We start from the raw sequence: 58969 nt of genomic DNA, 5'->3' as shown, positions 1-58969 counted from the left end.
TGTCGCCTGTCGCCATTCCCCTCCCTCTCCCGCTTTGTCGTCTTCCCCTTCTCCGTGTCGAGTTGCCCACCACGGTGGCCTATAGGCCGTGATTCCTCCCTACTTTGTCATAGTTTTAGGGTCAGTTCCCCTCCCTATACCCCTAGTTTTCACTTTTCAGTGTCTGAAGTTAGGTTTAGGTTTCCTTTTCCCCGATCCCCCGCTCGTTTTCAAAAGTGGTTAGCTTTAGGTTCCCTTCCCCGTTCCCCTACTCTGTTTTTGAGCTTTAGTGTTAGTGTCCCCTTCCCCGTTCCCCTCTAGTGTTAGTTGTCAGTTTGTTGGTTTGTTCAGGACTCCGTCGTTGGCCGCTAAGATATCATGCAGTTTTTGAAGTTTCTATGGTGCTGGTTTTAGTGTGGCATTCTGTATTGGTTGTTGGTCTGTTTTGGGTATCTTGTTTACGTTCCTTCTTTCCGTTTTAATTTAGGGTTCTTTAGATCTAGTTATGCATCTATAGGGGTTGAAGTATTGAGTAAGATGAGAGGTGATGATCATTTTATTCATGTTGTGGTTAGATCTTCTAGGTTTGAGATTGCAAGGACGGATCTTCGGATCCATCAATTGGGCGATTTTCTTCAACATAAGTCACCCAGATTTCCAGTGATGACCTTTGGAGTCATCACACCTCAAAAATGCATCTTGTGGGAGGCCCTCCAATTTAATTTGGAGCTAAGTTATGTCCTCCACGCATTTCGAGTTTCTGTCTTGCGAGACGAAACTCGAGTTACCCTTGTTCAAGGGTCCGAAGTCACCTAAGGAGGTGATTTCTTGGTTACTTTCATCAGTAGAATCCCAGGAAGGTTTTTATGTTCAAGGATCTTGGGATTTTGTGGCTAGTAGACTTTGGGAGTTACTAGGTGAGTTACGACAATCTACCTTTGAAGATCGTTTTGGTGTCTTCTTTCAACATGTTTCCTCTCATTCCATGTCTGTTTCATCAAGACCTTTGACCCACATCCTCTCATCATCGTTCGAGATTAGTCTAAGTTGGTCTGCATATGTAATAGGTTGTTTTTATTTCATCGAGTATATGTAAGAGCAAATGCAGCTCTTCTAGTTTCATTTGCTTTGTCTTCTTTTAGTTGTATTAGTATTAGGTTGTACTTTCAATTTTAATTAATGCAAATTTTCTCGATGTCAAAAAAAAAAAACAATAAAGATAGTGAAAAGAAACAGTGTTGATATGCATTAGCTAGCTGACACCAACAAAGCACATTGGTGGTAATTCCATGATGCAATAAGTTAAAGTTTGAGATTTACCAAAACTAATTGTTTCTTTATTATTCAATTATAAGTTCCCACAATGTAATTTGTTCCAATAATTATTATACAGTTTTTGGTTCACAAACATTGGAAAACAAACATCATTTTTAATCTACCAACTGAAAACCAAAACAAAACATAATTAGCACACAAGGGAGTTAATGAAGGCGCTTGCATACAAGGAAACCATTGCTTATTGGTGAATGGCATATTTCTACTCGAAGATTTTGTGATAGATCCTTAGTGAACTCAAGGCAACGTTGTCTAGCAAGTCTCTTGTTTTCTGGCACATCTTGCTCTTCTTTTGCCACATACCCTTCGCATAGTGTGTTACTAAAGCAAATCAACCCTCCTATTTTCACTAGCTTCACTAATCTCTCATAGTAGCTCATGTAATTACTGGTGTCAACTTCATTGATGAATGCAAAATCGAAACTTCCCAAGTTTAATTTCTGCATAAAGACACATATATTGATAAATATATTAAATATGTTATACTAAACAATCCATCTATCAGAGACTAATATTCACATTATTACTGCCTCAAGATGTTGGATATTAAAATTAATTACTTCCTGCGTTTCAATTTAGTTGTGACACTTTTAAGTCACAGACTTCTAGGAAATTTTTGGAGAGGAGAGAGATAAATAATGAAAATAAAAGGGTCACATGTAATAGGAGATAGAGATAGAGAGAAGTTATTACCCAAAATGAAAGTGTATATGTAATCTCATAGATAGCTCGATGGTTTGTAATATCTAGTTTGTTATATTTTCGGTGGGTTGTAAAAACTAGTCAAGCTCAGTTTAGTTTTTGTTTAATTGTCGTTTATCGTTTGGATTTACTTCATGTAGTTCTTACTTTCGTTTTCAATTAACGGGAATTTCACCGATGTTAAAAAAAATATTTGGAGTATGTGAACAAATTTATTTACTTCTATGTACATTATATAGAATTAGATCCAAATTTTCATCGGCCAACAATTAATAGAAAGATGAGACACAATCGAAATACAAAACAAAATTATCTAATGAAGGAAACAATAGTTGGCTTGAATACTGAAATTTACCACTCAAGTGTAACTCGAAGGCTCGGACCCGACTACTAATTCTTATTTACAATCATGCATCTCAATTTTCATACCTTTAATAATAAATAATAGAGGTTTACCCCTTTTTTGCACCCTAAAAGAATATGATTTCCATATGCGACAATATAATATTTCATATGTTTCTTTTAAATTTACTCATTTCACTATATGGGATTAAAAAGTGGATAACATATGTGGAAAAAGAGGAAAAAGTAGATGTAACATGTTACTAAAATTTGAAAAAGCAACCGTATGTAGATAAAAAAGGACCAGACCAAAAAAGAAAGTGTGTAGATTAAAATGAAATGAAATTAGTAACAAATTACAAAGCCAACGATAATGACTTTATTTTGTTGAATAGATTAGAGTACTCACATCTTTGGCAAATTGATCAAGAACGAGAAGCGCTTCGGATTCAATGAAGTTAATTTTGTTTTCAACTCCTGCTTTTATTATGATTGGTAAACCAATTGTCTCAAATAATTCTGGGTCAGCACTGATGGCTAGAATCTGCAAATTTCACAGAAAATGCTCCTTGTAATTATTGCATTTAATTTATATGCATGCATTGCTATTTTATTGGATTTTGTTGGGTGTAATAAACATATACTTACTTCACCATCTTTTGGAATTGTAAGAGCTGTTAATAGTGTGGAGTATCCAGTTGACACTCCAATTTCAATGACCATCTGGGCATTCACTAGCTTCAATAGCATGGCCAAAAATTGTCCACGAAGTGGGCATGTAACAAAGGAGTCTCTGAAATGAATAATAAATGAACACTCTCATGGTTAAGCATTAATCACGCACCTAATATAAAATTCAGGCCCGAGGCCCGGCTATTAGGCTGTGCAAACAGCCCAATAGCACAGGGCTCGGAATTTGCTGGGCCCAAAATCTAAAAGAACACACAATATAATGTATTTGTGACGCTTATAATACAATTACAGAGGTTGGAGGAGTTGGTCTTTGTTTTTAATACTCCATAAATAGAGTCTTGACTCTTGAGGACGCTGTTTCGAGTTGACTATTTCCCTTTTCTTTTCAACTATTTTTATTACTCTTTTTTGTTGCATTCTTTACGGTATTTTATTTTTTTTGGGAAGTGCAATATTTGCCAAAGAAGAGTCAAATAATTTGTGGCCACTAGTTTAATAGTTAATAAGTCCAAATGAAGGTCTCGGGTTCGAGCCTTGGGTATGGAAAAAATCCCAGCTGGGAGGGATGCTACCCTTTGAGGTACCCATGCAAACTCCCGCGGGAGATTAGTCCACTCGCCAAAGGCGGTGGGAAACTCCTCGTAGTAGGACCAAAAAAAAAAAAAGAAGTCCAAATGAAGAGTCCAGGTACTTCATCATGTAAATCTTCTTTTTTATAGTAACTTTTTAGGGTGACATAGTAAAATTATTAATGCATGTTATCTCTATTCTCTGTAAGTAGAACATTGGTAATAGCTTTGTTTAGTTTTGAGTTGTTATATATATACAATCTCAAATAGTTTGAACACTGTACAAATAAAAATAGTTTGGAGTTTTGGTTTTTCAGTTTACAAGAACATAGTTATATAATATTATACAAGAAACTTTTTATATCATTGAAGTTCCAAAAAAAAAAATGATATTAGGGGCCCAATCCTAAGATTAGAACAAGGCCTCCAAAATGTTTAAAATGGCCCTGATAAAATTATATAATAAAAATTATATATATTATTTTTGCTGGAAAAAGTTAGTATATTTAAACCCTACTTTAACGTAACTATATTTATGGTTCAAGTGTTTGAAGTAATATCTTTATGTCGTGTTGAGATCTTCTAGAGTTTCAAAATAAATCTACACGGTAGAGTTCGTTAAATAGCAGTCATTGATTAAGAAATCAAAGGTTTGTATTTTCTTTCCCAAAAATCCCCCCTATTTTCCCCCCGAATATCCTTCCCATATCTTTTCCTTTCTCACTAATCATAAACCATTGATTTTATAATATATGGTCAGGATTCAACTCTACTTTGTAGAGTTTTCATAAAACTCTAGAGGATCCGGACCCGTTGCGCTAGTCGATAGGTATTACTTATGATGTGGCTATTAGTCATTTTATCCATTAGAATTAATCAATCATATATTAAACGGTTATTTCACCAAATACCCCCGACAAATCGCGAAATTCACAATATACCCCCAATGTTTCAACAATTCACCATATACCCCTGACTTTTCATTTTTGTGCACCAAATACCCTTTTTTTAACTGCCGTTAACTCACAGTTAACTTTATTTACCATTTTGCCACAATTAACTCCTAACCCTAAAATCTAAACCCTAATCTCTAACCCTAATCTAAATACTAACCCTAAAATCTAAACCCTAATCTCTAACCCTAATCTAAATACTAACCCTAAAATCTAAACCCTAATCCTTAACCATAAGCCCAACCCAGCCCAGCCCAACCCTTCCCCCTCCCCCTCCACCATCCCCCCACCCCTCCCCTGCCGCAGCCGCCAAACCCTCCCCCTTCCTCTGCCGCAACCTCGCCAACCCCTCCCCCTCCGATCCCTCTGCCGCAACCCCCCACCCCTCCCCCTCCCCCTCCCTCTGCCGCAACCCCGCCAACCCCTCCCCTCCCCTCTGCCGCAACCCCCAGCCCCCGTAGCCCAGAAATTCGAACAACAACACTAACGCAGTAGTGGAGCGAGCGGAGGAGAGAATTTCCGGCGAAGCCAGCGTGGTGCGACGCGACACTGACGCAGCAGTGCAGCAACGTAGGGAGTGGTGCAGCGAATTGAAGGGGATGGTGCAGCGAAGAAATAAAGGAGAGAGAATCTCCGACAAGCCTGGCAAATCGCCGGCGAATTGAAGGGGATGGTGCAGCGAGGTCGGCGAAGAGAGAAGAATAAGGGAAAGGGGTTCGCAGAGGGAAGGGGGCTGCGACGGAGGGGGATGGGGGAGAGGGATGGGTGGGGGGTGCTGCACCGGTGAACGAAGAGGGGGAGGGGAGCGGTGCTGCATCGGTGGGGGCTGGGGTGGGGGGCGCCGGTGGGGGAAGGGGAGGGGTGGGGGCTGGGGTGGGGGAGGGGGCTGGTGTATGGGAGGGGGTGGGTTAGGGTTTACATTTTAGGGTTAGGTTTAGATTTTAGGGATTAGGGTTCAAATTAGGGTTAGTGAATAATGATGGCAAAATCGTAAATGAAACAAACGGCGACCTAATGTCCGTTAGAAAAAGGGTATATGGTGCACAAAAATGAAAAGTCAGGAGTATATGGTGAATTGTTGAAACATTGAGGGTATATTGTGAGTTTGTTGATTTGTCGGGGGTATTTGGTGAAAAAACCGTATATTAAACATCAGAATCAGATAGTCCTCACATATTACATATAAATATACATAAAATATGATTTAAAAGCATGTGGACATTCAAGTTATTATAGTTAATTAGGAAAACATTTGGGTGTTCCTAAGAATTGACAACCTTCAAAAATTTAGTAATTTAAGTAGTTGTACTTCCCAATAATAAAGTTCACCCTAACTATTGTTTAATGTCTAATGCATACTTACAACAAAAAAATTTAAAAGAGACGGCCTAATTTTAATATAAAAATATACTTAGTCACTAAATGGATTAAACTAGTCACCAAAAGAAATTAACTTAATCACTATTGAACTAGCTAATTCTCTTTTTAATATTAAACTTACCATTATCTAATTTTAATTTAAAAATAAACAGTTTTTTACAAGACAAACTCTACTTACAAAGGTTGGTTAACAGTGGTGGCGTCTCTCAATTCCTTCAAGAGTTCGGGCTCCCTTGGGTATACGCTAGTTTCCAGAATATACTGTTCGATCATCATTGAAAACATCACAACATTATCAACGTACACGTAACAAATTAAAATTTACTCTTACTTAATAACAATACTTTAGAATAATAGAAGTGAAAGATGTTATGGTAACAATATTAGTACTAAACTATTCCGTTTGAAAGCTTTCAATACCTTGTATAACTTGTCATTCTGTAGCAGTGATTTGTCAGCAATCGAAAATGACTCCTTTGAGGTCATATCTTCTTTGAACTCAGCAATTTCTGGTTTTATATATCCTTGAATAAGAATCTTTCTTAGAATTAAAAGAATAGAGCAAAGAACACCATATTGGATAACTATGTACATTAGACTTTTTTAATTAATGATCGTCACTTATTTGATTTTTTCTAATATGACACTATTTTTTAGTCCTCGGTGGTGACTCAGAGAAAAATCTTATGGTTATGAATTAGGATCATTTAAAAAAATTGTTTAAAATCTATGATTGCCTAGATAATTTTCAAATCAAAGAAGTGAAAATTCTATTATGCTCCCAGGAACACGGTGGACACCATGCACACCATGTATTCGGTAAATTTGTTCTATTTCCGATAAGTAAATGTTCTATTTCAGCAAATGTTCATTTTAAGCATATTTTTCAGCAAAAAAAATATGTTCTAGTTTTCGAAAAAATTGTTCTAATTTCAATAAACAAATGTTATATTTCAACAAATGTTCGTTTTAAGTTTATTTTTCAGCAAAAAATTATATTCTATATTTTGTGAATCTGTTTCATTTTCGATAAGCAAATGTTCAATTTTAAAAAATGTTCTTTTAAAACTTATTTTCCACCAAAAAATATGTTCTATTTTCACTAAAAATATGTTCTATATTTGATAAACATATGTTCTATTTAAGTAATATCTAGTAATGTTCCACTTCAACCAAAAATGTTCATTTTCGTATTTGGATTCTGGTAATGTTCCACTTCAACAGTAAAATGTTCTTTTTCATAAATGAATTTTTGTAATGTTCCATTTCAACAATAAAATGTTTGTTTTCGTAAATGAATTTTGTAATGTTCCACTTCAACAGTATAATGTTTGATTTCGTATTCGTAAATGTTCGTCTTCGTGTTCGTAAATGTTCTATTTTTTTTATTGTGGGAGCACAGTTCTCATTGTACTCCCGGGAGCACAATGCACGCATTATCAAAGAAGCTTGAGTAAAAGCAAAACAATATTACCCGCTAATAAGAATAAAAGTACTTGAGATAAAAATGTAGATTTTACACTGAATGTATCTAGAATCAAGTAAATAAAAGGTATTTTTTTAAGACAATGTATTTATATCACTTGTCAATATATATGTTGCATGTGCTATTTGAGTACATATACACAATAATACACTAAGTAAGATATGAATCATAGATATAGGAGGGGGAATAAGGATGAAAAATAATAGCGGCAGAATTTGTTTCGTACGTAGTACTATATGTCATTAGTTCATCTTATATTCCCCTCAAAAAAAAAAAAATTTCATCTTATATTATTAAAACTAGTTTTCTAGCTTGTAGTTGTACTAAGCAGATACATAATTTTTTTTTTTGGGTAATCAAATCTATAAGTTTTAGTTGAACTCAACCTGAATAGAGGATCATTTGTCCACAAGTCTATACTCCAATCCCTCGCACATAGGGATGGGCAAGGGTAGGGTCTGGGTAGGATCCAGCCGGACCCTAGACCCGAACTCTAAATTTTTTTGCAGACCTGGACCCGGATCCTAAGGGTTTGAAAAAATTGGACCCTGACCCAGACCCTTAGGGTCTGAAGGGTCTAGAGGGTCTAGAGGGTCTATAGGGTCCAGGCTTAAATTCTTTAATTGGCCAAATTTTCAGCATTATTAATATCAATAATCATCTGAAATTCGCATGACACAAACACAAAAAATCGCATGAAACAAACACAAGAATTTGCATGAAACAAACACAAACATATAAATTGAAAAAAAGAAACAAACACAAACTTATAAACTGAAAAAAAACGAAACAAACACAATTCACAAACATATAAACTGAAAAAACAAAACAAACATACAAACTAAAAAAAACGAAACAAACACAACTTACATAAGAGTTCTGAATGGGTGTTTTGGTGTTTTAGTTTAGCTATTAGTCTTTTAGAAAATTAGTTTGTTTTTTTTAAAAAGAGTTAAAATGTATATATTAAATACGTTTAGGGTCTAAGGGTTGGGTCTGAGTAGGGTCTGGGTCCAAAATTTTAAGACCCGGACCCTAAAAAATTTACTTGGACCCAGACCCGGACCCGGACCCTTAGGGTCTGAAAAAGTTGGACCCAAAGCCTTAAATTAGGGTTGGGTCCAACAGGGTCCAGGTAGGGTCCTGGACCCATGCACATCCCTACTCGCACATTATAGTAGGATGTTGTCATTAGTTCATATACCTAATTTTGCTCTAAAATTTAAGTTAGTTTATAATATTAATGCAACATCAAATGTCATATTCAGTTCAACCGGCCTTAAAAATCATTTTATATTATCCAAAAAAACATTGTGATGCATGTGAAATCTTATTAGATTCATCTAAATATGTAGTTTCTTAATATTAATTTTCTATAGTTCTTACTTATATATAATTAGATATATTAAATCTCAAAACTGTGCATTCACAAACATGACAAGACTTTTGGGTGCAAAGAAAAAAAAAAGAGGCAATATAGCTGAATGAATTTTTCAGAAGATTTGTTATCAGTTGAGATTCTAAATACATTGACTCGTTGAGATAGTCGACCAAATTTGATTAATTTTGTATGATCTTCAAGGAAAGGAGAGGAAGTGGTTAAACTAAAAAAAAAAAAGTAATTTTTTATAACAATCCCCCTTATGTTTTACTCATTTTGAAAGTGCTCACCTTATATTTTTTTTTTGTATTTTAGGGTCTGTTCTCTTCGACATAAAACAACTGAACTGAATTGAACTGAACTAAATTGAACTGAACTGAAATGAATAGTGATATGTGAGAGTAAGGGTCTGTTCTCTTCGGCATAAAACAGCTGAGCTGAACTGAACTGATTGGAGCTGAACTGAACTGATTGGAGCTGAACTGAATTGAATTGAATTAAATTAAATTCAATTGAATTAAATTAAATGTAATAAATATATAAATATTATTTAAACAATAATAATATGAATATTAAATAATTATTATAATGATAAGTAATAATAATGAATAATAATAATATTATTTTGGATATTTTAAAATGATAGTTATAAATAAATAATATTAATAATCATAAATTAATAATAATAACAATTAATGATAATAATGATAATTAATAATTATTATTTTATATTATTTGTATTAATATATTAATACTTGATGATGATATATAATAACAATAATATCTAAGAAGTAAATTAATATTACTATTTTGATAATTATATTTAATAATAAAAATAATGATTGGGTTGGACCGCAAAAATTACATCATAACCGTCGTGACGCGATTTGATTGATTTATGGGCTAAAAACATGGGTTTATTTGTGCTTTGACCTAAACCATGTTCCTTTAATAATAATAGTAATAATAATGAGTAAAGCTATAATAAAAAAATAATATATAGAAACAATAATAATAATAATAATAATAATACTTAATAGTAATGATATAAAAATAAATAACAATAATAATAATAATAATAATAATAAGAATAATTAGTAAAATAAATTATACCAACATAATAATAATATTTAACAAAATGGTTATATATAAAAGAATGGAGTTGAACTGAACTGAACTGAAAATAAGCTGGGGAGAACAGGCCATAAAAGTATTGTCCAGAGCTGAACTGAACCGAACCGAACTAAATTGAACTGAACTGGAAATAAGGTGGGGGGAACAGGCCCTTACTCCCTTAACTTTCCTATCTTTTAAAATTTCACCATCATAAAACACTTTATGTCCAAGATTTTGTTTCTCCCATTTTCTTTCTCTCTATCTCTCCTTGATAGGCCCGGCTAATTTTTATTTCATCGTGGATTGAATTACAAAGTCGATATATGAATTTTCGCTCACTTAATTGTAGAGTTAGTTGGAAAAATTTTGACAATTGAGAGAGAATTGAGATTATGGGAGTGTTTGACAATTAGAATTTTGGAGCAAAAAGAGAGGTTTGAATCACTTTTAGAGTTTTGATTAGTCAACAACTTTAAAAGGGGTCAGGGGTGTTTGCTAAAATAGAGTTTTAGAGAGTTTTGGAATGAAAACTCTCCAAATGAAAAAGCTCATATTAGGAGCTTTTTCTTTAGAGGATTAGGTAGAAATATGTTTAATGATTTTTTTGCCTCTAATAATAATACTACAGATATGTATTAAAATGTCTATAAATGTCATTTTACACAAACAAATGACAATAAGCTTTTAGTAATCAATTAATTTTTACCAAACACATTTATAAAAAAAGTTGTCAGATCAGTAGTCAAATCTGTTGAACAAAAAGTTAAAACTCTAACAGCTGAACTCTAAACTCTATTTGTCAAGCGAACGGGGCCTATAAGCAAGGTTTGAGGAGTAACATGGAGCTATCGGTTGGAATTGAGGGAAATTAATAGGTGGGACCACGTTAGATGCAAAATAGACGAAAACCATTCAATGCTAATGGAATTTAAGAAGTTATTAGTTATGTTAATGTGGAAAAAAAGTATAAGGTGGTTATTCTCAAAGTGGGTGAAACATAATAAGAATTTTTTCCTTGGATAATGCAAAAGTAGGTTTTAATTCACAAAATATGTCCAAAAAAATTAAAATTCCCTGCGTACCGTCCACGTAGGACGGCACGCGAGATTATTTTTTTTTAGTAAAACCGCTACTTGCAGTAGCGGTTTACAAGTGCCGAGAATTTTTTTTTTTTTTTTGTAAACCGCTACTCCGAGTAGCGGTTTATTATGAAAACTGATATCTGCTTACCATATTTTGCGCAGGTAAACCGCTACTCAGAGTAGCGGTTTATATTTATAAGCCGCTACTCAGAGTAGCGGTTTATTATAAAATTAAACCGCTACTTTGAGTAGCGGTTTCCGCGGGTTAAAACAAAAAAAAAAACAATTTTCTCGCGTGCCGTCCTACGTGGACGGTACGCAGGGAATTTTTATTTTTTTGGGCATATTTTGGGAATTAAAACCCACTTTTGCATTATTCAAAGAAAAAATTCAACATAATAAGGTAGTTATTATTAAAAATTCCTTAAAAAAAAATGATTTTTGAAATAATGGAAAGTTTTAACATATTAGTTGTCCACGGTTTATACATGTTTAGTAATAGTTTTTTGAGAGTAAAATACACTTTTGGAGACTTACCTTTCATACTTTTCATTATCTAGGTACTCACCTTTTATCTTTCATTGTTTGGGGATTGATGGTGGGGAAAGTTAAATTCTGGTGTGGTTGAGACTTTAAAAAAAATCTTTTTTTTCCCCTACTTTCTTGCAATACACTTGCTTTTAAAAAGAGGGAAAAATAAAACCTTTTAAACGTTTACCATTAGACTACTATCAGTTCATGTTCTTTCTTTGCAAAGAGGAATTCATGAACCATCTCTACTCTAGTAAAAAAACAAACTCTAATCTTTGCAAAAACCGGGTACTACATCAAATTCATGTTCTTTCTTTGCAATTTTGAGATTTAATGCTGTAATTAGAAATCTATTTGTATATGTAATTGGTTAGGGTTTAGGGATTAATCTAAATTTTAAATTTTTTGAAGGAAATTCGACATTGCGTGATTATATCTAGTTCGGATAGAAACACAATTTATATGTAAATTATTCAACTTTTGTGGCCATAATTGTGTACATGCATGTGGTATTAATAAGAACATGAAATAGAGTATGCAGTATTTGGGATTGATTTTTTTTTTTAATTGAAAAAATTGTAACTTGGTTTTAGTTTTTATCTACAACTTTATATATATAATTTTCTTCTTCTTATGTACATATTTTTTTTAGGCACATTGGTGTTTACATTGATATTTTAGTGATCAATATTGTGGTTTGATTTTCGAGTACAGTTGGTAGCTAACAATCCTCAAAGTATATGTATTTTTGTTTTATAGTTTTAATTATCTATTGTATTCGTTTTAAAAAATTAATAACCTCACGGAATCTTATTTTCCGGCCATCATCAGCCCCCAAACGATAAAAGATAAAAGGTGAGTCCCCAAATGATGTAAAGTATGAGAGGTAACTAGGGCTGGCAAAAGTTGACCCAACCCGACAACCCGACCAGAACCTAAACTAAAATAAGCGGGTTAGTGTTGGAATTTTTAAATGGGTTGACACAATTAACTCATTTAATTAAACGGGTTAGGTTCAGGTTGACATTTTCGACCTGAAAATGACCTGTGTTTGACCTGATTAACTTAATTATATAGAATATTCTAAAAAAATATTGATAAATCTAAAATTTGGTTAAAATATCTCTAAAATATGTCATAGTTATTCCAAGAAACTCTAAACATGCATACTTTTAGTAGTGAACTTGCTCATTTTGTTTTCAAGAAAATAATTATTTTTCAATAGAATGTATTAAATGGGTTAAACAAGTTATACAGTAACCTTTATATTAAATGGATCGGATCAGGGTTAATTTTTTCAACTAGGCCTGTTTATTAAATGAATTAGGTTTGGGTTGAGAGACTTTTTCACCCATTTATTATCGATACTAACATGAACCCGACCCAACCCCACCTGATTGTCAGCCCTAGAGGTAAGTCCCCAAAAGTGTATTTTTTTAAAAAAAAATCAAACTTCTACCTTGATTTCAAATACTTAAGCTTCGGTTTACCTTATTTTTGCTTATTTCAAATCTAATCAGATCGGGTCAGATCAGATTAGAAAAAATAAGTTCAGATCAGATCATGCTTATATTTAAAAACTCATTATTACTATTAATACTACTCCCGTTTTCTTTTAAATTTACTCACTTCACTTTGGGGAAGAACCAAAGAAGAAGTACAAAAGGAAGAAGTACAAAAGTATGAGAGATAAATTGAAAAGGTGGAGAGAAAAACTGAAAAGTAAGAGAGAAACAAAAGAGTGGGTTAAGATATTAAAAAGTGAATGACATGAGTTGAAAAAGAGGAGAAAATAAATGTGATATGTTACAAAAAATAGAAAAAGCAACAGTGATTAGATTAAAAAGAAACGGACTAAAAAAAAAGGAGGGAGTATTATTTACTAGTACATTTGTTCAAAAGGATTATTATTGCTGTCGTTGTACTTATTAATTATTAATATTGGTAATTATTATTAATCTCGTTCTTATCATTATAAATATCATTGTTATCATCATTTTAAGTAATTTTGTTGTTATTAAATAATAGGAAATTAAAAACCACGTGTTAAGAGTATAAGATTGGCACAAAAATAAGAAATATATAAAATATGATAGCTCAAATTCATGACAATAAAACAACTAAGTTCAGATTAAATTTCAAAATAAGCTAAGTGTGAAATACAAATTATAAATTTAGATCCGGTATACCTCTTCCTACCGAATTCCAACGTAAAAGAGAACTTAGTAGTAGTATTTAGGTAAGTTTTCATAGTTGTTTGTATATCTTATTTTATTTTATATGAAAAAAAATGAGTTAAGTTTGCCGACTTCTCAAGTGTGAAACTTTTTTTATTTTAAGGGAAAGTGTGAAACATTTTAGAAGTGCTCTTATAAATTAATGACTTGAGTTGTAAAATTAGTTTTAGTAATTATTATTATGATTATAAATATTATTGTTGTTATCATAATAATGATAATAATAATAATAATTATTATTATTAATAAAAGTTGGGTAAAAATTGTGATAGAAATAAAATGATAATAATAATAATAATGATTATTATTATTAATAAAAGTTGGGTAAAAGTTGTGATAGAAATAAAATGATAATAATAGTAATACTATAAATAAGATCTTATAATGTACTCACTCTGTATTTCTTATCTTTCCTACTTTAACTTTACACGTTTGCCAATGCACTTATTCTACATTAAATATCTTTTATTACATATTAGTAAAAATTATAATAATTGCATATTAATAAAGTACTCATTGAGACGAATCAAACAACATCCCACATGACTATATTATTTCTTATATATTGAGAAAAATCTAAAAGATTCTCTCTGATTGTGCATACTGTCAAGATTTTAAGTGAGAAAGATAAAAAAAAATACAGAGGGAGTATTGCATAATAATGAATGGCAAAATAATAATATAATAGTAATAATATATGTTATAAAAGATAAGATCTTGTAAATCAGATCAAATCAGATCAGATCAGAAAAATAAGTTCAGATCAGATCAAATCAGAAAAAATAAGTTCAGATCAAATCAGAAAAAATAAGTTCAGATCAAATCAGATAAATTGAGATCAAAAATTTTTAGGTGAACTAAACATAGCCTTAGTATTGATTTATTGGTTTTAACAAATCCAAATAAAAAAACAAAGAACGTTTAGACAAAAATAAGTTTCACTTTCGCAAAAGATAAATTAAGTTAAGCATAAGCAAGTTAAGTTGACAAAAAAAAGTTTTGTCAAGTAAAAAAAAAAAGCTAAATTTATCAAACTACATGAAGATAACTAGATAAGGCTCTTTTCTCCAAATTATCATTACGGAAATTAAGAAATGTTCAGGAAAATGAAGAAATGTTCATGAAAAGTTCAAAAAGTTTATTTCTCTATATATTACATTTTAAGGATATATTTGCAACTGTATAAACCATTTTGTTACTCAGAAATTCAAATTTTATGTATTCATAATGATTCTTCGATGTCTGGTATTGTTGTGTTGTTTTATGAATATTACCCATCTAGAATTTTTTTTCAATTTAAGTCATTTTCTAAATCTTATTTTCTTGATCACAGCTTCAACTTATCCATTAGTTAAACAAAACTACACAAACAATTTTTTTTTTACTTAATCTCATATATTTGTTCAAACAAAAATAAAATAAGCTCTTAAGGGAAACTAATAAAAAGAAAGCATAAATGTAGAAGAGTGCATACCTTATTGGCTTTTGGTGAGCAGTGCCTTGTTCGAGTAATATTGTCTCAAGAATCTCAACTTTAAAGTTGCAAAAAATTGGATTGTTCAGTAGTAAATTGATAAGTATATTCATTTGCTGAATTGATCTTCTACTGGGTCAAACAAAAGACCAAGAAATTCTGAAGTCGTCGCTTATTTTATATTGTAACCTCATTTTGACACAGATTAATCAAGTGGGAATATATTTTTCTTCAATATCACCACACATCATTCAAATCCTGGGTAAGCCTGGGTTTCAAACTTTGACAAGAGGAGTACTTCAGCAAATTTGACTAATATATTGAGTTTGAATTTTATTTGGAAAAAATTTGTAATAGAGGTTTGAATTTTAGGAGATAATTTCTAAAAGTTGTGAACTATTGATTAATCTATATCGATTCTTAAATCTTAATTTTGGTTAGCCTTAATTATTTGAAACTAACGATTTTTTTTTTTTTAAATCTCACTTACTTTCTACTTCCTATTTCGTACTTTTTATTTCCTACTTCCTACTTCTCTCAATTAACCATTCCGGTGGCACCCATGTTTTACATGTCCCTATTAATTCAATCTCAAGTCTCTGAGACTCAATAAAAATTAGAGAATCTTTATAGTAAACCTGGGTGTACCATGCTCATGGTACATCCAGGGACATTTTCGTAATTTCTTGCAACTTAAGGTGTACACCCAGCCCAAACTTTTCAGCCAGGTCATAATGTTTCAAATGGATATAAAATTTGTCTGATTTCTCTCTCTTTTTCTTTACGTTTCTCTCTCCTCTGTCAGACTGTCACTATGTCTCTCTCTTCTTCATTTTTCCTCTCTGACAATCTTTAACCGCCATTTTTGCTTGGTTCCAGCTTCTTGCAAGCTTCTTTTGATGCTCATTTTCAAGCTCTTTGTTCATTTTAATTTAATTTCTTTAGTTGTTATATCTGAGCAAAGAATAATATTTTTGTGCACATATGAGAAAAATAAAATATGCTCATTTTAAGATAATGAGCAAACATTTTAAAAAGATAATGATCAAATCATCAAATAACAATGCACATTTTGACAAATGAACATATAAACTTGTTCATTTTGTGCTAATGTACAGTAATTTTGGAGAATCAATTTTGCAACAAGTAACTGACACATATTTATTCAAAGCAACAATTGAGCAAAACTCTTCTTGCTCATTTACATTATTTTGAATCATTGTAATATTCATTTATCAAGTTTCAAAAATAGAATAAGAAAAACAATGCACATTTGAATAAATGAACATATAAACTAGCTCATTTTGTGCTAATGAACAGTAATTTTGGATAATGAATTTTGCAACCAGTAACTGACATCTATTGTCATTCAACTCAACGCTTGAGCAAAATTCTTCATGTTCATTTACAGTATTTTGAATCACTGTAAGATTAATTTATCAAATTCCTAAACATAACAAGTAAATTCCAAAAAGAATAAAAAAAATCAAAAAAGGTATTAGATGTTTATGTTATCTACAGGAAAATATGGCAATATTCTGAGTTCACCATTGATGTCTTCATCTTCTGTTTAGGGCAAAATTAAAAATTGCATCACTAATTAGATAAATTTAGGACAAAAATTTACCTGAATTAATTTCTGATTGCATGCCAACAGTAAGTATTTCACTGAGTGAAGAAATTTGCAATTCTGTTGTCGATTCGCATGTTTGAATTGATTCCGCCATTAATGATTCGCACGAATGAGTTGAATCCGCCATTGTTGATTTGCAAAAATGAGCGAAATTAGCTTCTGAATCATCGTTAATACGATTTATTGCTTTTAATAAAAAAATTTGCAACTCTGATTCAGATGTTTGAGTTGAATACGCCATGAATGATCCGCAAGGTTGTGTTGGTTCCTCCATTTTTTTCTGTTTTCAAGCTTTGGAAGGAAGAAGGAGAAAGAACAATTATTGCCCAAAAATTACCAGCGTGCCCCTTAACTTGCAATTAACTACGAAAATTCCCCTGGGTGTACCATGAGCATGGTACACCCGGGTGTACCATGAGTGGACTCTAAAAATTAGAACTCTCTAAAGTAGGGACATACATAGGTTGATTAATAGTTCAAACCTTTTAAATTAGCACTCTAAGTTCATATCCCTATTGGAAATTATTTTTTCCGGACAAACATGATGTTTTTAGTGGTTGTTTGGTATATATTAACATATGATTTTCATGGAAAGTTTCATTTCCTAAGAAGTTATTTCCCTTATGTTATTCCTAGAAGATGGCCGTAATATGATTGGTTCACATTAAGAAATTTGCACTACTCATATATTAATGTGGGAATAGAAAGACCAAGGGAAGTTGATTGAATAAATTACCACGTTTTGTAAAAATTTCAATTTCTCAACGAATTTTCATAGTCCTATTTTCACCACTTCCTGTCAATCAAACAACTAACCAAATCAGGAAATGAAAGGTGAGAGTTTAACAACCAATCCATCACAATCTTAATTTTTAATTTTCTAAATTAAAACATAATAAAGCATTATAAATTATAATTATACTTCCTCAGTTTAGAAATAGTTGCACCGTTTCATGTTTTCACGCTTGTCGATGCATGATTTCAAACGTAATATCTTCAATTATCAATGAGTAAAAATCATAAAAAGTTAATATTAAAAAATATACATTGAGACGAATATAAATCATGTTTTCACGCTTCCCATATGACTCTATTTTTTTCCCAAAATATAAATCACCAAAGATAATCAAAATATAAGCTGAGAATAGTAAACACTATGCAAATGGTACAACTATTTCTAAACGGAGGAAATATGTAACTATAAAATCATAAACAAGTTTTTTTGCCTTTTAATCTCTAACACTTTTATTTAAGTAATAACATTATTGAAAAAGTAAGAAAAACCAATAAAATCAATTATATAATTTATTAATAATAATATATTTGATAATTATAACTAACCCGGGACATCGTCCGGACCAAAATATATATTACTTGGGGAAGTCTTCTCCCTAAACTAAACCATTTTTTTATAAGTTAGTAAAATGACTACTAATAAATATTTTATTTGATTATTGCTAATCCTTACCATCTTTAATGAACTTTGTTTTACCCCAAATGATATCATAGTGTGTACACAATTACACAAATAATCTATGAAGTCACCTGATGATTTTAATTTGGCCCCAAATTGTGGTATTGATCGCTATAAAAAGTCAACTGAAATCGGCTACAGGTATCAATAATTAATGTAAATTATTAGAGAAAGTAGTAAATTACAACTCTTTGAGAAATGCTTGCAAGTTAAAAATAGCCTATTGAAAAGATAATAGTTGACAAACTTCCAATCTTTGAACCAAAATATATACTCTACATATAGCGAAGATATACTTTACCTAGTCCTAACTCTCTTTCATACAATTTGACTTTTACCATCTTAGCACTAAGAAATCCTACTTTGGATTCTAGGAGTTGGTAGGATTGAATCGGTGGGATCAAATCATAATATCGTAATAAGATCCTACAGTTAGAGGACCGTAAGATCCTATAATTCGGTAAAATAGAGATAATTATGCTAGAACAGGGTGAAAACCTCATGTCAAAAATTTACACAATAATGACTTATTTCATTATCAAATGGTGATAGTTTTTCAATACTATAATATGGAAGTAACATGCAACCAAAATCTAATGGGAAAAATATAATATGTGAAATTACTTTGTGATTTCCTTATGTTAGGATCGAATCGTAGAGCTGTATGACCGTATAATCGTATTATGTAGCTACCGTGTGATTTTTTGTGGTTGGGTAGGATCGAAAGATCCTACAAATAGGATCGAGATTGGTGAGGTCTTTCCGGATCGTAGGATCGTCAGATATGAATTGGGATTTTAACAACAATGCATCTTAGGCTTACAAACGCAAAACTTTGTCGATTAATATTTAATAATTTCAATTACCAATGAGTAAAATTGTACAATTACCCAAAATAATATTATATATTCTAAGACAAATCTAATAATGTCACATGACTATACTTTACGAGTTTATTTTTTAAGAGACGGTCTCTCGTGAGTGTTAACGTGAGAATATCTGATGCCATGCTGACATCACGCGCGTGCATAAAACCAACAACGGAATTAGTTAAGCACTTGGACTTATTAGTTATGCTAGCCTTAAATTGCTTCGCTGAAGTATATTAGTTAAGCGCTGAAGTATATTAGTTAAGCGCTGAAGTATATTAATTATATCATAAAAACCAGATTATAACGCATTTTATTGGCCCTAATTTCAGTATCATGCATATATCATTCTCTCTTTCTTCTCCAATCCATCAAGACGCCCTAAAGCCTGCATTGGTTTTCTTCTCCATTCTTAACCTATAACCTGAATTTGTTGTTTAATTTGAATTGCACATCACAAAATAAACCCTAATTAGAGACGTAAATTTATGTCTCTAAATGGGCACAATCCGTCTCGAATTGCAGTTAGAGACGGAAAACGGGACGCCCCTATAGGAGGCGTCTCAAAAAAACTTGTGACGAAATTTTCACAACTCCATCTCAAACTTAAGACGGATTATATTTCGTCTCAAATTTGTGACGGATCGTACGTATTTCGTCTCAAATTTGAGATGGAATACTCGTCACAAATTTTGAGACAAAATTTTTTAGAATACCTTCCAAATTTGGTATGGAATTTTTTAGAGTACGTATTAAAATTCTCTCAAAATTGAAACGGTTATTATATAGGCCATCTCAAATAATTTGAGATGGAATAATTAATCACCCGTCTCTAATTACGAGTTTTATTTAAAAAATCATATATTCATAGTAATCTAGCTATAGGACGTAATCATAGTTCATATATGACAATACCTATACATGTTCTTATCCTCACTTGCTCATATAACAAACCCATATATTCACCCTCAGGTGTAATTAAAATCTACACAAAATCCAACAAAATCTAAAATGAATAGCTTTGTTATTATATATTGGTGAATGTTTATGATCAAAGGCCATGTTTGGTAAATGACTTTTTGATTGGCTTTTGGCTTTTCAATTTGGTAATACAGCCAAAAAAAAAAGTGTTTGGTTATTGGCTCTTGGTTGGCTGAAAAGTTGGCTTTTAAGCCAAAATGAAAGAGCTGCCTGGAGCAACTTTTGGGATTGACTTTTGACTTATGGCCCACAAACTCTCTAATAAACAACCAACGACCACAATTAATTTTGCCAAACACTTTTGCAAACATCCAACTTAAAAAACCAATACATACAGCCAATGCTTCCAGCCAGTCAAACAAGGCAACTAAACCAGCTAAAAACCAACAACCAACAACCGATTGCCAAACAACTTCAAAGTCTAAAAAGTTAGATAGTAAAAAACAATACAAACGGAAAACCTATTAATGAATGAGGTAGAGTTAAAAAAATTATCAATATTCATTGTTATTAAAGTCCTGATCCGGATCTTACGATCCTACGATTCTACAATCAGGAAGGACCTCACCGATCCCGATCCTACATAGGTACTTAATCTTAGCTTGCAGGATCTTTTGATCCTACTCAACCTCAAAAATTCACATGGTAGGATCTTAATACGATTCTACAATCCGATTCTATCGTAAAAAAATCATAAAGTAATTTCACATATTATATTTCTCCTATTAGATTTTGGTTGCATGTTACTTTTTTTTTTTTTTTTTTTTTTTGAGGGGAAAACACGAGGCGAACTATATTAATCAGAGGACAAATTGTCCATGAGTACATACGGAGACACCTCTGCTGGACAATGACGATCCCAGCGTTGTTCAACACCAAACGGAATTAGTCGAGCTAGGTGGTGGGCAACAAAATTCCCATCCCGTAGCACATGCGACCATTTAACAGAAACAAAATCCTTACATAAGAAAATAGCATCTTCTAACACTGCATCTAAATCAGAAAAATAAATAGCACCTCTAGATAATCTGTTAACAATAGTCAAGCAATCCGTCTCAAAGATCACATCATGAAAGCCATAGCTTCGAGCCAACTTAATAGCAAAACACAAAGCTTTCCCCTCTGCAACTTCAATAGGCCACCAAGCACGGACGCGACGTGTGGCTGCAAAAATCACCAAACCCTCAGAATTTCGGGCTACCACACCGAGACCAACCCATCCCTCCTCAGAAACTGACGCGTCACAATTCACCTTCAAAATTCCAGTGGGGGGAGACACCCATCTGCGGACATGTACGGGGGCAGCAAGAGTCGTGCCACCATAGATCCTCTTCGAATATATGCCATAGTCTTTCGCAGAGCTCAGCGCATAGGATACCACTAAGTTATTTGGCCTACACCAACCTTCAAACACCTGCTTATTCCTGCGCTGCCACACATAGTATGTAATATAGCAAAAGTCAATCAGCTTTTGGTCATCAACACCCTCCCAGACATCCCAAAAATCCAGCCAGTCCAACCCCTCCTCTCGCGGCAACATATCCTGCAAACCCGACAACTCCCACACCTCTTTAACCCGCGGACAGGTCAGAACTGCATGCGTGATTGTCTCGGGGCCTTCATTACATAATGGGCACGTATCATCGTCAAGGATGTGCCGGTATTTAAGCACAGCACGCACAGGCAACGTAGCTGAAAAAATACGCCAGAAAAAATGTCTCACCTTCGGTGAGACTTGCAAATTCCACAACTTCACCCATACTTGATGAAACAAATCCAGATTGCCAGATTTACCAACCATATAGGCAGTTTTAACAGAGTAAGATCCATTCTTAGTGAAAGCCCATGCAACACAGTCTTCAGGAAGACGCTCACTCAAAGGAATGGCCAAGATAGCTTGAGCGTCTTGCTCATTAAAGTTCTCATTCACAACATTAGTATCCCAATCCATACTCCCAAAATCTATCAGATCACAGACAAAGTTAAGACCGTCCACCTTCGCAGTAGAGATGAAACGACTGTCACCATTTAACACCCAAGGGTCGTCCCAAATATTGATGTTAACCCCCTTTCCCACACGCCACAGCACGCCCTCCTTAACAAGAGCCTTAGAACCCCAAATACTTCGCCATGAATAGCTTCCAACAAGTCCCAGGGAGGACTCCAGAAAAGAGCACTTTGGGTAATATTTAGCTTTCAACACTCGACTGAGAAGAGACGTTTCACATTGAATTAATCTCCAAGCTTGTCGACCGAGTAAAGCCTCATTAAACACAGAAAGATCACGAAAACCCATCCCTCCAAGACATTTCGGATTACACATGGAAAGCCAACTCTTCCAATGCATTGAACGGTGGGCCCCCTTGCTGCCCCACCAAAATCGAGCCATAGCAGAATGGATCGAATTAACAATAGCCACCGGGAATCTGTACACTCCCATCACATAGGTTGGGATAGCCTGAATCACTGATTTCAGAAGGATTTCTTTGCCCGCACGTGAGAGAAGTTTCTCTTTCCAACCTTGTAACTTCTTCCATACTCTATCCATGATGCCTGAAAAAAGATGTTGCTTAGAACGACCTGCTAGTGTCGGGATTCCCAGATACTTAGAGTGTCTATCCACCTGTCGCATAGCCAAGAAATCAATCAACTCATCTTTCTGTATAGAACTAACACCTCTGCTGAACGAAACTTCCGACTTATCAATATTTATTTTTTGACCAGATGCTGCTTCATATCTGTTGAGAATATCAACTATAACAGAGCATTCCTGTCGACAAGCTCTCGCAAAGAGTAAACTATCATCAGCAAAGAGGAGATGAGAAATTTCCGGACCACTCCGACTAGCCTTCATGCCATGAATCAACTTGTCAGCAGTAGCTTTCCTAACAAGGGCCGAAAAAGCATCTGCAACAAGAATGAACAAATATGGAGATATAGGGTCACCCTGCCTGAGACCTCGAGAGGGAATCACAGAGCCACAAACATCCCCATTCACCACAAAAGAATATCTAACAGAGGACACACAATCCATAATACATCGAACCCATTTATCAGCAAATCCCATTTTCTGCATCAAACTCCGAAGAAAACTCCACTCCACTCTATCATATGCTTTGCTCATATCAAGTTTCATTGCTACAAAACCCTTACTACCTCTGCATCTATACTTCATTGAATGAAATAATTCTAAAGCAATAATGGCATTATCAGTAATGAGCCTACCAGGAACAAAAGCACTCTGATTTTCACTCACAACGCCCGGCAATATCATTTTTAGCCTGTTAGCTAAAACTTTTGTAACAAGTTTAAAAATAACATTACACAGACTAATAGGGCGGAACTCAGAGACAAGAGTTGGAGAATGAACTTTCGGGATGAGAGCAATGTTAGTATAATTCAGGGCATCTGGGGGCCGAGTACCATGTATAATACCTGAAACAGCAGAGGTAACGTCATCACCCACAATGTGCCAGAAACGCTGGTAGAAAACAGCATGCATCCCATCAGGGCCCGGGGCCTTGCTCGGGTGCATTTGGCGGAGCGCCTCCCACACTTCCTCCTTACTACAATGTCTGCACAACAGCACGTTCATCTCCTCTGTAATGGCCGGTTCCACTGCCTCTAGCACCACCTTAATGTCCTCCTCCGAAGGGGAACTCGATGTAAAAAGCTTCTGGTAATAAGACACTACTACATTTTCAATATCAACCTCGTCGTCCCTCCATACACCCCTCTCATCATGAAGGCCATGAATGTAGTTCCTACGTCGCCGTTGGCTCGCTTTATGGTGAAAGTACTTGGTATTTTTGTCACCATCTTTAATCTCGGAGATTCGTGATCGCAAGTACCAAAACGCTTCTTGTTTTTCAAGTAAATTATCAAGCCTCCCTTGGTAATCTAACATTACCTCACGGTCAGTTTCACCAGTGGATTGTTGCATACTTTTCACCTTCTCTTCCAACTCACAAATTTTTTTCCCCAAATTATCAAGCGAATCTTTACTCCATACCGATAGCTCACGAGAGAGAAAAATAGAGAGGCTTACTCTATACCGATAGCTCTTATTTTATATGAAATATATTTCATTTTTACACTTCAAATGTAAAAAGTAAAGAGTAAAGAGAGAGAAAAGTAGTTGGGTGGGGTCAAAAAGTAAGAGAAAAAGAAGAGAAACTATTATATTGAATTTAAAACATGATACGATATTATCTAGCTTTTTGGACGAATTATGAAGACAGTTTTTCATCAAAAACTATCAACTTCTGGGGACGCCGCAAAACCCTAAGCCTCTCTCTTCTCTCTCTACCCTAACCACAAAACCCTAGCCACAAAACCCCGCCGCAGCAGGCTCGCTGGTGGCCGCACGTCGCCGGCGAGCCTGCTGCTTGTCTTTTTCGTGTTCGTCGGTTAGTGGCTTCGTTGGCTTTCCCTTCGTCGCCGGTTTTTTGTTCGTGTTTTGGGCTTCTCTGTTCACAGGTCAGGTCGGTCGCCGCCGTGTGTAGCTTCATGTCGCCGCCAGTTCGGGTCTTCCGCCTCCCCCCTCCCCAGTCGCGTCAGTCAGGTCTCCTTCCCCTTCCCTTGTTTTTCGTTTGTTGGGTTAGTGTTGTTCTTTGTTTCCGCCGCTAATGTTAGCGGTTAGTGTCGTTATTTTAGTTTTGTTGTGGCTCTTAATCCTGGTTTTCCCTGTTCCTTCGTCGGGCTTCCCTTCTCCCTCCCCTATTTTAGTTAGTCGGGCCTCCCCTCCCCGTTCCCCTCCTAAGTTCGAATGGTTTAGTTGTGTAATCACCCCATCCCCTGTTCGAGGTTTTCGTCGAATTCCTTATTCCTTGTTGTGGGTCAGTTTTGTTTGGGCATCCCCTTCCCTCACCCCCGGTTATTGGGCTTCCCTCTCCCCTTCCCCCCTTGCTAGGTTATTTATCAGTTTGGTGGTTCTACAAATTATTTGCAAGTTGAATCAGGGATGGTGGTGTAAGGTTGTAGTAATAGAATCAGTAGGTTTTTTGAAACGTTTGTTGAAGGAACAGGTACGTCAGATGGATGAGCAGTGTGAGTTTGGTCGAGGCGATGTTCGGTTTTCATGGTTGGACATTATGTTTTCCGTTTTCATAAACCGGAGGTTTCTTCGAGAGCTCACCATGTTTAGCTCTCATTTTCGCTTGGCAATGATCTTACTGGTCTTTGCCTTGAAAAATTCAAATCTGCAGGCGGCACCCCAGTATCATCTGGTGGATTTCAGCACGCCCCGTTTCTCCTTTACGGAGAAACAAGACATACTCTCGACAGAGAGTCATGAGTCACCTAGGAATGTGACTCTTCCACAGATCATGAGCCAAGAATCCCACACGTCAGAAGTTCGTTGGGATTGCTCATGCGGCGAGATGCAAATCTTGCCTTTGGTTCGTTGTCCGGATCGTGATCGACATTTGCTTCTCCTACCACATCCATCAGTCATTAGTGTTTTCACTTCATCAGCACAATTATCGACCAGTGGCGTGCTACTTAATAGGCGACTTTGTATCGGCTTTGTTTCTTTTTGTTTTTTAGGGCATGTAAGAGCTCATAAAGCTCCTTTAGCTTTTCCTTTGTTTTCTGTGTGTTTGTATTAGCACTAGGTTGTATTTCCTCTTTTAATCAATGTACGTTTTCTTGATGTCAAAAAAAAAAAAAAAAAAAAAAAAAAAAAAAAAAATTATCAACTTCTGTTGATATATTGTGTTGTCATTGAAAATTTTATACTGGCTGGTGATTATGCGTTTGAGGCCTGACTAACAGAAAGATTTTCTGGGAATCTGAGCATGCTTGTCAAGAAGTTAAAAAATAATAAGGTACTTTAGCTGCTGCTGGCTGCTGCTGATGATGATAAGGTAGGCGAATCACTTGATAGTACATAATAAGACTTTCCTCTTAAAGTCGAGCAGCAAGCACAAATTGAAGATGAGTTCACCAGCGTTGCAGGTAGCGTGGTTTCACTATTACCATGACGAACAGCTAAAACCTTGTGCCGGAAGCTTGCATAAGTTCTTAAGGCCAACTTCTGCATCACGGCCCTCACCAAAAACCAAGAATCCAATATCACACTCTAGCCAACTGGAATGAGTACATCAGCTTTTGGATAGATGCATTTTATAACAGGAATCATGCTGTTCCAGCAATAAAGCAAAGAGAAAAGGAATATGAAACCAAACACAGTTACACAGCTGAAATCCATAAATCTGTATATCTCTCATATAGCCTGTTGGAGTATCCATTACAAATGAAATGAAATCATCAATCTGCTTAAAACAGCAATGCTGCAAATAACATCCTTGTTTTGGCAAATTAGTAAAACCTAAGGGGTGGTATATATGGTAACGACTCCTTTAACATATGGAATATGCATAATCACATGAAAGTTGTGCTGCACAGTATAAATATCAAGTGATGATATTTATGAACATGAAATGTACACTGACCTGTTGAATAGCTATGTACATTATATGACATATGTTACTCAATGGCTATTTGCGATTTTTCCGTAAAGATAGCAACTGCGCTGTAATTTTCTCAAAATCTGGGAGCTTGGGATGAACATGGCTCGGGTTGTTAATGGAATTTTCTCTAGATGGAGCCTTTTCTTTCGTAATTGATGCCTCAGGAAAATCGTGACTTTTTGCACTCATCGGCTTTTCTGCACCTGAAGAATATACATTTTGGTCACTCTGAGATGTTTTTCTGTCCAAATTTTGGCCAAAAGTTGCTTCATCATCACTGTTAGTTTGGTCCGCAATCCCGGAGCTGGAAACTCCAGACGTATAGGAACTTGGTGATCGGCCTGTAGTTGCAGCAGCAGCAGCAGATGTCCGAGAGCTGCCAACTAATCTTGGAGCAGAACCCTTAGTCCTCCGAGAAAGTCCAGCATCTACAACATTTTTGCTGACAGCAGGTTTAGGTAAATCCTCGTCAGAGCTGCTGTCATCAGAATCAAAATATCCTGTTGGATCTCTTGGGCTTGTTTTCCGCACGTTTCCATCAATTGTCGATCTATATGGTCCCACAGCATTATTTGAACTCTTAGGTGTGATTGATACCTCAGCATTATCATCAGGTGAGTCAAAATGTGTGTGGATCGCACCCAACTTCGTCGGCGCTTGTCTGTAGTCAGAAGTAGAAGCTTTCTCCCTGGAACCAAAGGTATCACTCGAGGCTGCTGTAGCAGATCTTGAAGGAGACGAAGCATCAGCTAATCCACCTTTTTCTCTGCGCAAGTGGGCCCTATTTCGTCGTCCACCAGGCAATGCTTCTAAGTTCAACTCCATACCACCTCCAATTCTAGGTTGATTTTGATATTCGGACTCAGAAGCAGGATGTAACTCTGCATGTTTCAAGGACTGGAAAGACTTCTGTGGCCCACCTTTATCAAGCAAACCATGATTTGACTGGCTTTTGAAGTCATTTGACACTGCTACAGAACTCCACTGTGAAGCATTTGAAGAATCAAAGCCAGACCTATTAGTAGAAACGGGACGAGAATATATATTTTGGTTCTCTTCCATATGTTCACTGCTCATGAAAGAATCAACAGTTCCTTTTTCTACATATGATGATCTCATATTTTCCAAACGGCGATCTTTATCAGACTCCCGGTAATCATTGCTATAAATTCCAGAATCAGTTCTCTCACTCTGCTGCTCTTTTTCACTCCCCGAACTTGCTCCATCAGAATCATCAAAAGTAACAGGCATGGGTTCAATTAATTTTGAATAAATTGAGGAGTTTTTGAAACTTTTTGAAAGATCGGGTTCATAATGAGGACGGTCTTCATTAACAGAGAAACCTTTATGCATAGATTTATCAGGGGAAGGGAAATTCCCTTCCTCTTCAGGATTTAAGACAAGTACATCATCATCATCAGAACCCGATTCATCAAAAAGGGCTTCAGCATTTGTACGAATGCTTTTCTCATCTATGGCACTTGTCTTCCGATCCTTACCAACAAAAATATCACTTCCAGAGTCCAATCCATACCTTTCATCAGATTCCAGAATTCTATTTCCCTCTTTATGATTTTTGAAAGCCATGTCTTCCTCATCATACATATAAGAACTTTTTACATGCCAATCTTCTTCGTCAGCAGTATTTCTGCTGAAACTAGCCAAAGAGCCATCACCTGAATTACTCCTGTACTTATCATAGTTTGATTTTGCGAAGACATCATACTCATCCACGACAGTGCCGGATATGGAATGAAAGTTGCTAGGTTGATTTTTCCTATCCACAGTCTCTTCGTGGAAAGGATTCTCAGATGACTCATTTTCATACTCTTGGAAGCCCGGTGATCTAGACATATCGGGATCTGCTTTAGAGGCTATAGGACTAGAATCATGATCTCCACTTTGCCTTCTGCTATTTCTGCTCTCTCTAAGATCTTGTTCAAACATATTGGGTTCAGCTTTAGAGGCAATAGGACTAGAATCATGATCTCCACTTTGCCTTCTGCTATTTCTGCTCTCTGTAAAATCTTGTTTTCCTGTCTCAAACTGCACTTCATGTTGAGCCTGATATCTATTTAAGTTTGTGGCATCACCTCCCATTGTCATATTGCCTTGGCTATTTGCATCTTCATGGTTCTGTATTCTTGGACTCCTCTGATTAAGTGAACCACTGATTGAATTTCTATGCATGTGACTGTGTTGCAGACCGCTGCCAGCATTGCCACGGTGTTGCTCACTCAGACCATGCAGAGATGGAAATCCAGGTCCAGAAGAATAATCACTCTTGACATTGCTACGGCTAGAAAGTTCTGCAGCAGCCCTTGCAGCCATGCTTGCTAGCTCTGCAGATTCAGCAGCAGCCTGAGCGGCAGCAGTTGCATCCTTGAATTCCATGTTCCATCTTTGCCTGCCAGCCGCATAAGCACTCTCTTCAGTCCCAGATGACTGACTGAACCCTAATTTCTGCGACAAACTCTCTGCAAACAAAAACATTTAAAGCTTGTGAATGTGATATTTCAGTAGCAGACCTCTTAAGCTACATATCAATCATAAAGAAGTAGAAATTGTGACCTGATGATCTAGATTCAAGATGAGAAGTGGAAGATGATGAGACTAAATCACTAATTGTATGAGTATGGCTTTGAGAAGAAGTCCCTGGTCTAGCTGTACCAACAGCACGCTTATCCTCAAGGTCATCAGCAATTTCAATATTTAGGGGCTGCATTTGTATCTTATTGCCCTCCAGTGGAAGTGCTGCTGCTACCTTCTGCCAAAAGAATTTGGTCAAGAACCCAAATAAATTTTAGCAAATTTCTCGCAAACCAGAGAACATAAGTTCGGACAATATTCTTAATTCTCTTCCATAATCACCCTTCATTTCACAGTATTTGTAGTTAACCTTCTACGTGTAAAACTTCAACCACTTAGTTTATGAACAAACAAAAACCCCATATCATGATATGAAAACATCACCCTTCCTCTGTTCTACTTCAGTAACAATAGTTTGACTTTTGTACTATTCACATACCCCAATCTGACCATGATTATTGACTAAAATATAAAAAATGTTCCAATTTCAGCTTAGATTCTTTGGTCGAACTACCTATATAGAATACTATTGAGTTCGTCTTAACTTCTAGTTTCAAAATATTAACTTTCAATTAATTTAATTATTAAACATATTAATGGCCAAAGTTGTGCATTGTCAAGTGTGCAAGCTAAACTCTCGCAAATTTAGTGAAATGGTGGAAGTATAATTGTAATTATTTTCTTATATCTTTTTTTTTTATATCAGTATATCTTCAGAGAAATTTACAGTAATATTCAACCTCCAAATGTAAAGCAACAAATATTTTGTAAAACAGAAAATTAGGTTTCATGTTTGTAAGCTATCTATGTTACAAGTATGTACACATTAAGTACAACATCAATCAGCAAAGAATTACTTAGTTCCACATTGCATAATTTAATGGGTTTTGATAGTAAAACCAGCTATTGATTTCATAAATCATGAGCCGAACAAAGAATCAGACCTGCAAAGAACTGTGACAACTTTGGGCACATAATCCTAACCAACTTGTGGACGAGATCTCTATTCCGAGTGACTTAGTTCACTTCAATGAACTATGCACAAAAAATGCATACTCCATACAGCTCTTTAAACAATAAGTATGAAGACAGTACTATGAAAAGCTTTGTAATCACGATGCCCTTATTATTGATGTCCCTAAAAACCCCTATAATTTAATATAAACCTTACTGTAAGTGTATGCAATTAATATAGGCATAGCTAGCAAGGGAAAATACTCGATATCAATAAAAAATCTGGCAAACTTTTAGAACATCATAGAGTGAAAATATCTTAGCACTACGAGACAGCAGTTTAGCATACAAAATGCATGAGGCTATATAAAAACCTATTTAGTCGTACCGGCATGTAAACAGATGGCGCAGCATCTTCCTCTTTGAACCAATTTGGTTCCCATTTAATGTTATGTTCTTCCGCTATAGCAGTAAGGATTTTGACTTTCGTCGGACCGTCGGGAGCCTTCACAGATAATTTTTCAACCAACTGATACACATTTGTAATCTGTATTAGATTGAGGGGCAAAATAAAATCACTATGAACAACTTTGATTGTTAGAATAATAGAATTACTTTGCATGCTAGAAAGTAGAATGCTTCAAATTAAATTTAACACATTCTGAGAAAACTCACAAGCCTACTGACTCCACAATCTGGACGGACGTCAATGGCAGCACTTGCAAACTCTTTACCATATTTTGCCGTGAAATGCTTGCGGATATCCTGGAGCTCAACAATATCTCCACACCTTGGAGCTGCAAATATTAAACTCGCAATAGCTTCTTTCAAGTCAAGAGGACAATTCCTGTAGAAAGACCAAAAAGGTGAATACATTAAAAATCAAAGCAACTAAGACCAACTGATCAACGGAAGCTCCACATTTTTGTGATTATTTGCATTTATGTTTCCCAAAAAACCATGTCAATTTGGGCTTTTTCAAATAGATACTGACCTATCCTAGATGTGTTAACCCAATAATGTCACCAGCTTTAAGCGGTGTTCTCTTTACCTTATTTTACCTAAACTGAGCTTAATAGACCAAATTGGACCTAATTAGCCTAGTTTTCACCTTATGGCTACACCCAATTGAACCTGAACCACCCTGGTTAGACTTGATCTCCCTGAAATCTTTTTAAAAATGTGAGGAATGCACCCCTAGTTTGAAGTTTGAACTATTTTGTTATATTTTAGAAAAGGGACGAGCCAATAACCACTTCTCAGATGAAGAAAGTATAATGTGAGAAGTTGAGGAAGTTAGAGGCAATTATTTTGGTAATTAGTGAGAGTCCTTAAACACCTCAACAATAAGAAATTTCAATAAGGATGGTGAGTATACAGATATTTTTCTTTCCTTTCTATTTTAGGGAGGGGGGAGCTGTCCATACCAGAGCAATAATGATTCTTCAGTGACAATAACTCAATAAGACATCTGTGTCATTTGAGTAGGATCAACAAAGTTTCCTGAGAGAGATTCTTGAACAATAGTAACTATAGAACAGCATATGAAAGAATATACACATGAAGACATGACTTGAATCTCTTGATTGCGAGTAAACTACTACAGTCCTCCTTATTCATGATTAATGTACATTTTCCTTCATCGACTACCGACTAAATGCCACCAAACAAGTTTAACTATTTGAACAATAGAACTATAGGCAACTTGCTTCCTCAGCCATAACCAAACCCTCTAGCTCAACAAGTACAGGAAAAAGAACAATTGAGGTCATCAATTGATAAAATTATTACCAGTATCCCCACAAAGCCACAACTACAGGATTTCATGCATGTCTAAAACAATATCCGTCTGTCACAGTACCTCCACAGGACCACTTATGAAACTCCAGAATTAGATTTCATACAGTTTCTATGAGCTCTTGTAACACAAAGGTTCATATAGAGTGAATTAGTTATGATACGGCCTGCACCACATATGAATACATATCTTTCAAATATCATGAAATAAAAATCAATGATTGTGATTAGATTAAATTTCATTAGCTGGAGAGTGGCAGGACATAAATGAAATATCCCACGCCAGATTAATTTCATAGACTAAAATCCAGTTGAGAGATTCAAAACCATTTGCTGCTCAGTGCAAGCCAATACAAGGTTAAATTAAGTAAGACACTAGAGCTAGACCATGATAATAATCTTCACTCTCCGAAGGGCAAAAATGCAATGGAGAGTTATGGCGCTACACTGAATCAGACATACTTAACAGGTAAAAATGTATTGTAGCTACAGCCTACAATGTCCTTGTTGAGATTGCCTTGTCTGTTATCAGGGTACGTGCATGCTTTAGATGCAGCAATACTTCAAATTCAAGCACAAATATAATTCACAACTCCGCATGAAAGTACTTCATTCTGAAGCATGGGAGCACAAATCACAGATCAAAATCGTAAAACAATAAAAATATTTAAACTGAGTGCTGAAGACCCTTAGCAGACAGAGCTAGACAAATTAGATGATAAAAAGGCAAATTGCAATAAATCATCTACATTTGTAACTACAATGTAAACAGTCCATAACTCATGACCAAATTAATGATAATATAGAAGTCTATATACTTTTGTGATTCAATGATTGGCAACCGCGCAACAGCAAGTTCACAGTATATTTCAATCATTTCATATGCTGCAATGGTCTTCTCCTCCCTAACAACATGCTCAACCTGAGATTCAAAAGCAGACAAAATTAAGAAAACCACAAACGAAACCACAAAAAATTAGAACATACAAATAAATGAGCAAGAAGAACAGTTGTCCTTGTCACACATACCATCACAAAAACAAAAAAAAACCACTAGAGTAAAGCCTCCTCAAACTTAATTCCCATTCTACTAGTAAAACTTTCCGCGTTGTATACATATACATACGCAAATTAACTAAGAAACCGTCAATGTAAAGTGTTACTAAAACTTCAACGACAACAAAAACACACTTACACACACAACATAATTAACCTAGACATTGCAAGGTGCTCCTACTCCTATGTAAAAACATGATAGTAAAGAAAATCATTCCTTAAAAATTGTAGACTAATTAAAGTTCTCTTAAAAAATTTACACCTATAAATCTTTACAGCCATGAATATCAATCAATAAATATCCACTTAGCTCATCAAACCCCAGGATTAACAAAGATGATGAACTATCCAATTTACAAATTATATCAATTATCTCAAACTGAACATACTAAAGCTCTTAAACAGAAATCAATTATCCTCAAAATGTCTCGAATCGACCATAAAGATTATCAAATCACACATAATGAAATTTAATATCCCAAAAACTGAAAATCGAAAATAATCACTTTTAAAAAATTGATTAAACTAAACATGAGATAATCAATAAACCTACTCGAATTCTAGCTGTTTGATCCTGGCCAGACTCAAGCAATTGCGCTACTTCTCTCTTCAATTGCTTCAACTGTATATCCTTTTTATTCTTCATCAATTTAATCCGCGATTTCGCCAGATTCAAAGCCGTTTTACTGCGCAAAAAATCAGGATCAATCAAACTTCACAAACATATAGCTGAAAATCATTCAAAAACTAAAATCCGAAATGAAAGAATCACACAAACAAGAAAAACTTCGATTTTTACCATTTCGCGGGTTTGAAACTTCTTTTATGAAGCATTGTTGCAGCTGAGAAATTTGAGAAATTAGAATTGAAAGATTTAGGGTTTTTATTATATACAGTGGAATCAGACAAAAATTGGGAATGAATCGAAGAGACAAAGGAAAAATCAATCGAACAGTTAAAATAATTGAGATTTTCGGGGAATTAGAAGAGATGCTGACGCACGGTTAGTGATGACTTTTAAGATAAATTCTACGCGGTGTACTTTTATAGTTTTATTAGTCTTCTTCTTGCTCCTGCCAAATAACGGCGAAATTCGAAAACGAAAGTTCTTAACATCTTACTACCATTTACCTCCAAGTCAAGTCAAATCTCAAATTACTTGGGCGGTTGGTTATTGTTTTCAGTTTTTGGTTTTCGTTTTTTTTTTTTTTAAATTAAAAATCAAAAACAGAAAAGCATGATTTTTATTTTTTAATTGTCAGATTTCAAAATCATCAAGTTTTCAATAAATTTGATTAATTTTATTCATTATAGGACATATATCATATGACTTTGAATATTAAAAAACCAACAAATAGAAAATCACGGTAGGGCCATTAAGAGAACTATTTATTTCAATCCCATGTAATTGGGTTCGGACAATTATAGATGGTAGATGGTAGACTTGTGTATACCATACGAATAGGAGTACATGGGTAGATAAGTAACTGAGTACGACATGTACTAGATAAGTAACTGACTGAGTACGACATGTACTAGATAAGTAACTGACTTGTTAGTTCGCAACATTTTTTTTTCATTTCAAAAACTCCATCACTAATAATTCAAGAATATCTCTTTAAGAATATATAATTTTCAAACACTTTAATAATAATTCAAGAATAAGTTTTAAGAACAAAATCTTTCCAAACACTTGAACAATAATTCAAGAATAACCTTTTACTCCCTCCGTTTCCTAAAGATCTTCCCTCTTTTCATTTAAGTGCATTTTCAAAAGATCTTCCCTCATTTACTTTATTTCTTATTTGGAATTTTTTTTCCCTCTTTTTACCCTCTTATATCCCTATCATATGGTTCACCATTACATTATTAATTTAATTTTACTCCATTTCCCTTTCTTACCTTAAACCCTTTTATTTGTTTATTTATCTTAATCCCTTTCTCTCTCCTACTATACCCACCCCACACCCCACACAAATGGATCCTCCTTGGTATCTGTACGAACAATATCAAGGAAGATCTTTAGAAAACGGATGGAGTAAGAACAAACTCTTTCCAAACAACTTGGATAAAAAATAATCTTGAAAAAAATTCATCTTTTTATCTCCCCTTCTATTTTGCTAAGTGTGCACACCCCCAAGCTAGTCATCCCATTACGAAACTATATCAAGGTGTAACTATAATTGTCAACAAGTGGACTTTGAAACTCTTGATGTTAATCAAGCGGAAATAATAATATGACTTCAAGTCATGAATAAACCTCCTTTCCTCTTAAACAACTTTTTGAACATTTAAGGTTCATGAAACCAATCAACCTTTCCTTGTAAAAATAATTTAATTCTCCAAAAAAGATAACAAAACTTCTATATAAAAATGATTGATAAAATCATTCCTTCTTTTCACTTACAAGAGTGAATAATAAAATATTGTAACTATTTTAAACCAAGTTTCTAAACAAATCCAACCATTAAATCAATAAACAACTTTATCATATAAAATCACATTTCAAACGATCTAGCTACATAACGTACCTTGATCTTGCACAAAGAGTATACTAGTATCTCTACTTAGGGCCTGTTCTCCCCAACTTATTTTCAGTTCAATTTAGTTCAGTTCGATTCAGTTTAGTTCAACTCTGGACAATACTTTTACCCTCACATATCACTATTCATTTCATTTCAGTTTAATTCAGTTCAGTTGAGTTCAATTCAGTTCATTTCAGTTCAATTTAGTTCAGTTCAGTTCAATTCAATTCAGTTCAGTTCAGTTCAGTTCAGCTGTTTTATGCCGAAGAGAACAAACCCTTAGGGCCTGTTCTCTTCGGCATAAAACAACTGAACTGAACTAAACTGAACTGAACTGAACTTATTGCAACTGAACTGAACTGAACTGAACTGAACTGAACTGATTTGATTATATGTAATCAAATTATGTAATTCAATATTTGTTAATTAAGTTTGTTAGAGAAAATGGAGCCATACGCGCGTTCTCCGTTTTTTAAGAACCTTCATCTTTGTTTTTCATATATATCGTAAACTTGGAGATCAAACATAAATATAGTAGAATAATATGGACATCCTTTATTTTTCATCAAAAGAGCCATAAAAATTACATGAAGCTGAAAATTATATATGCATAAACAGAAGGCCATATGAAACCACAACACCTAATATTACCACACCTTTACCTTTGGTTGCACATAATAATAATAATAATAATAATAATAATAATAATAATAATAATAATAATAATAATAATAATAATTTATATTGTTTAATTCATAATAATGATTTATTAATAATGATAAGTTATTAAATAAAATATTATTAAAATAATAATAAATTATTTTAATAAATTAGTAAATAATAATAAATTAGCTGATAATCACTTGTTAAGATTTGTTTCCTAAAGTTATGAACTAATGTAGGTTTTTTTTTGCCGGAAAATTTGTAAAATCGACTCTATATAATCAATATTAATATTGATCATCACCCGCAAGTAAAGAACTTGGGTCTCTGCATAAACAGGTTCGTATTATTTCACCATCATCAATCACGAAATTGCTTCGTATTATTTCACCATCATCAACGTAACTCTTTTTTTTTTACAGCACCATCATCAACTCGATATCTGCTTCTGTTCACAACAAACTGATCCAAGTAAGTTCTAAAATTGCTGTTTTATTTTCAATTTCTGTTGTTTAAAACTCTGTTTTTTGAAACTCATCCAACAAACTCACGAAATTTATGTTTTGTTTAATTGAACAAACTTCTTCTTGGCATGAATTCTTTTGATGGAAAGAACAAGACGATTTGAGTGAAAATATAAAACCGACAAAATAAATTCATATATCACACTCAAACAACAAAATTCAGGAGTAAATTGAGTAGAAAAAACGAAAAAAAAATCAATTTTTCTGTAAAAGAAAAGAAAAGAAAATTGTTTTACCATATAGTGAGAAAAGAAAACACGAAGTTGATGAAGGAGAGAGAGAGTTTCTGATGAAGGAGAGAGAGAGGGCGAATTGCGGTGGCGTGGAGTTGATGAAGGGGGTTCTGAATTTCTGATGAAGGAGAGAGAGGGGTCTAATGATAAAAGGAGAGGGAGGGGTATATGATCTGATGAAGTAGAGAGAGGGGGGGTTTGTCTTTTTTTTTTTTTTGGTTAAAAACAAGCAAACATTAACATAACAATCTTTAAAGGTGATGAACTTTTCCCCTATCCTTCTAGAATTTGGTTTCCTTCAAAAAAGGGTATTTTAGTCAAGACTCTTATCAAACGACTGATGAAATCGAGTTTCCTTCACAATGCTAATAACAGGGGTTTGGTTTGTGAGATGGATATTATAATTACAGGGGTGGGATAAGGATAGGGGATTTGTGTTTGGGACAAGGATAGATCGATTTCTATTTCCTTTTAGTTTTCTGTTAAGAATAGTTTGGTGGTAACTCAAAATGCATGAAAGCTTCGTATGTCTAATTGTAATTGAATTGCGTTGAACTTTTGATTGTTTATCCTCCTCTAGAAGTATCTAGTTTGCAATGAGTAATTCAAGGGCGAATTTCACTATGGATGTTGTTACCGTACTTCTGGGAATCCTGCCCGAATTTGTCTCCCCTGCGGGTGGGAGAATTAATTGGGACCGTGTTGCAACTACATTAAACACCCGAACAGGAAAGTGCATTACAGCATTGTCCATTAAGAATTGGTTTACCAATATGAAAGAAAAACACAGGGCTTGGAATGAACTAAAGAAATGGATTGGTATCGGATGGAGCGAAGATGGTTGTCCTATTGTTGATACAGAAAGTGAAAAATGGAAGGGTTTTGTTAAGGTACTTGTTAATTTGTTATTTATTTTTGTTCTGTATAATATTTACATTTAGCGTTTTCATTATCTTATTTATTTTCTTTGTATAATTATTTTAATGCAGCGCTACAAATCTACAGCAACTGTGTTTCTTAAGATTACATTACAGAATGAGGCTGAATGGGATAAAATTTTGCGTAGTGGTTATGCAACGGGTGATAGATCTTATACACCATCATCTACAGTCAAAGGAGAGGAAGTAATTGCTATTGAAGTTGAAGGTTCTTTTGCCTTTGAAGACACTCCACCTGGTGATATTCAAACCCCCAATAATGAAAGCAAGTCTCCGGTTATCTCTAGTGATATTAAAAAGCGTAAAAACAGTGAGACTAGTAACATGCCTAAGAAAAGTACAAGGGCTGATGATATTGATACATGTCTTGATATTATGAGGAAATCATCTGTGAGTCCACCTCCTAAATCCATAAATAAATTTGATGAAGTTTATGATATCTTGGAGTCCATGGGGATTGCTGAAAAGTATGGGGTTGCTTTTGTTGTGGATTTCTTGATAGCTTTCGCAGTACTCTGGGTGCCATTGATCTTTTCATCTCTTTGCGTTGTGATGAAGGCAGACTTCATTTCTTGAGGAAGCATTGTGTACTTTCAGATGATGTCTATAGGCCAGATATGTCTATAGATAATGATAGTATGTTCTACGACTAAGATGGTTGCGAAAGATTCTCTAGTTAAAATTGCGTGACTTTATGTTAGATTGCTTTTAAGTTAGTGATTTTATGTTTAAGTCTATTTTGTGAGCTTTAATTATTATGGAACTTATAGTGTTATTATAACTTTTAGGTATTTTAAGAGATGGTTAACTTAACGTCTAGTTATTTACTGGTTATGTGATTTACATTAGTTTATTATCTATTTTATATGTTTTTCTAGATGAAATTGCATTAAATATATATGTGCCTATGTAGAATGGATGAAGATTTGGTGCAACAAAGTTTGACACGTTTAGCATTGCATGAGCTGAGGAGATTGACAACCCAAGTTGAACGGATGCCTTTGCATTTGGGGGGAGAACCGGGGCATCATTTCATACATAGGATGTTGACAGGCCATCGTAATTTGTGTAAAGAACAACTTCGGCTAAGTAGAGAAGTATTTATAAGTCTTGCTAATATCCTTAGAGAACAACAACTCTTAGTAGCTGGTAGATATATAAGCATTGAAGAGCAACTTGGGTTAGGTTTGTACATGCTAGCTAAACCTGCTTCTGTTCGTGATGCTGCTGAAAGATTTCAACACTCAACATCAACTATTTCGAAGTATTTCAAAAAGGTATTACAAGCATTGGAAGCATTGTCAGTCAAATAATTCGACCATATCAAAGTATGTATGAGACACCTCCAGAAATACAAAGCAACATCAAATACTGGCCTTTCTTTAAGGTACTCATCCTACATTCTGTGACATTTATTATTAATTAACATAATTTAATATAAACATGTATAGTCTCAATGTAATGATGATATATACTTTTGTTTTTAGGATTGTGTTGGTGCCATAGATGGTACCCTTATACAATCAGTTGTTGCAGATGATGTAGGCAGGGCTTTTAGAGATCGTCACGGGGAGAAAACATGGAATGTGATGGTGTGTTCACTCAACATGTTGGTTACTCACATCAATGTGGGCTACGAAGGGAGTGCACATGATACAACTGTATGGAGGCGAAGCTTAGGAGATGCCAGAATGGGATTCCCTCATCCACCATCTGGTACTAGCTAACTTATATTGGCATGAATAATATGAGAAAATTCCTGGCACTTTAACAAACTAACATTATGATTGTTGTACAGGAAAATACTATGTAGTCGATTCAGCGTATCCTAATACACTCGGGTACTTGAGTCCATATCTAGTACCTGGGTTGAGGTACCATTTGCCTGACTTCAGAAGAGGGACTCCACCACAGGAATGTATGAGCAATTCAATTACCGACATTCTTCTTGTCGAAATGTAATTGAGAGGGTCTTTGCGGTTCTCAAAAATAGGTGGAAGGTGCTAAAATCGATGCCGCAAATGGACGAGGCTAATCAGTTGAAAATTATTGTAGCTTGTTTTACCTTACACAATTTTATTCGTTTACATGATCTAGGGATTCCTTTCACACACCAAATTGAAGTCATGGAACAAAGAGCTGATCATAATATGTACGATGATAACAGAAAAATAGCTATGGATAGTGTGAGACAACAAATAACTGAAGCAATATGGGACTCAATGCAGAATAATCCCGAGGTGATGGAGCAAATATTTGGACAAGAAGGACGAAGAATTAACCGATTATGAAAACTAGTTAATGTTTGATATTGTTATTATTTTGCCTAGTAATTCAAATATCAAAACGAGTCTTTTTTTGTCATTTCAACAATGACGAAAGTATTATTGTTGTTATTATTAATATTATTAGTGTTGTCATCTATTAAAAAGTTTGTACTTTGAACAATGACAAATAATATTGAAATGAATACTTCTTAGGCTTAATTATCATTTCAATATAATTAGCCGAATCATATAGGAAAACAAAAGTATTAGCAAAATAATAATTAGCAATATTTATATAATAAGATTATTATTATTATTATTATTATTAAAAATAATATTAAAAGCAATAGTAACAAGAATAAGAATAAAATAATATAATATAAATAATTGAAATATGATATTAATATTTATAATTGTAATAATAGTAATAATAATAATGATAATAATAATAATTATCATTGTTTTATTATCAGAAAATTAAATGACTGAACTGAACTGAACTTATTGCAACTGAACTGAACTGAACTGAACTGATTGCAACTGAACTGAACTGAATTGAACTGAACTGAAAATAAGCTGGGGAGAACAGGCCCTTAGTCTTAATCTTAAACAATCTTCTAACAAACTACTAATATAAATTTCTAATAAGTAACTTATCACATGAACTTAATCATGAATGTAAACATGAATAACCTATCATGAGCATAATATTTTTGAATAATATAAGAAACATGGAAAATCTTTTTTTTCTTAACCGAAAGAAAATTGGAACTTGAATAAGAAATATAAAGCTAGAATTGATAAGAAGAGAAAGAAGAACCTTGAAGTAAGAGAATATGGGACTCTCCAAAGTTTATGTGTGAAAAAGATGGCTTAAGGTATGGGTTATTTATATGAGTAGAATAGGTAGTACTTAACTTCGGATTAAATAATTTGTAACGTTCACCATAGATTAGGAGATTAAACCAAGATTTGTAACCTCCATCATAATTTTGGAAGTTATAGGATAAAAAACTCCTTCCAATCACTATAGAATCTGGTAGGAAAATATGGCCCAATTTTTTATTTTTTTTTTGGTTTTCTGAATTTTTTTGACTAGGATTTTATACCAAAAGCTTAACAAATCCAATTTTGGCGCCATACTTCCGCCAAAATGATTTAAAAACCAGTGAAAATACTAAAATACCCTTTGCTTAAAATATTTATTTTAAAAAAATAAATATTTAATTATACAAATAAATACTAATAAATATGGGGTATTACAAATATGGACCATAAATTTACAACAAGATATTCCGAATCGTTGGATTAAAAATAGTATATTCAATAAAAACAATAAGCACTAATATTTTTCTTCTCTCTCAACCATTAAGTGGTTTTATTTTCCATCACTCCACAATTGTGTCAAATTCAATTAAAATTATACTCCAGCCTCCATTTCTTTTTATTTTACTTACTTCACTTTTTGGTGGAACCAAGGAGGGAATTGCTGCGGCGTTATCCCTCAATATTTCTAACTTGATTATTGAAGGAGATAATTTGGCTGTTATTAAATTCTGTTAGGAAGTCCTGGAAAATTCCTTTGGAAATCAATGATACTATTGTTGACATCAGGACTAATCTAACTCATGTTGGGTTTTTTCAGGTTCAACATTACTTTAGGGAAGCAAACAATTTGCAGATCTTATGGCGCGTAGGGGCCACTCTGTTTTCGATCTTCAGTATTTCTGTCCTCCTTTTGATATTGATTTTTCCCTGTACGTCCGCAAGGATGTTTTAGGTTGACCTCCGGATTAAGGGGTCTTCCTAAGTTTTCTTTCCTTATTAAAAAAAAAGAAGGAAGTCCAAAAGTATGATAAAAAATTGAAAAGTTGGAGAGAGAAACTAAAAAGTTAGAGAGAAAAAAACTAAAAAGTGGGTTAAAATATTAAGAGTTAGTCTTACTTAGACCCGATTCACACTAATACTAGTATCAACTAAAGCCACTCATGTAAGATAGTGAGCTTTTATGTCATATAGCCACCTATTATGATCTAAAACTACACTAATCTACCATTATCTAGCATAGTGGTAGTTTTTTCCCAGTTACCATTTCTTACATTAGTTTATTATAATGAAAATTACACTTTACAAAAAACTTTGAAGAAACAACTCATATCACTTTTCGTATCGAAAATTTAACTTTTACATTTGAAAGTTTAACTTTTATAAGAAAATATAACTATTATCTAAATGTTATTAGTTATCAATTTATTCATAATAGTTAAAGAACATAATTTAAAAGTTATGCTGCCAGGATTGTTATGATTTCACGTTTTGAAATCATGCACATGCGTTCAATCACAACTAGGGGTGTGCACAAACCGACCTAGACCAAAATTCGGACCGACCGGGACCGGACCGGAGATTCTGATCCGTCGTTTATCATGATTCGGGTCCAAATCCGCAAAATTACGGTCCAGATTGGTTGGACCGTGATGTCTATTATTTTAGTAAAAAAAATTAAAAGGTAGAAAGTTAGAAACTTAAAAACCTACTATTTATTCTTTTAGGATTATTATTATTAATTTTTAATGTATATAATTTATAAATATATTCAAATAAAATAAATAAAAAAAATTTTGGAAAAAAAAATTCCGGTCCAAGAGGTACAGGACCAGACCAGACCGGAATTTTTCCAGTCCGGTCCTAGTCCAAGGAAATGCCGGATTTCGGTCCACCGGTCCGGTACACTCCTGGACCGGTGCACACCCCTAATCACAACAATACCACATAGGTACATGAGCAAAAGGTGTACATTTGCAAAGAGCGAAGTGTGGAAAAGAGAAATGGATGGAGAAATATTGGTTATTTTAGACCCACATTGTGCGAAAACAAAGGGAAGAAGTACAAGGAAGAAAAGTCATTTTTAGAAGACTAAAGAAACAAATTTCAAGAACCAAACTGAAATTGATACAATTGCCCCAACTGCTAGATTTTTTAGTTCTTTTTTTAAGTTGTCTTTTGAATTTGACATTTTAGATTCATAAGAAGGTTATTTATTCGTTTATATCTATACTAATATATTAAAAGGCGTGCGTAAATCAGGAACGGTGCCACGTGGCGCTCTCCTAGAGAGTTTTAGATCATGTAATCCATGTACAATAAAAAATTTTAGAAATTACATAGTATAGGTTTTGATCCCGTGACCTCAAGTTCATGTACTAAAGTTTTAACCACTAGACCAAGTAGTATTTAGTGCTATTATATCAAAGTACAATATTAATAAATGAAAATTTTGTTACCCGGGGCATAGCCCGGACCTAATAACTAGTTTGAAACTAAATAATGCTCAATAGATCTTAACTAATTATCAATCCCCCTCAAAAAAAAAAAAAATTATCAATCCTTAATAATACTCATTTCTCTCTCTCCAAAACATTCCAAACGCAAAGAACCCTAAAATAGCACCGTAACTCAGTGGCTTGCCGAGGACATTGAGCCAGTGGCGGAGCCACGTGGTAACAAGGGGTAGCACGTGCTACCCCTGTTTTTAAAAAATTTCAAAAAATCGCAAAAAATTCAGCAGCGCGTTTCATTTGGAAATTTCACTCTCTCAACTCCTCAAACTCAGTCTCTCTCTCTCTCTCTCTCAAGTCTCAAACTCTCAACTCTCATTCTCGGTGTTGACGTGTTGTGTCGTCGAAAATTCGAGTCTCGCCAGTCGCCGGAGTCTTCTTTGTCAACTACTCAGTCTCGATCGGAGAAACCGAGGTCCGAGAAAATGGTAAGTTTATTGTTCCGCGAATTATAAATTTATAATCTAGATCTAGCCCTAAATTTGAGTCTCCTCTTAACTTTGATTCTTAAATCTTAATCCCCTCTTAAGTCTTAACTTTCTTTCTCTTTCTTCTCGGCTCTCCAGAATTAGTTTTCGTGTAAATTGGTCGGCGACGGCGAGAGTGACGGCGACACAGTTGCACTTCGGCGGTTCGGCCTTCCGAGTTCTGGCGTTCAGCCACAACGTTCAGGTAACTTTCTTTCTCTTTCCTCTAAAATTGTTATATGGCAGTTTTTTTATAGTTTTAGGCTGAATTTCAGAATTTGTGGGGAATTGTGTGGCAGATCTTTATTGTTAGTTAAGATAGGCTGAATTTGTGGTTTGTGGAATTTGATTGTTCATTGTTGTGGAATTTGATTGTTCATTGTTGTGGAATTTGATTGTTCATTGTTGTGGAATTTGGGTTGAAATTTTGATTGTGAGGTTGAATTTTGATTGATTATTGTTGTTTTTTTCATTGTTAGTTAGGCTGAATTTGTGGAAATTTGATTGATTGTTGTGAAGTATGATTGTTATTGGGTTGAATTTGTGGAAGTTTGGTAGTGATATATGATATATCATATGGTGTTGAAATAGGAATTTGTGGAATTTGTTAGTTTATTTATTGTAGTTGTGGAATGAATGATTAGTGAATGAAAATCTATATTTCAGAAGCATGAAGAGAAAACAAGGGAGGGATATTTCAAGCTTTTTTTCCAAAGGAACACCTAATGAAAATCAAGTTGATTCAAATTCACCTATTCCTCCCACTCAACCAAGTCAACAAAATTCTTCTCCATTAAGTACTAATCCTCCATCTCAAAATGAAGACTTAGAACTTGGAGCTACTTCACAACTAGGTCTCAAATCCCAACTCCTTTGAAAAGGTTAACAGAAATGGAAATTAAGAGTCTTCCTCAAGATCCGGGAAAGAGGAAAAAATGAGTATTTCCATAATGATGATAGAGATTATATTAGGAGATTCTATATTGATGAGGACTTTGTCAACCGGTAAACATGACTTTCCTTTTAGAGATTTTGGGAAAAGTAGTCGCCGCTTCAATCCTACTTGGTTTAGAAGTATGACACTTGGATTGAGTATAGTGTGGAAAAAGATGCTGCCTTTTGTTTTGCTTGCTATTTGTTCAAGAAAGACAATGAAGGTTCTGATGCTTTTGTTAGTAGGGGTTTAGAACTTGGAGTAAACCAGATGCACTCAATAAGCATATTGGTGGACATATGAGTGTTCACAATAAAGCCATGACGAGTCTTGTTGACTTTAAAAATCAAAAGGATAGTCTTCCATCTGCTTTCAGTAATCAATCGCAAGAAATGGCAAGCAATTATCGGAAGCGATTAGAAGCTTCTGTTAAATGTGTGAAGTACTTATTACTTCAAGGGTTGTTTTTCCGTGGCCATCTTGAAAATTCTGATTCTTTGAATCAAGGCAATTTCCTTGAACTCCTTAAATTTCATGCAAAAGATAGACTTGATGTTGAAAAGGTTGTATTGGAAAACGCTCCGGGAAATTGTAAATGACTGCTCCTTGCATCCAAAAAGACATCATACATGCTTGTGCAAAAGAAACAACGAAAGTCATGCTTGATGAAATTGGTCATGATTTTTTTGCTATCCTTGCTGATGAGTCCGCAGATATATCTGATAAAGAACAAATGGCTCTTTGTTTGCGATACATTGATAGAAATGGTGATTGAATGAACGTTGTCTTGGTTTGGTTCATGTGCCTAACACCACTTCTTTAACTCTTAAAGAGGCAATTGAATCGTTGCTTATCGAGCATTCTCTTAGTCTTTCTAGAGTTCGGGGCAAGGATATGATGGTGCTAGTAACATGCGAGGTGAATAGCTGGTTAAAAACTCTAATAACTGATGAGTGTCCACAAGCATATTATGTTCATTGTTTTGCTCACCAACTTCAATTGACACTAGTTGCGTTGCCAAGAAAAACTCTGATTGTAGTTGGCTTTTTCTTGATGTGCTTCCATTGTTGTTGAATTTTGTTGGTGGTTCACCTAAACGAAAAGAATTTCTTCGACAAAATCAAAGAACACGTGTTGTAGAAGCTTTATCCTCGGGTGAAATAGAATCTGGAACTGGTTTGAATCAAGAGAAATCTTTAAGTAGGCCTGGTGACACTCGTTGGGGATCTCATTTTAAAACAATTGTGAATGTCCTTGATTTATATCGTCCAATCCTTGAGTCACTTGATGCTATTGCTGAATCTTCCATTGAAAAGGCCGACAATTGCAATCATTAATTTGTTGATGACTTTTGATTTTGTTTTTGTGGCATACTTGATGACATCTATTTTTGGGATCACACATGAGTTGAATTTGGCTTTACAAAAGAGTGATCAGGATATTGTGAATGCTATGACTTTGGTTGATGTGACTAAGAGGAATTTGCAAAAGCTTAGAGATGGTGGATGGGATGCTCATATGACTAAAGTATCTTCCTTTTTGGCAAAACATGACATTCAGATTCTGAACATGGAGGGAATGTATGTTGCACCGGGGAGAAGAATGTTTCGTGGTAATGCTTCACAAGTGACAAATCTTCATCATTTTCGGGTTGAGGTTTTTCTAAGTGTTATTGATCAACAATTGCAAGAAATTGAAAATCGATTTAGTGAGAAAAGTAAGGAATTACTTATTTGCATGTCTTGCTTTAATCCTTCTAATCGATTTGCATCATATGATAAAGAAAAATTGCTAAGGCTTGCTGAGTTTTATCCAAATGAATTTTCAAATGCTGAAATGTTCTTTTTTGAACATTCATTGGATAACTTCATGGAAGATGTTCGAAATGATGAGAGGTTTTGGGATGTGAAGACTCTCAATGAGCTTTCTATAAAGCTTGTTGAAACAAAAAAAAACATGAAACTCATTCAAAAGTTTATTTGCTTTTGAAGTTGGTGTTAATTCTTCCTGTGGCGACTGCAAGTGTAGAAAGAGCATTCTCTACTATGACTATGATCAATAATAAATTACAAAATAGCATGGGGGATGGATTGCTAAATGATTGTTTAGTTACTTTTCTTGAGAAAGATTTGTTTTGTGATGTAGAAGTTGATGCGATTGTAAATCGGTTCCAAAATTTGAGGACCCGACGTGAACAATTGTAATTTTCTTTTATTATTGATTTGAAGGTTGTATTTGGATTTTGTAACATTTAGGATTTTGTAACATTTGAATTTAGTAATTACGAACTTTTTTTTTTTGAGTTTCTAGGTAATGTAAAGTTGCGCTACCCCTGGTCCAGAATCCTGGATCCGCCCCTGATTGCAGGTAAAGTTGCTTCAAAAGGGAAAAAATTCCTCTACTGGGTATAGTTGGTTTCCTCTCCTAATCTCTAGTAAGAAACCTTTCAAAGATACTAGAGTGGGTGACCTTAATTTTGAGTCAAAGAAATTCTCAACATTTAAAGGTGAGTAGAGGAAAGGGTTCTAACTTAAAGTATCAAAATGAAGGTAATACTTTAAAATCCAAAAGAACGGAAGTTGAAAGAGGGGATCCAAAGGTATTTACTATTTAGGAATCCTCTAGTAGCTTTTTTCAAAGTGAGTGAGCGCGAAAGTGTAGGGACAAGGTGTAACAAAAAGATTATGACCGCCAATAGAAGAGTTACAATGAAGTTCACCAATACTAGTGTGTTTATTCCTCATACTGTTCTCTAAACTTCAGACTGTGCCACATCAGCTTTTCACTAACTTTTACCTACTTTATATTCTTCAGACTCACTCCAGAGACTCTCTATAAAATGTTTAACATATTATTTTATATTTACTTTATTTCATTTTTTTTTATTTTATATTGCTTACATAAAATCCTGTCATGAGAATAACAAATATTTACTGATTCTGCTTACATAAAATCATGTCATGAGAATAATAAAATCATGTAAAAAGAAAAATTGCACACAAAGGGTTATTTACTTATTTATAGGTTCTTTGTTATAATGATTTTTTTTTTTATATAAAAAAAACAGATTGTAGATTTGGTGTTTTTGGTATTCTCATATCACACAATTGCTTTGTTGGTTTACCAAAAAAAAAAAACAAATTGCTTGCATGGGCCCACTAGAGGAGTCTTTGATAGAGTCTTGGATTTCCAAACTCCATTCCAGACTCATGAAATTTTTGCTAAAAATATCGCTGGTTTTCCTCAAGACTCACCAAAATTTGCACTCAAGACTCTCACTCCAGACTACCGATAATGATACCCTAAAGGCCCCAGACTCGAGCTATCCGTTTCAGGTTTAAGTGTTTTCAATTTTGGTATCTGTTGTGTAAGAGCTTGTAAAGCTCAGTGTAGTGATTGTTTGTTGTTCTTCAAGTGTGTTTGATTTCTGTAACATTCGGTCGATGTAAAAAAACAAAGATCTTAACTAATTCTAGAACAACGCTAACTAATACTACCTCCATATTTTTTTAGTTGCATCATTTGATTTCGTGGTACATCAACGAACTTTGTTAAATTATCTTGTATTATTATATAAGAAAAAATATAGTCAAGTGAGGTCTTGTTAGAATCGTCTCAATGAGAGGATTTCAAATACTTTTCTCCGTATTTTTTTTACTAGCAACACTTTCCTAAAAAGGAAATAATTAATTAGTTGCAACACTTTCTACTTTTGCTTTTCCTTTATCTCTATCTCTATCTCTATCCAATCACATGATATCCTTTCTTTTTTTCTTCTCTACATCGCTCCTATCCAAATTTTGCATTAGAGTTGATGAAAAAAAAATTGTTGCAAGTAAAAGAAAAACGGAGGAAGTATTAAATTTTTATAATTTTCACTTACACCAAATAAGAGATGTTAACTTTCAAAGAATTGTCTCGACAAATGTGAAAAAACAAATGTTGCAAATAAAAAAAGGTACAAAGGTAGTATATCGGATATGTTAACTAAAAAAATAATGTAAGTCTACATATAGATTACAATCTCTAAACTATTGTGCTAGAATACTTAACTAGATTGTCAAAAATATTAACTAATTTATCAAAAATATTATTATGAGAACTTTTGAGACGCAGTCTATGTTTGAAAATATATATCTCTTGAACTTGAGCAACGTTCACATTAAGACTATTATGAGATCGCCTTTTCCAAAAATTTGTGTATAATTTAAGAGTAAGTACTTAATCTGAATCACCACAAGATGATAAAAGTAACCTTAAGTTAATATATTCAACCTCCATTATATCGCAATGCCGACCTGTTGAAACAAAAAGATCCATACATTAATGACCAGCTACATATTAAAAAAAAAAGCAAAAAAAAAGCCAGTCTGCTTCACTATCATTTTTAGTTTATATAAAGGAAAAATTATTTGAACTATTAATTAATTTGTGTAGGTCCCAATTTTAGGAAAAAGTTTGAATTTTTTTCCCTCCAGATTCTGAAATTGTAAAGGTAGTTTTTGTTTAGATATTGGAGGGAACTTGAAATTTCCCTCAAAAGATTAGACATGTAACCCGCCAAGATTAATGTAAAAGTGTTGATTACTTTTTCCCCATAACTATCCCATGTGCAGATTTTTCTCTCTCCTCCACAATATTTTATTATTCTTTTGTACTTGTCTTTTTCTACTTTTCAGATTTTTTAGCCTCTCTCCTACTTTTCACCTTTTGCATTGGTTCTAATGAAAAGCAAACCGTAACAATTAAAAAGAAACGGAGGTAGTATGTCATAAATTATAAAACTTGGATTACACCAGAAGGATTAATTGAGGGAGGTAGGAACTAGGTGACATTTTAAAAAAAATCGTCAATTTTAAGTTACCTAGACCCGCTAAAAATTAAGACTCCTAAAGTTGGGACCTATACAGATTAATCAATAATTCAAACCTTTTAAAAATTATTGCCCAAAGTTCAGACTTCTATTGTCAATTTTTTCTTAAATAAATAAATTTAGCTTTTAGAAACAAGAAGCTAATTATGGTTTTAGATTTAAGTAATTTCTGAACAATATATAGTTCAAGCCCACTTTCTAGTCAATAACGAAGATGGTTGCTGTTAGGCTCTAACGTAACACTTGAGAATTTGTCATCTGCTCAAGGTTGGTTCATAGGTGGATCTCACAAGTAACTATTATCCTTACCCACACGTATTATATCCTGATTCATGAAGAAAATATGAAAACACAACAAAATATTAGATATATATACTCATTCTTGAATGAATGTATAAGCATGTACTCATACTTATATAAGAGATTGGCTCAATAATCAAGGTTTAAATTGTAGCTCTCTTTTTTTTTTCTTCTAATTTTCCTTCATGAGGAATTGATGGTCGTTGTAGCTTAAAATATAGAAACAAACTTCCTCAAAGAATATATATATATATATAGGAGTGAGTTCATATGATAATACATATTTATATGAGAAATGAGAATGAAGTTTACACGCTATAATTCTTATGAATAAGTGATGAAACTCTAATGAAAAAGTGCAAGATCACATGAGAATGCTCCATACATGAGAAATGAGAATGAATCTCAACCACACGATTGGATTAGAGTTACAACACTTGTTCATTAGAGTTATATCCCACTAAAAAATTTTGAACCCAAATTTTTTTTTCTAATATTCTTTTTTTTTTGGAGTTACATCATTTTTTTCATTAGAGTTACATTACTTATTCATAAGAGTTATAGCGCGTAAAATTCATTCTCATATTTCATGTAAGTATGCATTCTCATATATACTCAAAGGTATTGGATTAGAGTTACAACACTTGTTCATTAGAGTTATATCCCCTAAAAAATTTTGAACCCAATTTTTTTTTTCTTAATATCCTTTTTTTTCTGGAATTACATCATTTTTTCATCAGAGTTACATTACTTACTCATAAGAGTTATAGCGCGTAAAATTCATTCTCATTTCTCATGTAAATATGCATTCTCATATGAACTCAAAGGTGGCCCAAAATTTATGTACCACATATGACACTATTGGATGACGTTACGTTCTTGCACCATTTGAATAAAATTAGGAATGTTGGTTCAAGATTACAAAGCCAAACAATTCATGTGTAGCACGCATTGCATAAGCATATGGATGGATGCAATTATATATATATATATATGCAGGTAAGTTTAAAGGATGCTGGTTTTACATCAATGATGATTGTATAGCTTCACATTCTGAGAATGGTCATTCTGGCTTCCACTAAAGTCTTTCTCCAGTTTGTCAACATCGATCTTTTGCTGGAGAGTAAAAAAGATGTGATAAAGTTAAGTGCTGGCTCTAAGGGCCTGTTCTCCCCAGCTTATTTTCAGTTCAGTTAGTTTAGTTTAGTTTAGTTCAGTTCAGATCAGTTCTTTTATAACCATGCATTTTGTTAAATATTATTATTATCTTGGTATAATTTATTTTACTAATTACTCTTATTATTATTATTATTATTATTTAAATATATATCATTACTATTAAGTATTATTATTATTATTATTATTGTTGTTTCTATATATTATTTTGTTTATTATAGCTTTACTCATTATTATTACAATTATTATTAGGAGGAACATGGTTTAGGTCAAAGCACAAATAAACCCACTTTGTTTAGCCCATAAACCAATCAAATCGCGTCAAGACGGTTTATGATGTAATTTTTGCGGTCCAACCCAATCATTATTTTTATTACTAAATATTTTATATTATTAAATTTAATTATTAAAATAGTAATATTAATTTACTTATTAGATATTATTGTTATTATATATCATCATCAAGTATTAATATATTAATACAAATAGTATAAAATAATAATTATTAATTATCATTATTATCATTAATTATTATTATTATTATTAATTTATGATTATTAATATTATTTATTTATAACTATCATTTAAAAATATCCAAAATACTATTATTATTATTCATTATTATTACTTATCATTATAATTATTATTTAATATTCATATTATTATTGTTTAAAATATTATTTATATATTTATTACATTCAGTTTATTTCAATTTAATTTAAATCATTTCAATTCAATTCAATTCAGTTCAGTTCAGTTCAGCTTTGATAAGTTCAGTTCAGTTCAGTTCAAATCAGTTCAGTTCAATTCAGTTCAGCTGTTTTATGCCGAAGAGAACAGGCCCTAAGACTTACATAGTTTAGGACTGACAAGTTTGAAAGTGTTATTACCAATTTCCTGAACAGCTGATATGGCTTCCCTATTTTATGACCAGCAGAAACAAGTTTCCAAGGCTTTTGAACCCTCTCAATATCTTCGTCCCGAAGTGTAAACTCATGAGCTTCAAGCTGAAGCTGCTTCAACACCTAAATTTGCCACCCAAAAGTTCAAATTACTCTAGAAATCAAGCAGAAATAGAGGAAAAAAGATATCAGATTCAAAAACCAAAGCCACAACAAACTCAAACCTCTGTGGTAAATGATGACATAAATGGTTGAAGCAGGCATGCAAGAATTCGAACAACTCCGACTAAAGTTTTGACAACAAAAGAGCACCTTGATCTGTCTTTAGTGTAAAGCTTCCAAACTTCAGTTCTATACAATGCAATGGAGACAACAATTTAAAAATGTAATTTAGTGGATAATCATATGTGTGAGACCATGCCAAAACTCGCCGTTACCTGGAAGTATCGATTTCCCTCATTAGCAATAGCCATTGCAGCCTTCAGACCATCCTTCAACTTACCCTACAGTTAAAAGAAACATTATCAAGAGCGAACATTAAATCATGCACATACTACTTCAGGCGAAAGGGGTAACAGAGATACCTTCTCCAAAGCCTTGACATATTCCTGCACGTAGTGTTTAAGATAATGAACCAAGTCAGTGTCCATCTCAGTCAGTACAACATCATCAGATACATCAGGGACAACGGAGTTATATCCTTTGCCTGTGGAGAAATGGAGGAAAGATATAAAATAATATTGGAAAAAAGAGCAAAATCGCTCTTTATAGACAAGTACAAACACTAACAAGCAATCACTTGCACAATATACTCAGACACCTCATACATGAACTAAACAAGCTAATAGAAACATCTTAATTTCTTATTGCACAATTCCGTTACACTATCATTTCAATTTGTAGCAATTTATATGTTCCATCACTACAGTAGGAACATGACAACTACTGCAATCCACCAAAGTAAAAGTGGAGAGAGTGTTGAATCACAACTTTAGCAACAATTAAACAATGTAATGAAGCACAAAGTCAAATTACCAGTGGGCTTAGCAACAAAGCTGAGCACACGATTCATGAAGTTGCCCAGATTATCAGCAAGCTCGCTATTCAATTTAGCTTGCAAGTCCTCCCAAGAAAATCTTGAATCAGATGTCTGACCATGTAAATTCATCATTAATTCAACTAGCAAATGATCTACAGGTACAATATTATTTAACAACAATATCCAAAGTTCAAAACCTTAACAAAGTTTCAAAAGGAAAACAAAAGGCTTACCTCTGGTCTAATACTTGTCAAGTAGTATCTCCATACTTCTGCAGGTATTCTGTTTTTTTCGCATCATCACCAAAAACACCAATACCATTGCTCTTAGAGAATTTTCCTGCAGAAGCATTACCATTGCAACAAAAGTGAACAACAAACATGCAAAACCAATTTATAAAAAGTTGTGCATCTTAGATGTAGCAAGCAAACGGTGTAGAACAAATTAATCACGCAGAAGTCCAGAACAAACCTGCACCATATAACAGAAAATGAGTAGCATGTATCGAATGAGGAAGGGTCCAATTTTCCCCAGTTCCTATCAGATATGAAGGAAAATAGACCTGAATCAAGGTTAACGGTTAGGCAATTAACGAATGAATATTTGTGGAAGCATAATAAAAAAAGAAAAGAAAGGAAGGTAAGTATAAAAAGATTACTGAGTGAAAAGGGACATTGTCTTTCCCCATGAAACAGTGAAGCTCAACATTGTCAGGATTCTTCCACCACAGCTCCCACTTGGATGTGTGACACTTTGTGATGGATATATAACCAAGGGGGGCATCAAACCAAACATACATCACCTTGTATGTACCAAGAAACAAGGAACAATCACAAACCACACCTACCTTTCAGAAAAAGGAATTAATTCATATATTTATATCTCACCTTTTCTTTCAATTTTTCAGGAAATGGAACAGGAACTCCCCATTTAAGGTCACGAGTGATGCACTTTGGCTGAAGTTGTTTATCGAGAAGATTCTTTGTGCTGGTATCTGCTTGTTGATTCGAGAAGGTGACCTTATCCGAAAGGGCTTTCAACTCCGGTTGCACATTAGCTAGTTGCAGAAACAGATGCTCTGAGGTGAGTGGACTCAGGCTCAAACTCCCACAGATCTGCCACAAGGTAGGTATGTAGCTACTAGCTAATGCTAATCATACCAAAGAGAAGGAAAAACAAAAAGATTATAACTTGCATTTAGGTTTAATCAAATCTCTGGCGTTCAGAAATGCGCCACAGCTCTCGCATTGATCACCTTTACAAGACAAAAGGCAGCGCGGGCACTGACCTTCGACAAGACTATCTGCTAAGAACTTAAGACAATGCTCACAATACAACTGCGAGAGAAAAGAAAAGATAGCCACAAAACAACTAAGGAATCTACTTCAAAGCTAAAAACCTGATGTAATGAACTAATAACTACAAATGGATGCAGTAGCACTCACTTCCTAGGAAAAACTAGTAAGCCAACAGTTGGATAAAAAGTGTGAAATAAAAACTTCAGGGGACAACATACACTAGATAACAGAGCAGTTCAAATAAGAGTAATACTCTGATCAAAATTTTGGAGTCTGTTGGTTGAATTTGAATTGTTATAATATATTTGCACATATACTAGCGAGTTGGTTAAATTGGAATTGGTATTGAAGGATCCTAATCCAACCTGGACTGTTTAACTTGTGAAAATTCTATTGTGCTCCCAGGAGCACGGTGCACACCGGGCAAATTTGTTCCATTTCCGATGAGTAAATGTTCTATTTCAACATATGTTCGTTTTAAAGAATATTTTTTCCGCAAAAAAAATATGTTCTAGTTTCCGTAAAATTTGTTTTATTTTCAATAAGAAAATGTTCTATTTCAACAAATGTTCGTTTTAATCTAATCTTTTAGCATAAAATTATGTTCTATTTTCCATGAAATTTTTTCTATTTTCGATAAGCAAATGTTCTATTTCAAAAAATATTCTTTGAAAGCTTATTTTCCAGCAAAAAATATTGTTCTATTCTCCCTGAAAATATATTCTATATTTGATAAGCAAATATTCTATTTAAGTAATTGAATTCTAGTAATGTTCCACTTCAACAATAAAATTTTCATTTTCGTAATTGAATTATGGTAATATTCAACTTCAAAAGATTGATGTTCGTTGTCGTAAATGAATTATTGTAATGTTCTATTACAATAGTAAAATGTTCGTTTTCGTAAATGTACTTTTGTAATGTTCCACTTCAACAGTAAAATGTCTATTTTCGTATTCGTAAATATTCTATTTTGTATTGTGGGAGCACAACCCTCATTGTGCTCTTGTAAGCAAAATGCAAGCATTATTTAACTTATGCATATAGCCCAGCCCGACCAGGCCCAGCCCGAACCCGACCCATTGAGCAAGCCCACTCAAAAACAAGTGCTCACACAATATTTAAAGAGCAAAATTAGGTATCGCAAACAAATCAAATGCAACAAAATACCAACAAGCCATCAATCAACTCATAAAGGAGCATAATCGACTAACGAAGGCGCATAATTGCATAATCAACCTAACCTAAAAAAAATAAAATTGAACATACAAAGCACAACAACCAAAGAAAAGTTAACATGTACAAAATTTTGGTAGTGAAAGACAACAAGCAATTAAATTAAACGCAATACAACACTTTATAAACCCAAATTAAAGCTTGTAAAAATAATAAAAAGAACAAAAAAAAAAAAAAAAACCTGTTCGAGTTTATCTTCCTTCAAGAGTTGGTTGTTATTGAGAGAATTAAGAACTTGGTGACAAATAGAAGTGTGTTCCATAGTAGAAGTTCGGCCAAATTGATCAAAAGAAATATGAAACCAATCATAAATCTCTTTATGCAAAGGATGGTACTTATCACAAATTTGACGAGGAGTAAGATTGTCCATAACTGCACGAACCTCAGTGGTGGTGCCATATTCATCAGTGCCACAAACGAACAACACATTATAGCCTCGTAGACGACAATATCGAGCAAATATATCCGCGCTTAGCACTGATCCGATGATGTTGCCTAGATGAGGTACATTGTTAACGTATGGGAGTGCACTCGTAATCAGTATATTTCGCTTGCCTGCAATCGGAACCTTTTCCATCGAAGACAATTGGAGACGTGACTCTTTATTTTTCTCTCTGGAAAACTCTGTTAATTATCACTCAGAATATTCATAAATAAATGACGATTGTCATGAAATACTTATTATGGTGGATGTCTATTAAGGAATAATATCTTGTATATGGAGTACTAGTTTACATGTAGTTCTATTTGTAACTAGGTCACTTGTTCCCCAAGCAAATCACCTACATGTTGTACTATATTAATGCCCCTTATATAGGAATAGGATACGACTATAATCCTATACAACTCTTTATCTTTCCAATCTTAATTTCACAACAATGAGATCAATAATTTTTTTAATAATCATGATTATTTCTAACAATGATATATTTTTTCCAAATAAATAAGTCACTCATTTATGTCAACTGACTCTTTTTCTGTAATTTAATCAATTCATATATTACTTTACTTTTTCTTTTTACACAAAATCACCTTAAATCGACACAAAATCGTGCATTGCTTAATGGAATTAGCAATTACGTATTATGATATTTTATTTTTGTGTATTAAGACCAACAATTGGTCTTGTAAGAGGTCGCCTACTTTTAGTTTAAACCTAGTTTTAGACCTAGGTTATGCCCCGAATAAGAAGAAATTTCATTTATTAATATAATACTTTATGATAATAACACTAAATACAACTTAGTTTAGTGGTTATGACTTTAGTATATGTACCCGAGGTCTTGAGATCAACCCCTATACAATTCAATTTCTAAATTTTTTTTATTGTACATGAATTACATGAGCTAAAACTTCCTAGGGAGAGCGCCACGTGGCACACTTTCTTGTTTATGCACGCCTTTTAATATATTTGTATAGATTAGGCACGGTCCAAACCCAATAATAAAAGAGAACATGCCACATTTTCTAATATAATGACTAGTTTAATCTATTTCGGGACCAGTTTAATCTATTTCGTGATCAGTTTAATCTATTCAGTAATGACATCCTATAACCCATTCAGTGACTAGTTTAATTCATTTAGTGACTAGTTTAATCTGTTCAGTAAGACTACCGAGTTATTTTTTGAAACTGTTTGTTGTAGTTCGATAATCACGAAAACAAAGGAAGGAAAAGAGAAGGGATGACTAGGATAGTGTTAGGTTAGAGTGAGATGGAATGAGCTTGTTAGAAAAATTCAATCTTAAATTCGTCTAATTTTATGTTATAATTAGACTGCCTATTCTAATAATTTGTGTAGCACTAAATTCACATTATCTTCCAAAAGAATAAAACAAATACTGTACTCTTTTTTTTCCCCCTTAAATGGTCTTAACTCTTTAAGTATAGAAGTAGAAAAATATCTCTATATAAAGACATGTACCTTGTGATTGTGGTCGGATTTTTTGCGCTTTTTGAGCATGATAAACTTAACTTTTTCACACGCTAGTATTAGTATATAGTGGTCTCACAAAGTCTTAAAAAAGACGGTATCACGTTAGTCTTAATGTGAGACCTGACCAGCCTAAGAGATATATATTTTTAAAAAACGGACTGTGTCTCACAAATTCTCACGACAATATTTTGGTGAATTAGTTAATATTTTTTGGCAAATTGGCTAAGTATTTTAGCACAATAGTTTAAAGCTGATAACCTTTATGTAGACTTCCATTGTTTTTAGTTAATATATTCAATACACTAGTTAGTGTTGTTCTATAATTAGTTATGATTATTGAGCATTATTATTTTGGTTTCTAATATAAATGAAGAAACAACTTTTTTACAAATCTAAAATGTCAAATACAAAAGACAACCTGAAAAAATAACTTAAAAAAACCTAGCATTTGGAGTAATTATTGTACCAATTTCAGTTTCGTTCTTGGAATTTATTTTTTTAGTCTTCTGAAAATGACTTTTCTTTCTTGCACTTCATCTCTTTATTTTTGAACCATAAGGGTATAAAATAACCAGTGTAGTTGTACTTGATGAGCATCGTTCTTCTACGATTGGTTTTGTAGTTAAGACTTTGTTTATAATTTTAGTAGTATTTTCGTAGACTTCTTGGAGTGTCTTTCTTGCATCTATATCTTGACTTTTGAGAATGAGATTGTAGGACTAATTTTTCTCGTGGTTTCATATCGCCATGGGGTTACATTGGTTTATCTATTCATTTCTCTTTTCCACACTTTCCTCTTTACATATCTAATTCACCTTTTGCACATATACTTATGTAGTATTTTTGTGACTGAACGCATGTGCATGATTCTCAAGGCATGAAAATACAACAATCCTAGCAGCATAACTATTACTTCATATTATTTAACTATTACGAATAAATTAATAACTAATAACATTTAGGTATTAGTTATGTTTTTCAAATAAAAAAAACTTTCAAATGCAAAAGTTATGTTTTCAGTACAAAAAGTGTTATGATATGTTTCTTCAAAGTTTTTGCAAGTGCAAGTTATCATCTAACAATGGGCAGTATATATTACCCTTTGTGATGAATATGTGTCAACTCTTCTTTCACTTCAAACATGACAAACATCTTATCAGGTGAAAAAAACAAAGTAAGTATTTGTGGACATTGTCATTGAGAACCCGTGCTCAAATATTTTACTTACATCTAA

At 33.8% G+C, this 58969-nt stretch overlaps 4 protein-coding genes and 1 pseudogene across 6 annotated transcripts; 2 read left to right on the top strand and 3 right to left on the bottom strand.

Annotated features, from left to right (window-relative positions):
- Positions 1 to 1294: 1294 nt before the first annotated feature.
- On the bottom strand, positions 1295 to 15653 carry LOC104883950 (probable caffeoyl-CoA O-methyltransferase At4g26220). Of its 2 annotated transcripts, none has more exons than XM_010668531.4 (6): positions 15261 to 15653; positions 6374 to 6477; positions 6132 to 6214; positions 3007 to 3151; positions 2768 to 2902; positions 1295 to 1754 (listed from the first exon to the last, which is right to left on the bottom strand). In XM_010668531.4, the coding sequence occupies exons 2-6, from the start codon at positions 6437 to 6439 to the stop codon at positions 1461 to 1463; spliced, it is 723 nt and encodes a 240-aa protein (XP_010666833.2). In that variant the 5' UTR covers positions 6440 to 6477; positions 15261 to 15653; the 3' UTR covers positions 1295 to 1460. The 2 variants fall into 2 exon arrangements, with proteins under 2 accessions (XP_010666833.2, XP_010666832.2); XM_010668530.4 differs by having other exon boundaries at positions 6374 to 6462; positions 15261 to 15648.
- Positions 15654 to 26423: 10770 nt separating this feature from the next.
- On the bottom strand, positions 26424 to 34136 carry LOC104883949 (uncharacterized). 2 transcript variants are annotated; one of them, XM_010668529.4, is made up of 7 exons: positions 33886 to 34136; positions 33640 to 33772; positions 32849 to 32952; positions 30909 to 31080; positions 30622 to 30762; positions 29262 to 29454; positions 26424 to 29167 (listed from the first exon to the last, which is right to left on the bottom strand). In XM_010668529.4, exons 1-7 carry the CDS (start codon positions 33918 to 33920, stop codon positions 26718 to 26720), a joined length of 3228 nt encoding a protein of 1075 aa, XP_010666831.1. In that variant the 5' UTR covers positions 33921 to 34136; the 3' UTR covers positions 26424 to 26717. The 2 variants fall into 2 exon arrangements, with proteins under 2 accessions (XP_010666831.1, XP_010666830.1); XM_010668528.4 differs by having other exon boundaries at positions 29262 to 29457; positions 33886 to 34135.
- Positions 34137 to 45570: 11434 nt separating this feature from the next.
- On the top strand, positions 45571 to 46312 carry LOC125492729 (uncharacterized). The gene is made up of 3 exons (XM_057391565.1): positions 45571 to 45742; positions 45808 to 45904; positions 46015 to 46312. Exons 1-3 carry the CDS (start codon positions 45571 to 45573, stop codon positions 46310 to 46312), a joined length of 567 nt encoding a protein of 188 aa, XP_057247548.1.
- Positions 46313 to 46352: 40 nt separating this feature from the next.
- LOC125492731 (uncharacterized) lies at positions 46353 to 46964 on the top strand. The gene has a single exon (XM_048635445.1). The coding sequence runs from the start codon at positions 46353 to 46355 to the stop codon at positions 46962 to 46964; it is 612 nt and encodes a 203-aa protein (XP_048491402.1).
- Positions 46965 to 51174: 4210 nt separating this feature from the next.
- On the bottom strand, positions 51175 to 56425 carry LOC104883958 (methionine--tRNA ligase, cytoplasmic-like; annotated as a pseudogene).
- Between the last annotated feature and the right edge of the window lie 2544 nt (positions 56426 to 58969).

Source organism: Beta vulgaris, chromosome 8 (assembly GCF_026745355.1).
Source record: "Beta vulgaris subsp. vulgaris cultivar EL10 chromosome 8, EL10.2, whole genome shotgun sequence".
Classification (NCBI taxonomy): Eukaryota; Viridiplantae; Streptophyta; class Magnoliopsida; order Caryophyllales; family Amaranthaceae; genus Beta; species Beta vulgaris.
Note: the sequence above shows the minus strand (reverse complement) of the source record. Positions and strands in the feature narration are given on the sequence as shown.

Bases quoted from the DNA above. Each gene is read 5' to 3' on its own strand.
- LOC104883950 (XM_010668531.4), bottom strand. From the start codon at position 6,439: ATGACCTCAAAGGAGTCATTTTCGATTGCTGACAAATCACTGCTACAG. The intron at 6,215-6,373 runs GTATTGAAAGCT...ATGATCGAACAG, and splicing joins AGAATGACAAGTTATACAAG to TATATTCTGGAAACTAGCGT. The intron at 1,755-2,767 runs GTGAGTACTCTA...GTCTTTATGCAG, and splicing joins TTGATCAATTTGCCAAAGAT to AAATTAAACTTGGGAAGTTT.
- LOC104883949 (XM_010668528.4), bottom strand. From the start codon at position 33,920: ATGCTTCATAAAAGAAGTTTCAAACCCGCGAAATG. The intron at 30,763-30,908 runs GTGAGTTTTCTC...AATGTGTATCAG, and splicing joins ATTGTGGAGTCAGTAGGCTT to TTGGTTGAAAAATTATCTGT. The intron at 29,168-29,261 runs GTCACAATTTCT...TTTTGTTTGCAG, and splicing joins TCTTGAATCTAGATCATCAG to AGAGTTTGTCGCAGAAATTA.
- LOC125492729 (XM_057391565.1), top strand. From the start codon at position 45,571: ATGACTGCTCCTTGCATCCAAAAAGACATCATACATGCTTGTGCAAAA. The intron at 45,743-45,807 runs GTGATTGAATGA...TAACTCTTAAAG, and splicing joins GCGATACATTGATAGAAATG to AGGCAATTGAATCGTTGCTT. The intron at 45,905-46,014 runs GTTAAAAACTCT...CTCTGATTGTAG, and splicing joins ACATGCGAGGTGAATAGCTG to TTGGCTTTTTCTTGATGTGC.
- LOC125492731 (XM_048635445.1), top strand. From the start codon at position 46,353: ATGACATCTATTTTTGGGATCACACATGAGTTGAATTTGGCTTTACAA.